The 72,089-nt window shown below is 39.5% G+C and overlaps 1 pseudogene across 1 annotated transcript; it reads right to left on the reverse strand.

Annotated features, from left to right (window-relative positions):
* Positions 1–12,989: 12,989 nt before the first annotated feature.
* On the reverse strand, positions 12,990–14,636 carry LOC146991464 (galactosylceramide sulfotransferase-like; annotated as a pseudogene). The gene is made up of 2 exons (XR_015035681.1): positions 14,507–14,636; positions 12,990–14,205 (listed from the first exon to the last, which is right to left on the reverse strand). The product of XR_015035681.1 is annotated as a galactosylceramide sulfotransferase-like (transcript).
* Positions 14,637–72,089: the final 57,453 nt, after the last annotated feature.

Below are 72,089 nucleotides of genomic sequence, written 5' to 3' on the forward strand. Positions count from 1 at the left end.
TAAGGTTAGCAGTTAAAAATGGCCAATGCATTATGTTAATCTATATCAGAAACAGAATCACATTTATTTGCCAAGTATATGCAGACATACAAGGTATTTGACTCTGGTTTATTGTCACTCACTTGTACACACATACATTATATAGAAATACATGCAGAATGAGAACAGTAACAACTGAGCAATAACACAATACAACAGCAAACACGTACAAGTACATAAAGTAAAGTGGCAGGTGGATTAAGGGTCAGTCGGTAGGGCAAATAAACAATGAGGTAGTGCAATGAAATAATTCATAAATATTGGATAAATATATTATGTTATTTACAGCAGGGTTGTATTGTAATATCAATAGACAGGAAAGGGAAGTGACACCGGGACATGAAATTATTCAATGATGACGAAGTGGGTGGTATGATATCAGATGGTTATTGACAATGTATGACAGAATCAGGTGTTCAACAGAGTAGTCCTAATGGCCTGGGGGAAGAAACTGTTGTTGTGTCTCTCACGCTATATCTTACGCATTTGCTAATGTTAATTGAGTTACTCCACAAACTATCCCATTTAGATGATGATAGGATAATTCCCAGATCTTTCCCGCCATTGCAGTTGGGTCGAGGTATTGCAGTTAGGGGACGAAAGGCATAAAGTCTTCTCTCATCTATTTCCATATGGCTACCAATATAATACACTTTTCTGACTCTTTGACTTGTAAGAAGTCACTCTGACGGGATTTCTTACTTCAACAATGGCTCGCTTCCATTCTTGCCCATAACTGAGTCATCCTACATAAGAGAGCAACACTAAATGAGATCTTTACATCTGTGCTTTTCCTGTTAGAACCTGTTAGGATGCGTCAGGAGTTAATGTCAGCAGATAATGAGTCACCAAATACAGCCAAGAAAAAACTGGATTCCCAGAAGAGCAGAGTGTGTTAATGCCACATCAACATAAGGAAAAAGGATTAAGAGGATCATAACATGAAATTGTAAAAAATATGACCTATTTGTTAATGATATATGTAATTTCACAACAGATACATGTACATGCAGACAGAGTTAAAAGATTGTAGCTCTGCTATTAAATGGGATAAACACAAATAATCCATTCCAGATTCCAGGCAGGAAAGTCAGTGGCTAAATTTTCAAGCATTTCATTCTGATCTTTTATAATTTCCTTTCCTTCAAAAGGATTGCTTCAAGATATTTGTTTTATTTGCTGGTTCAAATTCCCAGACTACCTACATACCTTGCCAAAAAAAGAAAAAAAGACTGGAAACATTAATAACCGTTAATAAAGTTAGACGTATTACCCAGCATGACTGATGACGCACCAAAATATCCCCAGTCTACTGCTGATGTCCATCTCTGAGTTTAATTTTAACCTGGATGAGAGAGATGAATGAACAGATTAAAGTGAAGCACCTCAGTGGTCAGGACTTTGCTCAGTCTGCTGAATCAGAGATCACACTTTCATCAACATTATTCCCTGCATACAGAAAAAAAATCATTGTCAGAATAAACTGTAAAATTGCAATGACTTGAACTGAATAACAAGATAAAAGCACGACATACTGTAGTTCTCATAATGGCACCACCCTATTGTACCAGTGTTTGCTCTGACAGATAACGACGATAAAACAAGCTTATCATATGTGTGCAGTACAACATATTCAGTAGAGTAATTCATATGAGGACTCAAGTGTTACGTAAACTGTTGCATGCAGGGTTAAAGTGAAAGTCATTCACTGGATACATTGTGTTCATATTGTGCTGAATAACTGTAGTACCTAATAATATTGACCTCATTTGTACGGCCCCTGTGAGGTTGAAGCTCACAATTAAACCACTGGTCAGAAAACCAAAGCAGGAACTTTGAGAGTTTGTTGCAGATTGCTTTGTTTTTGTACATACTGCTGTGTGTGTGTGTGTGTGTGTGTGTGTGTGTAGTAGAGCAGCTGTGGTGAGTGGCTGATTTATCGTATAATGATGAAAGTAAACATCACAACCAGCGTTGCTGAGTTTTGTTCTTTTTCTCCTAATTCTAAATAAACCACACATGCCAGTATACTTGCTTGAAACAAAATGCATAAATTAGATTTAAATGTCTTTATTTAATTTAAGGAATTACAAATGTTTACATGTGAACCATCAGTTTATATATATATATTTTGTGTCCTCGCAAGCCTTTCTAAAATATACTCTGTGCATGTGTGTGTGTTTATGAGTGTGCTGACAAGCCATCTGCTGGCCTCTGTTCTATATAATGGTCTATTCATCTGAAACAGCTGGCAGCCCCACTGACCTCTGTCTATTCTCTCTCTATCTGTCTGTCTGCTGTTGCTTTCCCAGTCTGATTATTCACATCTCCTACCGCTTGTGGAATCTCAAAAAAATAACAGATCTACTTAGATGTTTTTCAGATATTAGGTTATGTAGTTTGTGCAGTTTATGTAAGTTGTTGAGACTGATCATGCTTTTGCAGGCCAATAAGGAAAACATTAACTCTCACATGATGTCAGTGAATCAACAATAATTGTGTTCTCAGGTCAGTTTTGACAAGTAATGACACACTTAAAAGCCTGTGAAACATTGTGATCACCATACAAGACAAAAACAACTTTTGAAACTTTTATTTTCTGGGTCAAAACCTGAGACGTAAACTTCAAGCAAAAGGGACAGTCTAGCAACTGTTGCTGCTGCTTCTGTTAGTCAAATCAATAGTGTTTATGAATCTATGTGCAGGTGACTTTGCCATCATTTCTACATGATAGTTGTTGTTGAGCTATTCTTGTGTGTTGTTGCTGTGTCCCTCCTCTGACAGTAAGGTCTTATGTGTGTGCTACAAATGTTTGCATGCATGTGTTTTTAGCTAACTCAAAGACAATGAGAAATTAAAATAAAAACTGAATTCAACCAACCTAAGCACAAGACAAGTCCACGGGGGTGGACGGTTACAGACAGGCTACCTTACAGTACGCACTAGAATGAAGTGAACAGAATTCTTTCAGATGATCTTTATCTGTGGCCTCCAGGTCCCTGCAGGGAGAGACTACAGGAAGGAAAAGAATCAGTGTACACATGAACTCTCCCCGAGTTCTGTGTTTCCATTCTGGACAAAGTCTGATCCTGAACTCTATGTATTTGCACATCTTTACCTTTAATTTCACATGATTTACAGTGCCACTGTATGTATAATGACTATCTGTCCATTGCTGTCTGTCTGTTGCTCTTTCTTCTCCATCGTCCATCTACAACCCACCTGTCAACTTTCTGCCATTTGAGGTTTTGGGAACTAATTTTTAGAGATGGATATTGCTGCTGTTGTGTTTGTCCAATTACTCCACCCCCCCCTCTCTCTCTCTCTCTTTGTGTGTTTGTGCGTACACACACATGCACATGTGTGTTCTCTCTCTCTTGCATCTACCATCTGGAATAGTTGTCCCATACTTTTCTTTCTCTCTTTCTGCTGCCGTGGTTGTTTTTCTCCTGTCAGGGCCTCCTTTCGGCCTCTGCTGACTAAGCAACATTTTGTGTGTGTATATGTATGTATGCACGCACACATATACACACAGATAGAGAGAGAGAACTAATGTATTTTTTATTCATATCATTAGTCTCAGTGTTGTGTGCTGTTTTTATGAAAAACATAATTGTGCAGAGACAGGCATTCAGACATGCAAGCACGCACACACACACACACACACACACACGCACGCACGCACACACACACACACACACACACACACACACACACACACACACACGAACACACCACAAAAGTGGACATTCCATGCTCAGATATCACAGTGAGCAGAAATCAGATGTTTCCTAACGCAGTTTCCTCAGAGCTTTTAGTATCTGCTGTGAGACTTGTGCAGTTTGTGAAACTATGTTAACAGTGGCTACTTTCTTAACCACAAAGGGTTAATGGGCCAGATGTGTGAAAATGTCTGTATGTAGAAACTGGAACTGAACTTGTCCACGGAGGAATCAACCTGGCCGAAAATCACAATAAAACACGAAGAAAAGACACATGTACACGTGCTTATGATCACAACCTGGTCCTATTACAGTAGGTATGGATTGCTACACACACTCTTTCTCGCTACACTCACTCACACACACACATACACACAGAGATTATTGCAGAAAAGCTCTGCTGTAGTTCCCAAAGGAGAACCCGTGGCTATTTTGGGCAGTGTGGAGGACTTAATACTGAGTGAGAGAGGGTTTATAGAAAAGGGATTGAATAACACAGACGATCCCTCTAGACTGAAGGAGAGCCAGGATTATTGCTGGTATATTCATTAGCGTGACAATGACGAATCAGAACTTTAAAGGACTAGTTCAACACTCTGGGTCATAATGATATTCATTTTTTACAGATGTTTTTATGTGAATTCTGATACTGCTTCCACTCTCACACTTTTGCAGCTGCAGTTGGCTTAGAAACTGAAACATTTGGCCCAGCTTTACTCAAAACAACAAAAAAACCCAAAACAAAATCAAATTCTGATTTCAGTGGTTCACCCAACTCTCAGCATGAAAATGAATAGCTATGTTTATTTCTCAAAATGTCACTCTTTAAAGTCGCTCCAGCTTCATAGACAGATGAGTGAGGTCATACCACAAAGCAGAGCTCTGCTCATGAACATTTGACCCATGGCAGAAAAATTAGTTCAAAGTCTTCAAAGCAGTTCTTGGTTAGTTTAAGAGCTCCAGTGGTAGAACCACAGATGCCAGTTTTACTTCAGCCCATGCTTTTGCAAAATAATATGTTTCAGTAGGTCCTGCAATGCTCTTGCAAAGAGGGCTTTAATTTTGACCTGACATGTACTGTACAGCTGGATCTATTATTGGACAGTGAATAAAATGAGAAATAATTTATCTCAGAGATGAAAGCAAACTGGCAATAAGAGTTCTGCGGGGCATTCACTGAAACGCACAAAGCCGAAGGTACATAAGTTTTCTGCATGTGACCTTGAAGGCAACTCAAAAGAGCAGGGAGATGAAAAGAAGATTAGATGAAGAAAAACGATGGAAAGCAGCAGGGGAAAAGAGGAGGAGACCACAGAGGAGGGAGAGACAAAAAGATGAAACAAATGAGGTCGAAGAGGAAAGAGACATGCAGAGCAGAGACTGACGGAGGACAGCTTGACAAAACGAGGAGAGGAAGATGCAGAGGTGAGAGAAGAATAGGTGAGAAGGGAGGGAAGAAAGAGGGGACGCTGAGGCTGCACAGCTGCCCCAGTCAAGAACAGATGAGCCTCGTTTTCATTCCCCCTCATGCTGCTCTAGCCGCATCCACGTGAGAGAGGAGGGGAAGGGGGGAGGAGGCAGGGAAGTTGGGAGGAGGAAAGGGAAGAGGATCAGGACTGCTGAACACCACTGCATGGCAATCCTGCTCCATCCCTTCGCCAAAAATCCAGCCTCACCAGTTGTTATATTGAAGATTTGCTTGTACATTTTAATAAAAAATAAAAAAAATTAGGGGATGAGAATATACTATTGTCACGTCAAGTAATACTATAAAAATCTTTACCACCGTTAGCAAATTTAGATGAGTAACATAGCAAATCTGATGTAGAATATACATACAATATCCAGCAAAAAAAAAAATTCTTGTCTGGTGTAATGGAAAATATCACAGAAAAATAAAATTCATATGGCACAATTTTCACATGAATACACACACATACAGATACACAAATACACTCACAAATACACGTGCTTGGACTGTGGGTTCTTATTGAGAATCAGTTTAAGCTGGTTTGGTGATTTTGTGGTCTAATGAGCCAGGGATAGAAATAAATCTGTTATGTGATGGTTTTGGCGGGGGGAATGGGGAAATCGACTACAGTGTTCCATCATCGTTTAGTCAACCATGTTCAGTCTCAATAAAAGCTGAAGGGATCATGTAGATGTGGATATGTATCATACTGGATTCAGGAGAGATGTCAAAAACATTGCATATTTGAATGTGTCCCAGACTGATTCCACCTGTTTCTGTCATTGGAAATAAACTTGTAGTGAAAGCAGAAGCCTTATGTGACTCACAACCTCACTTGTCATGTGAGCACATATTTTATGGGGGAAGGGTTATGCTTCAAGGAAATGATTGATGTCTCATTTTGAGTCTAACCTCAAAGAAGGGCTGCGTTCCTGAAGATTTAAAAAAAAAAGCATTTGCTTCTTCAGGTATTCAGTTTCAGTTTGACTTAGAGAGGAAACAGAAAATCATTGGGTTACTAGAGGTTCCTTCGAAAGAAACACATGCTACTGTCTGCTGATTCTCTCTGCATGTGTGTGAGACACTGAGACCTGTAACTGTCAATATAATTAGTGTGAGAGGAGATATTATCATTACCAGAGCCTGAATTTACTGTAAGATAACCGATTCACTGATTTACCACATAGTGTGGTTATAGTCTCTTGCTATGCACCCACAAAGTAAGCTTTTATCTAATATGCCCCAAATAGAACTGGAACTAGAACATCTAGAACATCTTGAGTTTCTTTGCCCCATAAAGAAAAAAAACAAACAACAAATCCATAAAGCTTTTTCTGTTTGAGCCTTCTGATGTTACTTAACCAGTCCAGCAGCTTCATTTGATAGCTTACTATTCCACAGTTTTTATTGTAAATCATGAATTTGGTTATAAACACAAATATTAATCAAAAGATCAGTAGGCAGTAGAATTACACTCTTAAACAATCTTGATACAACAACAACAACAACAATAACAATAATAATAATCATCATAGAAAACCCATCCAAAATAATCAAGCAATCGGACCAAATGTAAATCAACTTGTTACAACACTGCAAACATTCACATTCTTTTTTCAGTAAAATTCAGGACCGAAACGAAATTGGTCTAATCTAAATGTTGCCTTGCAGGGTAATATAAGCTTTTCTCTATCCGCTTTTGTGTTTCACCTTTCCTCTCCTACTCACTCTCGTCACACTGGCCTTTGAACAGCCTTTCATTTCTGGTAACGTGCTGGAATTGTTTCCCATCAGTGCTGTTTATGCATGAAGGCCACAGTACCTTCTTCTAATCTGGTCTGTCTGAGCCATTTTTGTCTCGGAGGGGTGTTATGTCCTTTCTCTGCGAAGGACAGAGTGCAAGTGTGTTTACAATCTGTGCATCCATTTAGTGTGTTGTTCAATGTAAGACGGCGCGCTGTATGACTTTTACTTTGTCGGTGTACACAACTATGTATATGTCTATGGCGGTTACATAATCAATCACGTCTTTCCAAAGTCACCATGAAGGTCTGCATCTGTAGAGTGACTCATCCACCTCTCCTCGCAGGGTGGCAGCGGTAACGCTGGACTCCAGCGCCATCTACTGCACTAGTTATGGCAAAGCACCTGTCCAAGTGTATGTGAGAGGAGTCGGGTGTTTCTGAGAAGCCACTGGGTTGAAATGTGAGAAAACCACAACACACACACACACAAAAAAGGGGTGGGGGGTGTTGTTATGTGTTGATTATTCATTGCCAAACCTCTGGTGTTTCAGGACCATCAGTTGCCTCAGTGGAAAATCTCAGCTGACAGCAACAGAATGTGGCTCTGTTGAGAAAGCCTAATTGAGGGTGAAGTTATGCATGGTCGCCCTGCTGGAGGTTGCAAAAATCGACCCTGTTGAAGGTCATACAGCTATTTAACAGATTCAAGAAAACAGATGTTTGCTATGAACGTAGAACCTCCAGTGTATCAGGTCCACCTTCCTGCAAATTGTCTATTTTTTAAACTCTTTAAAGGGATAGTTCACCCAAAATTGAAATTTCACTCATTATCTACTCACCCTCATATCGACTAAGGGCTGGGAGAAGTTTCAGAGTTATCTGTGGCTTCTCTGAAGACACATCAAAAAACATCCAAATACCTCCATGCTGCTCGTATGTAATGTCAGTCTTGTATTGAAGCCCCGAAATGCGAAATTGTCCTGAAAAAAATTAAATAAAGTCTATTTTTCAAGCTTGTTTGTAGCGGAAGCTCCTCTTCCCGGTTCGTCAAATTTGGACGAACCAGGGTCTGTCCTCTTCCCAGTTCGTTCAAATTTGCATTAGCATGGAGGTATTTGGAGGTTTTTTGGTGTGTCTTTTTGTTACGAAGACAGTTGGTATCCATTTGCAACCGTTATATGGACATGCACTGCTATGCCGAGACCCACTGTAACCCAGAGTTGCCACGGATAACTCTGAAATTTCAATTTTGGGTGAACTATCCCTTTAATGTTCACTTCATAATGAAAAACTGGTGTTGCAAGACTTACATTACATTCTAGGTTCCAAGATATGGCACTTTCATCACCTAGAAAAAAAATAGTCAAATTTTCTTGCAGCTCTTTATAGGAGCAGTGTGCATTTGGTCTTTCAACTCTTAAGCCTTTGTCTATTTTTTTAATTTCCACCTGAGACACAAATTCAAATTCAATTCAGTCATAGCTACATTACTGGCAAATAAATAGCAAACTTTAAAATACATCAAATCTCCCTGACCTTATCACCAGGTCAGAGTGAAATTCAGCAGCAAAACATTAGATTAGTTGAAGTCATATTTGAAGTAAAAATCCTCTCTTTTTAAAGTAAAAAACTGACTGCAAGGCCTCCACATGGTGAACACCCTCAATGTAAATCTCACCCCTCACATACAGTGTATTCTTCTCTGGGGTTGAGCTTGAATAGGTGGATGTCGTCCATCTCCCAGTAGAGGGTGTCCTTGTGCAGTATGAATGACTCCTCAAAGTGCTCCATTATTGTAAACAATTGAAAACTAGGTCTAAAGCTGTCCTCTACACGGGGGTCATCTCAATCCAGGGTGTTTAAAGTTTAAAGAAAGGTTCTTCAGGCAGTAGGAGTTAATTCCATCTAGACTGAATAGAGTTTAGTATTAAACAGGATCTTGGATATCTTGTCATCATCTGGTTTCCTACAGGTCAGAGGAAAATGAGAGGGGTAGGAGAAGTCATTTCAGCTGCTGCTGCAAGATACTTTAGTTTCTGCTTCTCTCCAAAACAGAACAGGATGTTGAGGAAGGTGCTTCCAGTTTTATGTCTTCATAAACATGATGTCCACCTTAGGAATACAGATCTGTAGCAGACATGGTCTGGCATCAGTTACAAGTCAGTAAAGAAGTTCGAAATAAGGACATGCAGAGCTGTGTGCCCAACAATGACACCCTCTTACTCATCCCAGCAGCAGACTATCAAACTGATAGGAAACAGAGACGATCTCTCACAAACAGACCAGCTTTTAGCAGATTTACCACCAGGCTATGGGTGAAACAGTCAGCTTCACAGGATCAACATATTGACACAGGCAAACAGGTGTAGAGTATAGGCAAAAGCTCATGTTAGCCTACTATTTATAAGACTGTCTATTGATATTTGATTGTAAGAAAAGAAACACCAAAAAAGATTGTGATTATCACTGTGGTTTTGACTTTCTTTGCAACATGTGCTGAATTTGCAGTGCATTTGTATGTTTGCATTTGTTTTCTCAAGAAGTTGCAGTGTGTAGTGCTCTTAGGGGCACTGCAGATAAGTTATCAACAAAATGACACATTTCTCACTCTCCCATATCATTTAAAACACTGTTGAAATTTGAAGTCAGATGATATGATGTCACTTTTTGAGCCCACTATGGGATCTACATCATTTAATATAAATAAAAGTAGCATTCTCTATTAGATTATAGTGCACTCCTGTCATAATAGTACACGCATTACTCCTCTGAAAGGCATTGGAAAATATTGTCACCCTTCTTGAGTGGCTTAAGAGTTGTAAAAAGACTTGGGAACATAAAAGCTATTTGTCACTGTTCATCTTGTTTAGTGGTGTGGGCCAAACCCAATAAACATTTACAACATCATCAACAACAACCTGTCGGTGTACAACATACAAATGCAAGGATTATTTGCTTTTCGCACAAGTTAATCAATGAATGAATTAATAAAAAAATAATGAAATGCTCAAAGAGGCGTTGTTGACTATAAATTGCCTTTGGGCAGTTGCAGTGTTGCAGTGATTTAGATAAAACTGGACTTTGAATCCAAAGTTGATCATTTATCATGACCTCACAAGATAAAACGAAAAAGCTTCTATTATTTTCTTCACATTTCTATGTATGGTGTTTAAGGCAATGTTGGGAAAAATCTGCATCTAAGAATGTCCTTTTTTGAAGTGCACAATGCTTTTTGCAGAAATGCAGATTAGCACAAGACCATAATTCAGATCCTTTGGCAATAGCTGTGTTAACAAAGTGATCCGGAAAAACCTATATCACTAGACATGTGTAAACTGTGTAGAAAGAACATTACAAGGTTTTCTGTTAGCTGATGCAGATACCATTTCACTAATGACCAAAGACGTGTCAGTGAATGCAATGAAACCAGATTGATGAGTCTTTAAATAGAATCCCAGTTAATTATTTACATATGCCTGTTAATGAACAACTGATGCCGTGCAACTTCTGCCTAGCAAAAACAGACTGGTAGTAGGCCAGTCGTAACTTAAATGGGTGATGTGAAGGATGTGAATTATTGCAGAGCAAAATAAGGGTAACAGTGTTGATTGTAGCAAGAGGTACCTCTGACTGCGAGCTCTGGGCTCTCAGTTCGCTCAAAGGATGGTTCAAAGTTATCAGCACATTATTTATGCTCAGAGAAAGGAAAAAGGATCATTTACCCAAAATGTCGGCAGAAGGATAATGTTGTTGGATAATGTCCTCCTTACAATTCAGCTGTGAAATATACAACCTGACAAGAGAAACTGTCACTTTAGCTCAATCTTGCAGTCTGTATGTGTGCCCAAATGCTCATTATTAGTAATAATGACCATATAATAGGTATATGTGTTAATACTAAACAATAATTGTTCAAATAAGGTTCACAAGCAGCTACCGTTGGCTAAGGTGTTGTACAGTCTGATGGCTGTGAGGACAGATTATCTGATGGACTACACACTACAGAGTCCTACAGAGCAGTGAGATAAGATACTGAAGCTAATTCTTATCTACCAAAATGTGGTGTAGAGAGTGGCTGGTGTTGTCTAAGATCACTATATTCTTACAATGCATCCACCTTTCTCCACAATTAAATAATCCTGAGTGAGTCAGCAGCCTTTTTGACCAGCTTGTTCAGTTTCCCTGTGTTCTTGTCAGGCATGCTTCTGCTCCAGCAGACGGCAGCATAGAAAAGGACACTGGCCACCAGCGACTGATAAAACATGCAGTATTTCACTGCAGACGTCAAAAGACCTGAACCCCCTGAGGAAAAAGAGCCAGCTCTGCCCGTTCTGGTAGATGACATCTGTGTTCAGTGACCGATTCACTGTCCAGGTGCACACCTAGGTATTTATAATTGTCCTTTCCTCATAGGTTGATAAGATGACGGGTGGGTCCAGACTTTCAAGAGTCAATGACCATCTCCTTTTCTTGGAGGTGTTCAGAGGGAGGCAGTTCTTGCTGCTCCATTCACTGAAGGCCATTGTCAGATCACTCTACTCCTCTTCCTAATCATCCCTGATATATCACACCTCTGAATATTTCTGGATCTGGCAAGACTCAGAGTTATATTTAAAGTCTGCTGTATACAAAGTAAACAGGAACAGAGCCAGAACAGTCTCCTGTGGAGCCCCAGTGCTGCTAATCACTATCCCTGAGACACGGATACCCAGCCTTATGTGCTGTGGTCGTCTTGTCAAGAAATCCTCAAACCAGGATGTGAAGCAGGGAGCAGTGTGACAGAGATGCCGTAGGAGAAATTGCAACTGAAACACTGAGAGAGAACAGGTGTCACTGTGTCAAATCTGTTGTAAAACAGGTTGAACTCAGTGAACTCACACAAGCCTATTTGTCCAAATTATTATTATCTTTTTTTTAATTATTATTATTTTTTTTATCACTGCTACTCCTTTGAGTTTTACATTGTTCTCTGTCAAATAGCTACTTGGCATTTTTCATCACATTTAATGGTAACACAGGCTTCACATAATATGAATAGCACCAAATAATATGGTATTGTTATTGAGGAGTGTTATTTTTTGTAGCTTGGTGTGAAAAATGTACTTTTTTTGGTGTGGCAGTAAAAATGAACTTGCAGCGCAAATATCAGATGTAAAGGTAAAGAAGACAGAAATGAGCTTTCATTATTATGTTGGTAAACGGCTACATTAATGTCAGATTAGAACTGTGAAAACTTTATTTTGTCCAACTTTTTGTCTGCAGTCCTAATCTAGTGTGAACACATCTAATGGGGAACAGAAGGCCTGTTATATTCTCAGCAGCCATGTTTATGGCCAATGATATTACTGATAATTACTAGCCTAATTAAAGTAGCCATGTCCTCCTGCCACTTGGCATAATTTTGCAGCAATATAAATTCATAGCACTGTGGCAGTTTATGAAAAACATTACCATCCATAATTTTAGGTATTAGATTAGTCATTGAGATTGAATTTGTAAATAAACACCTCAGCTCATGTGGTCTGACCCTGTATTTGTTACAGGCCAAAATCGGCCTCAAAGAAAATCTACTAAAACACTGTTCCTTTATAGATATACACCCAAGTGAAGATTTCTATTCACAGTGACGTCAAACCAACAAATCTGAGAGGGCTGAAGACACAAGAGTAAGATTTTTTTAAGGGCAAGATAGCATGAAAGGAGATTAAGCTTTCCTAACATAGAGGCTGCATTCGCACTGTATAAATACCACTAATTAATTACAGACACAGATGTGGAGAGAATCAGTTTATACATATCCAAATGAATTTTTTTTTTTTAAAGTTTGAGGCATGTATTACATAGTGTAACAATCACAAGATCTACCAAATAAAAACAAAACAAATAGCCTAAACAATAAAACAGTTATACAGTATAAACGTAGTAGCAGGTAATATTTGGTGACTATTGTCACATGAATAAGAGTTGACATGGTAATGTAGCGCAAAAGTATTATCAAAACACTCTTGGAACATGTACTCACATATTACCTTTTCCATCAGTCTCCCAAAGGCTCCTTCAGCTTTTGTCTCACGTTTTTCATCACAAGTTAATGATATTCCTCACACGTGCCCACAGATTAGTGAGCCACAGGTTAGCACCCAAGTCTGTCAGATATTGAATTTCTGGCATCAACATCTTGCGGCACAACTCCTTATGGGCTTCGTCTATGTTTATATTCAGGTTGTATCCCATGATGGACTTTTCTCCGATGGGTTGCCATGGCTGCATGGCCTCATCATGAATGTTACCTGCTGCGACAGCATGACCTCCCTCAATGCAGATCCTTACCATCTCTGCATTCCTCCTCCTGAGCTCTGCTACGTCCCTCGACATACGCTCTCTGCCATAAGCCTCCACTCTCTCCCAGAAGGTCAGGTTAAAATATTTGTAAAGCTTCCAGTCAGCACCGTTCCACTGCAAGGCCTTTGCCCTCATTTCTGGGCTCAGTTTAGGTACGGTGGATTCTTTCCTGGAGTTGAGCTTGAAAAAGAGGATGTCGTCCATGTCCCAGCAGAGGGTGTCCTTGAGCAGGATGAGGGATTCCTCAAAGTGCTCCATTAGCATGACCAATTGAAAACGCTCTGTAATGAGCCTGATGCTCTCCTCTACATGGGGGTCATCTGGATCCAGGGTGTTGTCCTGCCCGAAGTCAAACAAGAGCAGGTTCTTCAGGAAGAAGGAGTTCATTCCATCTGGGCTGAAGTAGAGGCTGGGATCACGCAAGAACTCTGACACCTTGTCTTCACCTGGTATCCCCCAGGTCAGAGGAACAGTACGACCAAAGTAATGGAAGGACGACTCAAAGAGCTCTGCAGGATCTCGCAGGATGGTGATGTAGAGAGTGTCTCTGGGCAGCACTTTGGCCACCTCGGAGGCGTTGAAACGCATGTGGTTACACATGATGTTATAACATGTTCCAGATTTGTAGCCTTGAACATACGTGCGCTGAAAAGGAGAGGGGTAGGAGAAGTCATTACGGCCACTGGGGAAGGCAAATTTGAGTTTGTGCTTCTCTCCAAAGCGTAAGAGGATGTTGATGAAGGTGCTACTTCCAGTTTTATGAGTCTTCATAAACATGATGTCCATTTTAGGAACACAGATATTATTGTCTTGCTGTGAGCCATTTTTGGATGACTGGGTGCTGTGTTGGCCTGGCCTTGGGGCACAGGAGTAAGGTACTGGAAGCCTAAAAAGAAGTTAGCATAATGAGTTTATTTATTCTTACCGACATTTTGAGTTAAAAATCTTGTCAAGTTGCACAGTGTGAAATAAGAGCATAATGTCTGAAAACTGAAAGGTCAGAGGTGTGAATATAATAAAACATTTCAAAGTTATTTTGCATCTCACAGACAGGACAGAACTTAATGGCAAAGCTTCATTTTGCTGGAGCTTTTATAATCCTAATGAGCCAATACTGTATCCAGCATTTTCAGAAGTTGCCATGGTGCTGTTTTACTATTTTAAGCAATGCTGTGACAGATTCTTACTCTGGTGGACTGGAGTTAATCCGTAGTGTAGACAGACAGTACAGCAGAATCATACTGATGAGGAGGCAGGCCACAGTGACACGTTTGACCATGAGCTTCCACACCATTGCTGCTGTTGTTGGATCATGGCAATGAAGAACTGAAAAAGAGGAAATTATGAGCAGAGGAAGAATGACAAAGGGAAGAACAAACACTATCTCCACCACACTATGGCAAATAACACACTCACACACATGATGAATGTATTTAATAATGGAAAGATTTCCAGCCTTAGGTCAATCAAGCCTCATAGCTATATAATAATAATACTAGTAATAATAAATCCACATTTATCCCAATTGTCTCAGTGTAACATACATCAATTAATGACATACAATGGAAAACATATATCCAGGAGGTAATTATTTGTGGACTGGTATAAAAAACAAAACAAAACAATGATATAAGATGATCTTTGAACTTGAGACAAGAGCAATAGTTTCAGTTTTCCACAGCAATACACACCTACCTGTGAATCATTTCTTATCTTTTAGGAAGTCCTACCGTTAGAGAAAAACATATTAGCAGATACCTTTCCTTCATTTGTGTGACTGTTGAAAACAAAAGGAAATGTAAATCCTCCCATGTGACTTAGTTGTAAAATAGTTTCTCAACATTTATCTAAATATCACATATGAGAGCTGGTTCAACTCAGGTTATACGTTATGACTATATCAACTCTGAAAATCCATCTGCAAGATGCCACAATTAGTAATAATTACTGCTATTCACTTTCCCGTATAACAGCATTTTAAAGTACAGGGAAGACATCTGTTGAAGAGCAGAGCATGACCTCTCCCACAGCCTTATTTGCATCTTTCCAGGGAATTGCATTAGCAACACAAATAATCTTGGTTGGTAATTAAAGTTTCAAAAAAGCACGTTGGTGTGTGTTTTGTACCCCCCCAAAATAAAACAGCACAGTCAAATAAAAATCTCTATAATTGTCATGTTAATATTGGACAGTATTATCAAAGTTTTATGGAAAAATTTTGATGAATTGTTCAGTATATTTAGTTCCCTCCCTTTTATGAAATGAAAATACAATGTACGTTGTTGCATTAACTACTTTTCAGCTCATTTGAACTCACAAAAAGCATAAATCCATAGTAAACCTATAGATAAAAGAGTTATGATTGTGATATACAGTATGTCAATCTCTGTCTAATTTGAACTGCTATGGATTTGTTCAAGAACATTAAGTCCAAAACATTGACTCAATGCAAAAATGCAATGCAGAGAAAATTTAAATCACAATAACATAATAACAATAGCGACAGGCTAATCAAATGATGATTAAAAAAAACAACAAGACATTAGATCTGAAAAGGAAAAGAAAAAACGTACCATGTGCGTGGCATGTCAAGTGCTGAGCCGTTAGGTTGACTGCCTCCTGATTCCCCTCGGTGTTCATATCTTATCTTTTTATGACCGCTTTATGGTTTGCCTTATTTTAACCCGGATGATACTTTGAGCCCAAATGTAGTCGTCTCCTCAGTAACCAAATCAGACTCGACATTAAAACCTGCCCATGCAGGCTTGCTAGCTGCTGTGTCTATGGAGTAAATGACCCACAAAATAGAACAAATTAGTACAATTGCTATAACTACTTTTATTCAAGAGCTTTGCTATATGTCCATTGTTGTCATTACTGCAGGGCAAAATGTTTGTTGACAAAATCACACTTAAAGAGTATTATAGCTCTACACATGAGTGGACCTCAAAGATTAGAGTTTAGAATTTGAAATGTTCCACATACTGTGTATCTCTTGCTCATTATGGTGCAGAGGAGAATTATTTTTTAATTTGGGTACAATTGAGCTGGTCATTATGATATACTTTGACTTTGGTTTACTCGAACAAGCAGCTGTCAGAATATGGTCAATTAAATTTGATGATACTGCAGATGCTAAAGTGATTTGTTTTTGTTTTTTTACAATGTACTTGGAATAATGCAACATTTCCAATTTTGTCCTTTGTGAATAAACTATACAGGAATACTTTTTTTCATCTTTTTGTTAACAGCAGAAAGTGTGTTCACTGTTTGACAGGTGGGAAACAGTGACCTCTAATGAAGTAATGGAGTAATAGCATAATATGTCTGAGGAACGAGAGCACAAGAGGATCCTTCTGCAGCAAGAGCAAAATCCTCCCAACTGGTAAAAGTAGCAAGATATTGTCAGAACAATGAGAGCGGTGGAAAAAAAACAGCTTGTTAAAATGATTTCTGCAAGATGCAACAGACTTTTTAACTGTGTCCCTGTTGCTAGGTGTTATAACAGTGAGCATGTTGTCGTATAGCAAAGGCTTCTCTAAATGAAGACAAGAGATGCAGCTTGTTTTTGCTCCAAATTTGGAAAACACAACTGGGAATTCACCAGTCTAAACTCAATCAACAGAGCCCAAATCTGGGCGCTTGGGGAATTTGTTTGAGTGGCACTGTCAGTACTGTTATGGCTTCCTCAAAGTCACACTGTGAAAGCTCCGCTGCTCATTAGTCAGCTGTAAAAGATTGTGGTGTTCCAGGCTTGTGGATGTCAAAAAGACATATTCTTGAAAACAAATATACAACCTTTCTCATCTCTTTAAACACATTTCTGGATAATTAAGAGCTTCAGAAAACTAATCTTCAGCAGACTGGATCTGTTTAAAGCAGCAATTATTCTTTATTTTCAAAAATAACATGATGATTGTGTTTATATGACAGGTCTTTTTGAAAAATAAATTCAGTTTCATTTGATGTAAAACTCTAAAGAGAAGAACATTTCTGACAAACAACATCCATCTGTGGTAATAAGCTACATAGGAATTCTGTAGCTATGGATACCACTGCCACTGCTCACACTGGCAAAGCAAACATTAATTTATTATGTTTTATTGTTATTTCACAACTGACTGCGAACTAATTTCAAGGCTGAAAACAACACGTGTCACTGCTGATGGATGCACGATATTGAAAATACGCACACGCTGTGTTGTCAGTCATCATTAAACTGTATAAACACCACACCACGGTGTGAATGGATATTGTTACACTGTCCAAATGTAGCCTACCTATGATCAATTTTTCACACATCAGAGCAAAACTGCCACTTTTAAACTGTATCAGTTCACAATTCTGTACTGTATATTGTGAGCCTATGAGTTCTGATCGATCAAACACTTTTCCACAAAACCTTTAGATAGTGTCTTTGCTTTATTGCAGTGTCACACTCAACCCAGTTAACTCTATGTGAGAAACAAACACATGCAATTGGAAAGTGAGTTATAAATCAATTACTGTATCTTATAATTGCCAACTCTTGTTGAGATTTGCATTTACGAGGATGAGCTAATGGAAACATTTGCACAGAGAAATATTTGGGTTCTTAAGCTAGTCACAATTTCCACTCCATACTTTTACCTCATTTTATGAAATGGCCACAGATTAATTGCCACACTGTGAACATGGGCCCTTTGTGGCCCCTAAGAGTTTGGGACAGCTGTCAGAGTTCCCCAACTGGTAATACAACCATGAATTAGCAAAAATAGTAGTGGTGATGTTTGACAACAAAAACCCATGTACCTAACATCTGAGGTATTACAGTGATATGAGCAAAAATACACATCAGTATGGTGTTTACATGAGGTTTTGTGGGCAAAGTAGTGGCTTGGGTAATGCCTGGGCAATGGTATGTGGTATTTTATCACCACAGAAGGCAATCTCCAGTACATTACAGCCATCTTTTTACAGCTCCACGAAAAGCATTCACTTTCCATCAAATTTCCCCAAACAGCTTGTGCAGCATAAGCTGTGTTTTATTGACAAACAACTACCCTGAGGGTCCAACAGACCAATGTGTATTTCCTGCACTCTGGTGACCTGCAAACCAACCGGTAGATATTGAGTAGAGCGATATTTTTCATTGGTTCCTGCCTCTGTATCAGCATTATGTTGTGCTGAAAAAGAAAATATTGCAGCTAATGCCTGCATATACTGTAAGGTCCATGTGTTTCCTGATATGATAGTAGCATTGCAGCAGACTTCACTGGGTGCTCTGGGAGCGAATGAGAAGATAAGAAGGAGGAAGGAGGAAGGAGGGGTGATAAACTCATATTTGGATGAGTACTGAAAATCTCAACCCACTAGGCAACAGAAAATGAAAAAAAAATCTCCCAATAGCTAACCAAACTCCAACTTTGCATATGAATAGTAAGAATATGAGAAATCATAGCCATGGCTTTCATAATAACTGCATCTAGAGCATGTATTATTCATGAGTTGTGCATCCTATACAGCAAGGGCTCTGTGCGTGTTTGAGAGTGTGAACATTATGGCTTATATGTGTTATCTCCTGCCCTCCTCTTCTATTTTCTCATTAAGTGAATGGGTTGGGAAGCCATGATCAAATTTTTTGATTTTTTGTAACATCCACTTCTGTACTATTGCTATGTGTTCTCCACAAGATGGGCTGTTGGCATGAGGAGACTGACAGAAACAAACAGGCTGTTTTTGGTTGAAGGCGTAGCAGTCGTGATGACAGAACGTGGGCCAATGTTTACTCATCTTGGGAATGAAAGACTCCTCTGACTTTGCAGAGGATTTAGAAGTTAGACAAGCATGTCCAAACACACACGCATTCATACAGACAAATAAAGCCTGCTGACTCAATTCCTTCTCTTCCCTGTCTCTCTTTCTGCCACTTTCTCCTTAATTAGTCCGCCTCTCTTGTTCTTCCCATCTCTCCCTGTTAGTTTTTCTCCATTCTCTCACTGCCTGTCCTGCCTTCAAAGCAGTATTTCACTTTGCAACAAGATTTCACTTAGTTTTCTACTTGGGAAATTTGAGTGTTCAAGCGAGTGAGACGAAGTACAAGTTGCGTTTTTCATTTGAGGCTGGAAAGAAATTCATCTCTACCACTTTGATGTAGACATTTGATCATGGTGCTGTTTACTAAGCAGCCTGTGTCTCCTTGTCTTTGTCTCTGCATCATAGAGCAGTGAGATTTATCTGATTGTACTCTCCTATTCCTGAATTTATCTTATATGTTCAGGGTGACTGGCCTGCTGTGTCCAAACAGAGGCCTCCATCTTTCATTTATTGATATCTTTTTATTTTTAAGATCATTCAGGGTGTTCTTTCTATCAATGGCTCCATCTGTGGTTTTATATCTCCCAATCACTTGGTGGAAATAATTGTTATGCATTCAGGACATGCTTTGGTTATCTGTCCCTGAGGTCAGTGATTCAGGGAAAAGTGCCTTTATGGACTGAACTTGAGACTTTAAAATCATAAAAAAAAAGGAACCTCAGGTGTCCGGAGGTTGGCAGTTCTGAACCTGCTGGTGTTATTGTGGTTGTACTGTGAGGTACAGTAGTATTGTTGTTGCTTGGATATAATACAAGCTCCTTCTGTTAACATTCAAAGCTCTCCTTAATCTTATTTTGCTACTGTTCTGTTCTAATTTTTTCTGTTATTTGTGCCCTTGTTTTCTGCTACTTTTAAGGCAACATTGGGTGCTTTGAAAGGTGCCAACAAATAAAATATGTTATTATTATATTTGTCAGTTTCTCTTTCCTTTTTGATATGTTTTGAAATGTTTTTGATGCACTCCTTCTCCCACAAGAAAATACTGTTTAAATGTGATCGATATCAAATTTACATGTAGGGCCCATACTGACTCAGTCAGAATGAAATGCCTCCTGTATGCCTTGTTTGGCAAAATTAATGGATTCAGACTTCATGTGTCACATCATCTCGCTTGTTTCAAACTTTTATTATATATTCAGATAGACTGAAAAATAAATCACTTGATTTAACAAGCTTATATTTTATGCATATCTATATGGTACTGTATCTTCCACACATGCTTCACAGTTCCACTGGGAGGTTGCACCTCTCCTCTTTCCATCCGTCCTCATTTATGAGAGCCCTCTACCACTGAAGCGGTGCATTTTTCTCAGGAGAACTATCATCGTACTGTCTAGCCAGAAGATTTTTACCATATTCTGGGAGATGATGTCTCTTCAGGGATCCCCACCTTTAATTCCATATTTTCTATTGATTCACAACAGTAGCCTAACAATTGTATCAAATATTATACAAACTGGATCATGCAGGTCATTTTTATTTTTTACTTTTTTAAAATATTTTTTATTTTTATTATTTTTCAGAGGCTTCATTTGGGCTATCTATGTGTTATGCCACTTTCAGATTCTCACTGCGAATCATGAGCACCTTGTTTGGATGTACTGTTATTGATGTTTGTACTGACCACTTCCCTACTTAGAGTGCCCTGTGTTCATTCATGTGAGTTCCACCACACTTTCTGCAAATTAAATTGATTTTTTTGTAATTTACATTTTACATTTTTGTATTTCGCCAAAGTGTCTATCATGGTACATATTATTATTGTTTATTGCCAAGGCCTATTCTGAGGTAACATTTTGTGTGAATGCTATCCTTTCCAACTTTACAAGGAATAGGTTCAGGTTGATAGTGATCTTACAAGTTGCAGCACTTGAGTCTGCTTATTGCACTCTCACTCCCATCAGTGGTTTAGACAGAAAAAGTACATTGGATGCTGTCTGGAAAGATTGTGTTTTCTGCTGAATGATGGTAAACACATGGTTCATTTCAGACTCTTTCTGTGTTTCCAGTAACTGAGACCACAGTCTTTAACCTGCTGCCACCAAAGCCTAAACAAGGAGTCTGAAAAATGCTTAGTAATAATGTAGTCGCTCCTAGTGGACATTGTTTTACCAAATCTGATATTGAGAAAACTATATAAAGAGAAAATGTTCTCAATAAATATCTAGCTGATGCATTCAGCATAAATGCAAGAGCATTGTTGTTTCTCATGATGTTTCGCAATGTGCACAGAACTTGATGCCAAAAATTGCAGAGGGCCAAGTTAAATCAAATTATCAATCATCAATCAATTAGTGCCAGTGCTAACTAGTGCACCACTGTGCTGCCATAAGACGTCTTTTTCAAAAAGAGAAACCTGTGATGATATCCACAACACTAAGGCTGCAGTCCAGCACAAACACAGTCATGATGACAACATACAAGCTTTGATACAGATGACATACAGTTACATCAAGACAACATTGAGAATATCCTGTTGACTCCCGTTTCATTGTTCAATGAATTTCATTTTTATTTGATATTTTATTTTTATTCAGTTTGCTGGAGAAATGGGATCTGGGTCAAACTTTATCGGTCTGGAACCATGGAGATTAGAGAGTAATAAGCTGATGTTCGAACAAAACAAGAGCGAGATGAATTAATGATTAGAAGATTATATGCCACAAATGTACAAATGTCATCATTACTACCATCATCATCATTGACTTTCAGACCTGATTTGGGAAGATCTAAAATATTCATAGTATTCAAATGGACTGTGTGCGCATAGCACACACACAGACACAGTTGTGTACTATTCGATGTTTGCCATGAAATCCGTGGGGGAACCAGAACAAATGTAATAGGGCCACGGGCAATCGCACCGGGCACTGGTCCCTGCAGCTATTTGTGTGGATTTTTTCCTAGTTATTAGTGTGAATGCTGAAAGCATCACACTATTGTTATTCTGTTCGGCCATTTTGTTTAAACTTATTATTCATACGACTTCCGCTCTTTTTCTGCAGTTTTCAGCTCCTTCATACTTTGTGCTATTTCAACAATTCATATATCAAAACGTGCAGCTTTCTCAGGAGAAGGGTGCTATTATTTTTCTCTTTTCAGCTATTTATACTTTTTAAAATATTCAAACTTTATTGAAATTTTTTCCCCATAGGAATACATTGAAACAGTCTTCAAACTCTTCAAATCTTCTCCTTCTTTGAACTTCAACTGCTTCAACATACTTTCACCTACAGACTTCATTCCACTTTTAAAACATTCACAAAACTTTCAAGTATTCATCGTAAATTCAACTTTTTCATATCTTCTACCATTATTGATCAGTACCCTTCAACTGTTCATGATCATTTTTTACAAAATTCAGATTTAACATGGAAGTCAATGGCACGGAATGTTCAGAGCTAGAGTGGTGACTTTGGCAGTTAGAGTGACAGAGAGTCTGAAAATCCTCTGACACTTTGCTGTCTAACCTGTCGCCACGGCCACAAATTTCACTCTAGACACATAATTTTCCCCCACGTTTGTAGACAAGCTTGTCCTGTGTCTCACAGTGTGCTCGAAAACGCAGAGAGACTAACAGAATTTAAACTTGGAGCCTCTGAGTGTGGCCAGTTCCCTCTCTTCCTCTCATTGACTCCCATTCAAAAGTAGGAGCTGATTTTCTGAGAAAAGCAGAAATGACCTCCTTATCTCCTGCGACTGTGCGAAAAATTTTTGTCCTACAAACATTTAATGCACATCACCACGTTCAGGAAGGTCTTTTGAACCAGCCAGTCTCTACCACACTCTGATAAGAGGTACGGTTCTCTTTTCAGAGGCTGCACCGAGCTCAAATCTCACTGCTCTGCTCTGTGTGGTGCAGAGAGAGACACGCACACACACAGACAGATAGACAGACACAAACACACAGACACACACATGCACACAAAAAGCTTGCTTCTGTCTCCTTTCCACACACCAGTTTACAGCTCATTAATCAGCCTCTCAATGATTTCATATGTTTGAGGGGAATTTCTAAACATCTCTAAAAAGTTATTTGTCTACACACATTTCAGCTTGTTCTGGTAATGGAGATTTCAGGATTTGGAGCTTCTTCATGTCCTGGCTTTAGACTTTTCCACCTCTTTAACCCTTACATTTTACTTTGAAGGATTTTACCTTTTCTCATTAATTCCAACAATTCAGACTCGACCATTTTAGGAGTTTCAAAATTTTAATTTATTAATGTATAGCCTATATATCTTTACCCTTTCTTTTTACACCTATCTTTAACAATTCAGGTATTTTCCTGCATTTCATGTCATTCAGCCTCCTCATTACAAGTTCTACTCTTTAGACATTGCCTCATCTTTATGTTAATTTTATAACTTATTAGAGTAATTTGAGTGTACTTAAAATGTTAATTTTTCTTTCACCACAATCTTCAACAATTCAAATAATTTCCAACCACCTAGATATTGTTTAATCTATATTAGTAATAGTCCAACAATGTTTTCATGCTATCATTTTAAAATATATTTGAGTAGACTTCAGCTTTTCAATTTCTTAATGCTAATCTTCAACAATTTAAGTAATTTCCAATCATTTCATACAAAATAAACCTCCTTCTTACAGGTTCCATTTGTTAATCTATTTTCACTTATTGCTTTAGCCATGTTAGCACTTGTTTATCTGTTTTCTGTAGCAGTGCCTTTTGCAGCTGACAGCAGACTCCTCAACTGTTAGACTTAATAATGCAGGATTTTCCAACACATTCGTCTGCCTTTTCAACATTTCTACTGCTTTTAGACTAAAAACACATGTATTACACTTATCTTAAACAATTCAGGATTTTTTCCACCATGTCATGTCATTCAGCTTCCTGCTTACATGCTCCTTCTTTTTAATCTAGTCTCACTTGTTGCTTCAGCTATGTTACTGCTGGTTCATCAGTTTTCCTTTCTGTGGCTAGCTGCAGATTTCAACTCTTCAACTGTTAAACATCTTCAACATGCAGGATTTTTGCATTTTCTTCTACCTTTTTCTAACATTTCTACTGCTTTTCATCCTTAAAAAGGCATTAATCTTCAAGTTATATGTTTCAGCTTCAATGTTAGACTTTTTCAACAGTTCTTCAGCTAATTCAACTTTGTTTCAATGATTTCTTCAGCTTATTCAGCATTGCTTCAGCAACAGCGTTCAGCTGCTTTCAGCATTCACACCATTTCCATTCTTGGAAATGTTTTTTCTAGTATTATTTTTCATCTTCCGGACGATTTTCGGTTCGCTACTAGACATATTATATATCAAAACGTGCGGTTCGATCGGGATCGGTGGGCTATTACTTTTCTCAACAGTTTACGAATTTTTCGCGACGTAAGTCAATGGGACGGGCGGGAAAAAAAGAGCGAAAAAGACCAATCATTGGAGTTTAACAAACGTCTACTGCTTAGGCATACTTTCACCTAGAGACTTCATTTAAACACAAGTCTTGTGTATTGTCGTATTACTCCACGTTTTGATCGGTCATATCGTTTTTGATCAATCCCTGATCAATGACCATGATCATTTTTGGAGAAATTATGAGATTACAATGGTTGTGTATTGCACGGAATGTTCGTGTCAGAGCGACATCATTGGTTAGAGTGGGAGAGAGGCCAGAAAAACTCCAGATTTTTTCTCTTTCCACACTCGGCCCGGCCACAATTTACACTCTACACACATGATTTTTTCAGAATTTGTAAGACAAACTTGTTATCTCTCATATCATGTGCTCAAAATATCAGAGAGACTTACAGAATTTACAGAACAAGCCTCTGAGTGTGGCCACGTCTGTCTCTGCTCCTCATTGACTCCAATACAAAGATTTTCTGAGAGAAGCAGAACGGACCGATGTTTTAAAACTGCCAGCGTCTCCAAAATATTTACTGTAGAAACACCAAATCGTACCACATTTTTCACGAATGTGAATGTGTGAGACCGGTGCAGAGTCAGAAAATCGCTCTTTTTCTCCACGTTTCTGTCTGTCTCAGTCTGGGGGGCCTCTATCGCCGTGGTAACCTCTGTGATCCTCAGGCCAGAGCTCGTTAACTTCATAAACAATCCACCTGGTGCTCGTTTAAATGTTTATAAACACAGACACAGCTAAATCAGACTGACACAGGATGCAGCTCATAGTCACACACACACACACACACACACACACACACACAGACTCTAGAGCCAGCTTCATGTGATTACAGTTACAGACACACACAGGTAACATACAAATGCTCCTCTCCCACACTCTAACACACAGGTAACTTCATGTGATCTCACACACACACACACACACGCACGCACGCACGCACGCACGCACGCATGCACACACACACACACACACACACAGCAGGTTAACAGCTGCTGAACATGGGGAGTGTTTAATATTTCAGGGGATACACACATTCTCTCAACAGCCTCCCTCCCCTGCCAGCCTATTGGGAGGTGTCAAGGAAAATAAAAAAAAAGCACACCCATGATTTATTAATGCCACAGAGAAAGATTTCGGGTGAAGAATGATGGAAGGGAACAATAACAACTTTTGCTAATTATGAAGTGAGAAGTTGTGAATTATGTGTGTTTGTTCCGGTGTACTTATTAAGACTGAGTTTGTTTAGAAGTTTTTTATGAGGTAATTCAGGTCTCCAAGTTTCTTCAATAAACTGCAATAAACTTTACTCAGGATTCCAGGTCTTTCTCTCTCTCTCACACACATCTTATCTTCTGTGTCTCTTTCTTACTCTTTTTAAGCCGACATTACTCTTGATCCATTTGCCATCTGTGTTTAAAAATGCTCTATAGGACAAACACAACAATGTGTGATTAAGAGAAAGTTTTTAATATTTTTCTTAACTTTTAATTTGTTCTGATATTACTGCAAACTTCCATCACCTTGCAGAGCTGTTTCAGAGTCCTCCCATGGTGAAAGCTGACTCCCAGTAGGCACAGTGGCCTTGCAGCAAAATGCCCCTGCAATCCAAAGACATGCAGGTTAAGTTAGTAAGTTAGTGGTTGCCTGTCTGTGTTACCCCTGTAGACTATTCATGCTCACTCAATCTGATCCTGGACCAGCTCCAGCGGGGCCGGCCCTTTAATCGCAAATGACCCTTACGGACTGACTGACTGATGGTACTTATACTGCTGCTGAGCAGAGTGCCAGGCTGCACTTCACCGAGCTGTACTCCTTTCCCACCTGCTCAGCAACCACAGGGAGGTGGAGAAGAACTTCCAACACACTGAGCAACTACTTTCATTACCTCGGCAGGCAGAGGAACAGCTAAACACATGACACTGAACAGAGAGAGCAGGAGAGAAAGAAGTCACCAGTAATGAGGCTTCATATTAACCATTCTGAACCAACTCTATATTTTAAAGAGAGGGCGTTAAGACATCAATACCAGCGTCTAATGAAAGTTACATTCAAGTGGGTGAAGTAATGAAGTGAAGTGAATTTATTTAGCACAAGCTAAAAAACAGTGCAAGGAGGGAACGAAGCCCAAGGGAGTTCCACTCCCATCATCTACTGTAGTGAAGTTATACGTAAAACATGTACGTATTACAGAATTGTGAACTGGTACAGTTTAGTCGTGTGAGAAACCATGGGTGGATTCAGCTGTTTGCGGCCTTATTCGGTGCACACAGCACCGAATAGATTGCTGTTTCTTCTCCATTGATACACTGCCTGCCTCAGGTTTTTTGTATGGCAGGTATTTTATGGTGACTTTGTAGAACACATTTGGGAAAATACATAAACTCACAACAAACACTGAAGTAATAAAGCTGTCAGCACTACATTTAGATTATAGACTCCTCCACAAAAAACAAGATTAAACAATACTGCAGGACTCTGGTGATGTTCTGGCTTAGGAGGGAACATTTAGCAAGAAAAAAATAAGTAACCTAATTACCAGAAGTGCAGTGAACACAGTGAACCTTGGGCTACAGTATGGGGCCTTGGCTGTTCATCTGTTGTAATTTAGCCTGTAACCTAGCCTTGATATAGACTGTTACAACCATACTAAGACATATGGCACAACCCTGTGTGAAGCAGCTCACTGAAACACTGAAAACAGGACTACCAGACCTCAATCCTCCAACCAACAACAAAAGATAGCAAGTTGTCAGAGAGCTGCTTGGATGTGTGAGAGAGAGACAGAGATCTCCTAATGTTCCAGTCTCTCTTAAGTAGGCTGTGGTGGGCAGGGCCACACTTGGTGCACCTGAGGAGAGGGAGAAAAACACAAGATGAGAGCATGTAACAGAGACCCACTTCTCTCCTTGTTCAACTTCATTTTCCAGCCAGTGCACAGTGGGAGATCTTCTGCTTCAGAGCAAAGTATGATGAAAGTGAGAAGTTTGCCTCCATTTGAGTAGAATCACCACACTACAACTAAATGTATTTTGATAATTTCTGGCAGGTCTGTTGTTGAGATATATTTAACAATCTATCTTGTGCTGTCTTGTATTTTGTATTTTTAAGCAGCTTTCTTTATTTTTCACACTGCTAAAGGCTTGAATCCTGTAGGTGTCAGCTGAAGCCAGTAACACAAGGAAAAGGACCCAAACTTTTAATAACCAAGCTGAAGAAAACCAGGCTCACGATGACAAGTAGACAAGCAGGAATGCAGGCAACTATAGCAAAGGTACTTGGAAAACATACTGAAACACAGGCTGGAACATAAGGAGATGACCCAACAAGGGACAAAGGATCGAACTGGGATATGTAGTCCAAGGTTGATTAGTAAATAAGGTGCAGATGGCAAGTGCTCGGGTGACTGGAACAGGTAGGGTAACCAGAAGACTGGGAATAGGGAGGAAAGTCAGAGGACATTGGAGACAGTGGAGAAACATGTCCTGAGAGCAGTGACAAGAGGTTTGAGACATGGGTCGAGGGGAACAGAGTACATATACTGGAACACACTATTTTCAGACACTTTTTTCCACCCAAAATACAGTGCAGATTACTGAAGGACACAACAAAGAAGGAATTATAGCTGTTAGAAGGTAGATGATAAAGAGCTGGTTTCACAAAGTCACACTTTGACTTTGCTTGTACAAAGCAGGCTAATTTTTCCTCTTAAAAAAACAAAAAAACATTTATATCTTCCCTCTTCACTTTCTTCTTTCCATCTGTCATTTTCTTCTGTATCTTCTGTGTGTTGCTCTTGCAATGTTCACACACATTTCTCTGTCTCTGCCCATCTCCTTCTCTACCTTTTCATCTTACTCCTCCTTTATATACACATTATACTTCACCTCCTTCTACCTAATCCTTTTATTGTTTTTTTTGTTTTTTTAATTTGTTTTGTGGTTCTTTTCCTCTTCCACTCTTATCCTTCTCTCCCAGTGTCTCTCTCTTCTAATTATCTGTTGGTCTAGAGTGACTGTAGCCTATTTATAACACTGTTTGTCCATATGCCCACAGGCTTTGCTCCGACCTCTGTCCTCTCTAAGAAAAACTCTCTCTAAAATTATTTATGAAAAAATACTAATGAATATTAAAGTAAATGTGCAAAACCTCCATCTCAGTAACACTGCCTGCTTCTCTTCTTCTTCGTCGCAGGAATCGAGATGACTCACCCTGAGTGCCCCTTTTGGATGTGTTTGAAAAAAAGGTGGAGAGGGTTGTGCTTTGAAACATATGTATATTGCCCTGTAGAAATGTGTATTTGTCTGCATCTGTGTGTGGCAGTACATAATTAAATACAATGCATTAGTAGTAGTACCAAGGAACTCTGCTTAACCCATTCATTTAAATAGAGCTAATTAGAGGAGCTGTCTGGGGAGAAGGCCCTCACTGGGCCATCTGTATTCACATATATGTATGTGTGTGTGTGTGTGTGTGTGTGTGTGTGTGTGTGTGTGTGTGGTTGGGTGGAGGTAGCAGGTTTTTCATAAGATAAATGAATGCTGCTTAACAGTGCAGTAAATACAGAGGTCTCACAAGGGTATTACCACTCTCGCTCTCTTTGTTTTCTGTGTAACTCTCTCTCTCTCTCTCTTACATACTCTCTCACCTATTAATCTTTTAACTCTTGCTCGCTCTCGTATTCAGCGCACCTGATAGTCTCAGAGAGATATATTCAAGAATTTAAGTCCTTTTTAATACAATACTAATCACGGTAATTTATCATTGAATTAGCTGATGAAAATTCGGGGACTTAGAATGAGCAGAATACAAACACAAGACAACAGGAAATGAATTACTGGAAGTCCTAAAGTCCAATGGTGTGTATTAATGCAGATACTGCTGATACTTTCTCTTAATCTAAAAGCAGCCATGAGGCACCAAAGTAGTTACTGCATAGTAGAAAAATAAGAGCCCTAATAACTGTACCACAAAGAGGTTTTTTTAAACATGATTTATTTTTATCACCTTTTTCATCTTATAGCCTCCACATACTTTGCTTTTTTTCCTTAATCCTTCCTTTTATCTCTTTTTGACTGCCTCATTGTTTTTTTTTATAGAGCAGATACATCGTTTCTTGTTTGCCTTTATCTATTACCTGTCTGTTTCTCCTGTTTGGTCTGTTCAGCCAGGCTATCAGGATTTACCTCAGCACAATATATCATTGTCATTCATCATTGCGGTGCTGATAGTGAAACGTCAACAGTGGCATATATGCATGTTTCAAAAAGATGTAGTGATAAAACCATATCAGTTGATTATAACAAGTTAGATGTTTACAAAGTAAGTGAAACTTTTCTGGTGTGACAAACTGAAATAGCGCATGGATTCATTTCAGTGTTCTTCCTTGTAAGATGCTGGAGAAGTTGACAAAGGATTGTGTGAGAATAAACAGAAATGTCGAGAGAAAATAAATCTCCAAAGACAGGTGGAGTGAACATGAAGAGGGAGAGCGAAAATGTGACTTTATTCTTCAATCAAAGTGGAAGGCGGTTCGTCTTTCAACACAGGGAACAATTTCAACTCAATTTAGTTTCCCATTAAAAATGTAATTGAACTACTAGATGAGAAACTGATTCAATCAAAACTTCAAAATCAAAACTAAAATGATATGAAATATATTACAGCCTGTTTTCAGCAGTGGAGTATGGAGGCTGTCGGAGTGTTTCACATTACCCATAGCTAGATATCATTTTCATACCAATCCAAGCACACTGGCTCCAAGATAATTTGTCAGATTTTCTTTAGCCAGCCACTCGAGTCATGATTTTCATTGTTATGTAATGACAAGCACATGATAGACAAATGATATCTTATGGCGTATGGGAGCAAGAATTGACTGAGCAGAGGGAAATATACTTTGTAACTTTGAAGGTTTGTAGAACATAGTTAAAAGCTCTCAGTTAATTACTCAAGCTTGTTAAAAGTTATAGAACTTGCTTTCTTTCACATATTCACACCTGAATGCTGCAGGTGTTGCTGGAGGCAGCTCGGCACAAACAGCTCTACAGAGTTTGTTCAGGAAGGTTACCCAACTAAAGGTGATATCTGTAATATTACATCACTGCCATTTCTCTAAGTTCTCCTGATCAATGCCAGTCACTTGTTTGTGAATGCTTAAATTCCAAGCTGTCTCAACAGTTGTGTTTTGTAATATAGGGTCTATAATTAATATATACTTTATCTGTATAGTAATAGCTCTACCCCTACATTTGAAGAATGCAGAGGTGGCATGTTCTTCTGATAATTTGTATTTTACGGGGGGTGGAGAACATATACATGTTTGTGACAGCTGCCACGGTATGTTACTAGAGAGACATATTTTAGTGAACCACCTTTAACTTCTACACCATCATCCTCCCACTCTGGTCTATGATTGGAACTTGTGACCTTCCAATCACATGCCGGCTTTTCCAATCTCCAGACTGCAAACAATTCAGTCTGACCCTCGCTGTGAACCACAGGACTTGTGTATAAATATAGATACTACAAGCCATGGTGTAGTGTGTGGAAGTGAATTGATTGTAACAACATGAGACAGCTCCTGGTGGACTCACTGCTCAAAAGGTAAACAGACAGAGCTGGACAGTGGCATGCAGCAAGCATTTCTTGAACCTTACTTTGATTCGATTTGGAGAATGCAGGGAGACATATGTGCAAGGAATCCAGACAGGTGCACTTATGTTACATTCATTTCAATTCAGTGCTGCTACGTTAGAAGCAGGGAGCAGGAACTGAGATTCAGTGTGTGTACCCATGACTTTGCTGTTATGCTACAGTAGACTTTTTTTTTTTTTTTTTTTTTTTTTTTTTTTCTTTTACTTTTATTTGCTCTTGCTTTTAACTCTGTTTTTAGTGTTTTGTTTGTTTTTATTCTGTCTTATGCTTCTTTTTTTTAATGTTTTGTCTTTATGTAAAGCACATTGAGTTGCCTTGGTATGAAATGCGCTATATAAATAAAGATGCCTTGCCTTGCCTTGCCTTGCCATGCAAAAATGCTCTCATCTAATCAGCCCTAAATCACAAAGAGCAGCTGCACACGGAAATAAAGCATCCCAGTCCTACTAATTGAAGCACCGTATACTCAATTTATTTGCCCAAATGAGATTCTGATATCAAGTATTTCATTAACAGGAAATTATCTTGCACACCAAAAGTGAAAACGTTTCTTAATACATCATCTTTCTAGTGATGACCTTCAAAACTTAGGGTAACTGAAATTCAAACCTCCTTTGTACAATGTTATCAAGCACAAAGTATAAAAGACAGGCAGTTTTACAAGAGCGCAGAATGGAGAGTTGTGTTTTTCAGATTTCATTATAAGTAAGCCGAGAAGACAAGAGGGGGAGAAAGGGGGAAGGTCTGAAGCTGTTAAATGTCTGCTTTTCGCCCATCACTCATCCCCTGCGGTGTGTGTGTACCCCTGTGTGTCTTGTCCATTAGTCACTGAAAGCTTCCTTAACGAAGTGCTCTTAATTGCTGAACTCATTTAGGAGTTACTTTTTCTTCTCTACCTCCCCCACATCCAAACCCCATCTCTCTTCTCTTCGCTACTCTCTTTTGTTTTTCTGAAAATCTGTCATATTGCTCTCTCTCTCTCTCTCTCTCTTTCTCTCTTTCCTTCCTCTCATTTATCATTGTCTAAATTTTTTTGTGATTTTCAGTCTTTTCTTTTTCTATACTTCACAGTGCCTCGAGGCAGTGTTCAGTGAGTTGTGTTGCTGCATTGATCCACAGAAGGAGTAGAAAATATGTTTGGTTCAATGTTCAGTGCGTGTATTAGTTTTAAAAGTGTCTCTGCATTTCTGTAGTGTCTCTAGTTGTTTCTTGCTGCTGGAAGATGAAAATAGTGTGTGTGTCACATGTGTGGATGATTCACCCTCTCAAACAGCAAAAGACCACTAACTTCCTGTCTGCCTTGATATCATTTGTGTATTTTCATAGGTGTGTGTTTTTTCTGGGCATGACTGTAACCATGCGTATCAGTGTCTAAGAAACATAGTGAATGTGGGCAGACATTTACCTCGACTGGGCTGGACTACCATGCAATGACAGTGATATTGATAATGGTGATGGTAGTAGTAGCAAAAGCAATAACGATATCAAAGATGATTGTATTTCTCCCACTGATAGTACTGACAGAAGCTAATAAATGTAATTAGTATTATTATTACCCATAAAGTTATTTAACCGCATGTGTTGGACACAAGATCAAGCAAGCAGAAAGTTGCAGATCTGGATTAAACAGCTCTGGAGAAGGGAACACCTGGGGAAACTAACAGGAAGAGAGACATACAGACTGGGCACTCATGTGCTTGAGACAAAAAAGAGGCTTGAATGATGCAGTGTACAGTTTACTGAAAGTTTACAGTAATGATGTGCAATGTGAAATTAAAACAAATGTAGCTGACATGGCTACACAATGGTACTGTATGTTCTGACTTGTTAAAGAGCAGCGTAGCAATGTTCTTCTGTTGGTGCCTTTGCAAAATGCAGAATTATTTCTGGAGTGATACTTATACCTTTAGTAGACAGTTAACTGTAAAGACTTCTGACAGATGTCCCTCCAGGGACTGGGACAAGTTACAATGAGGTCGATAGTCAGCAACATAACGGGCCATTATGCTCCTTCTGAACTACTTGTCAGATGCCAGGAACCAATGATCCAATAGTCATATCCACTTCATGCTGTGACTGGTCAGAAAAGCCCACAGTTCTAACTTCTCTTAGCAGAAATATTAATAATGGCTTGGATTTATAGAGCACTTTTCAAGCGCTTTACAGAAACCATCATTCATTCATACCACATTGACACTAGTGCTAAGCTACTGTACATCTGTAGCCACAGCTGCCTTGGGGCAGACTGACAGAAGCGTGGCTGCCAATGTGCGCCAAATGGTCCCCCTGACCACCACCAAACATATAGTATACACATTCAAATGCATTCACACAAGGTGGTTAGGTGTTTTCTCTGACCCATGTTGTCCCTAGTCACTCTTTTTGAACACCAGAGTGCAACACTATGACACTACAAAAGACTGTTTGAAAACAGGAACTGTTATCTCCAATATTTAAATGATCTGCTCGACCCCAACCTTCCTCTGAGTGTAGCTGTTCGCAACAACTATAACCACTTTTGATTTCCGATGTGGTTTGAACAGCACGTGGCGAGAACTACTTCTGGTGGAGCAGAGCCTTTGCCACTGGGTCACCTTGCAAAATAAGCTATTGATCGTGACCCTAACACAAGCTGTTTTTCTCTTTGTTTGACTATACAGCACTTCATGAGTACCAACTGCAATGTGTCTGCAGCAGTGAATGTCAAAAACTGTAAGTAGCAAAGACCTTATTCAAGTTTCAGTTTTTGTTCCTATACCTGCTCATGTCTCTCAATCCTGATAAATGGTAGATGGTCTGTCAAAGACACTATGATGTCAATAGATGTATTATGTTGTATTACTACAATTGTAATTTTTCTGTTAACTTCTTGAACAAATCAAACAAAATCAAATCTTAATCATCACTTTGTTATTTTAGAGTATTTCATTCGGGTAGGGTGTTTGAGCTGCTAATGTTCAGACAATATCTTGTATGAATAAAAGGCTTTATTCATTTAACTGAAATAATGAAATATTGTGATTTTAGCACTGAATCACAGGTACCTTAGGTGTGCAGAAACATTCAGATTATTCTCTACAGGTGCTCTAAATCACTTACTGTAATGATATATGTCATTCAAATATCATGGAACGCCAACAGCTTTTGTGATAAACACAATTCAATTACATCTAGATTTTGGCAGGGAAAGGGACCTGGGGTTACTCAGGCTTACTGTCAGGTTCTGATAACTTTACCCTTGCGATACCATAGAGAAATGAGTTACTGCAGATAGTCTGAACCAACAATAAATGAGATCACATTTCCATGCTCCAGTCTCCTGGAGAATATTAAAATATCTCAGCTCCCTCATTCACATTTCTCACATCCTGATAAGAGAGTGGAGGCTGCTCACTTCAGATTAGTTGCCATTTGTAGTTTAGTAAAGTAGGTGGATGGTTGAACTTAACCAACTCAAGGGTCAGACTGACTTCCCCCCTTAAAGGAGAATTCCGGTAATTTTTGACCCCTAAATCGTTTTCCTGATGGTCACCCAGTGTTGGGGGGAGCAAAAAACACGACTAAAATTGATGTAGGCAAACCGGAGTTACACTATGGCTAGATGGCGCTCAGGATAGCGACAACGCTATTTTGCAATTGCGGAGCAATGATGTAACTCCGGTTTGCATCCATCAATTTTAGTCGCGTTTCTTGCTCCCCCCAACACTGGGGGCCCTATTTTCCTGGCGCAACTCAGGGTGGCGCAGCGAAGTGGTATTTTCCTCCAGTGCAACAAGGTGCGCAGCGGATTCGGTAAATTGGCAGACTGCTGTGCGCTGAGATGGGAGTGGTCGCGCAGCAGGGGGAGGTGTCGACAGATTCGCCGTGGCGCAGTGACAATTTGTTGCCGATAGACCGCACGGAGAGTGCGCCGAAAGCTCGCCAGCTCCAACCTGGTCTAATCTCAGCGCAAGGCGAAGCGCAGCCAGCGCAGTGGCAATTTGACTGCCCAGCTCGCAGTGCGCCCACGTCACCAAGACCTCACAGGCAGATTTCCACACTTCCAGGCACATTTAAATGCAATTAACAATAATAATAATAATAATAATAATCACAATAACCCCTATTTATTGTATCTGAATCAGCACATACACCTATATCTATATAGATTGTCCCGTCACACTGATGGCAGACCAAAGGCTTGCGTAATGGAAACTCAGCCTGACTGAATTAACACAGATGAAACCAGGGAGGGACTGAGACAGCCGTGGATGTCCCAAGAGCAGGTGTTGACACTACACACTGTGCCGTTGCAGATTATCAGCTATTTATTTATTTATTTACTTATTGATTTATTAGGGGCCAGCGCCGCATCGTCACACGACCATAACAAATAAAACTGAAATGCCTCTGTTACGCACAGCTGTTTGTTTATGCTGTGATCTGTGCACACGTGTTTAAATATAGGTTAGATAGATAGATAGACCTGCTCCCTCCTCCCTCCCAGACTACTTTTGCATCATCAGCCTGTGAGGTCTGTTCGCGCGACCGGACACTGCCAGCTTGGACCGGACCAGAACATTAGTTTCCTCCCGTCTCACTTGCTCTGACAGATTGAGAGCTGTTGCCCAGTAAAAAAAAAACAAAAAACAAAACACACATACCCCTTTTCCATTAATAAAGACACTCATATTTAGTAACCTATATTTAAACACGTGTGCACAGATCACACATAAACAAACAGCTGTGCGTAACGGAAGCATCGCGGAGCGTCTCTCTTTTTCTTTTTTCTTTAGAATTTACCTGAGAGGGGAGATGTTAATATCTGCTCACTATGATGCCAGGCTGATTGTGGTTTGCTGTGAGAGATGAGTTTATTTGTTTTCAGTTTTATTTGTTATGGTCGCGTGACGATGCGGCTCAATAAATCAATAAGTAAATACATAAATATAGCAGATAATCCTGTAGTGTCAACACAGCAGTAATCCATCCTCATCTTTCATCTGTGCAGCCTTTGATCTTTCATCAGTGTGACGGGACAATCGATATAGATGTGCTGAATGTCTATGCTGTAATCTGTAGGTGCTGATTCAAATCTTCTCTTCCACGGTGAAATCAAACGTCCGCCTTGCGCGCGCGGCGGATTTAAAGGCGAGGAGAGGAGCTCATTTGATTGGTGAAGATCTGACTCGGCTGTGTCAAACCCACTCCACGCCTTCTCTCCTCCCTCTATGCCATTTGCGCCGGTGGGAGGGAAGTAGGCGGGATGCGCTCCGCTGCGTCTCGAAGGAAAATCGCAATCTGCTCCTGACCACTCCCCGTTGGCGAAGCGAAGGCGAGGCGCAGGCCTGATCCCCTCCGCCTGCACCTAGTTCACGAAAGTAGAGCCCTGGGTGACCATCAGGGAAACGATTTAGGGGTCAAAAATTACCGGAATTCTCCTTTACGGCTAAACGCTGCATAATGTATTTTGAATGCTGAATATTCAGAGGTTTTCGTATCTTTGGTTGCCAAGGGCTGTTTGCACAGCATTGTGTTTGCCAGGGACTGGAAACCCAACCATCTTGCCCCAGGCTGTGACCTCTTGGACAAAATTCCTTACTGAGGGGCTGTTTTCCCTGACCAGCACTTTTGTGATAAGCATTTTTCCCTTTTCCCCACATGGTTTCTCTTGCCTCAGGGTATTCTTGGTGACCCCTGATTTGACTGTTTACTTTTAATCCAGTGCTACTCTCATTCCTCCATATATCCATAGTGTGTCTCTTTCTCCTCAATTGAACATAAATCTTGAACCAGCATTGTTTAACTCTTTCGGGACCATTGATGAGTAAACTCGTCACAGCGTGCCGAACGTTCACGACCGTCGACGAGTTAACTCGTCACCTACAATCAAAACATAATGTTTTTTATAAACTATGTGATCTTGGTTTTGTTTGAGTAATCGGTCTCATTGAATGCTGCTCTGGGGACAAAGTGTAGCGTGCTGTACGGCTGTCGGCTACACCGTGCTGCCAACTTGGCGACTTTCTCGCTAAATCTGGCGACTTTCCAAACCCTCTTGGTGACTTTTTTTGTCAAGCGACTAGCGACAAATCTAGCGACTTTTTCCGGTGCTGTTAAATGTTTCTGGTTTGGAGATTCGGACCTGAAAGCACGTTATCACTGCTGTTTTCACCGTGCAGCCGGCCGCCCCCGTCCCAAAGCACTCACCGGCGGCCAGTCACACAGTAGTGTCACAGAGCTGTCTCCGCTGTGGCCAGAGACCCGCACCGCTGCTGCACCCCCCAGATTTGCCTACAAAAATACTTATTTAGCCGTAGAAATGATTTGCCACACTGCAGAGTACCGGTAAAATGAGCGGATTGCCACTTGACACAAACGAAACGGCGGAAAAACTCACAGTTTTTTCGAGGAGCACGTTGGAAAGTCACTCTTCAACCACGTGAAAACCGTTTGTTTCTAGGTGAGGTACAGAGTTCGGTTCGACGTGAGAAAAAAGGTAAACAAATAGCCAAAAACATGCGCTCCGGAGCGGATGTGACGAGCAATTAGTGTGGTCGCGAAAGATATACATAACAAATGACTTAGCTTTATTAGGTCTAGAAACTAAAAGCTACTTTCACTGGGAGTCTTGAGACTTCAGTAAATTCAAATAATCCTTGTTCCAGCAGCAAGAACGATCATGCTCACTTGTTCAGCCACATTAAGAAATTAGAGGAAAAACGGAATTGTTTTTCCCAGCAGTTCAAGCAGCTGCTCTCCCTGCCATAAGGGACAAAGCCTATGTCAATTATTTTTTCAGTTCATTTTGCTCCTATAAATCTATAGTTTTAATTAAGGAATTTTATCAGCCCACTTAATGGGTTGAGTATAAAAATGTGGAAGCCGTCGCATGTTTATTTACAATATTTTAAAATACAGCCCAGTGGTCACAGTGGTGGAAAATATAATGCAGACAAACAACACTAAATTTAGAACCATCATTTTCTTATTCACACCCTGAGAATACACTTTCTTTAATATGCATAGTTCCATATGGCTTGGGAATACTCAAGTGGATGGCATATAGAGCAGATGATTCAAGCAACATAAATAAAAGACGCAGGGAAAACAGCATCATTGTCATTAGGACTTTATCTCTTTTTCGCCATCTTCACATTGTCATTGCTCTCTTGAATGTTTTCTTGTCACATTTCTCTACTCTGTACAGCACAATCAGCGAAACTTGGGTTTAGCTAATGTCCTTTCCATTCTTGCCTACACACTCCTTGGTTTATTATTAACACTCCAAAGATAATAGAATAAAAATTTGTGAAGTGGTGTTAAGCTCAGTTGTGTTGTGTTGAGGATAATAGTCCTCACTGCAGGTGACCCCGGTTCGAATCCCTATCCTGCGTGTCATATATATATATATATATATATATATATATATACACACACACACATAGGCTAGGAAAGAATAGAAAATGGTGGCAATAGTTTTCTAATGGAATCTGTATATTTTAGCTGGGCCACTGCCGATGAAAATATGTGTGCACCTCACTGACGGGGACAGACACCCAGACAAGATGTAAACAACACAGAGGTCAACTTCAGTTTATTTAGCTTTATTGGCAAAATGGATGATGTGAAGAACAAAAGGGACTCATGGAGATTTTTATTAGCCTGCAGCATTTTAAAATTCATGCCAGAGGGGAATGTCTCAAATGAAGAGTGGAGGTGGAGGAAGACAAACTGAGAGCCTTCCTGCATATAACCTTTCTAATAAAACACAAAGTTATGACACCAGAGCTGAGGGCACTTTACGTGAAAGTTATCTGGACAAAGAAAACACTGCATTGCTTTATCAGGAGATCAATAAACAGAAGCAAATGTATGAAACAGTGCGTTTGTGTCAGATACATTGTTGGCTAATTTGCTAACCACAATTACATGGTTAGCATTAATTTAACAGTAGCATAGCCTACCTTATGACATGAACTTTGTTGCCATGGTTACTCGTGGCCGTAGACCTATTAATTTTCCCTCTTCTCTCAATGGGTCACACTATGGATATGCACTCAATGAGCACTTAATATCTGTCCACTCAGGTATTCATGCAGTAATTGAATAATCAATTGTTTGGCACAAGTGCAACATTTTTAATGATGCAGACAATAAACTGTAAGAAATGTATACTTCATAATGTTGCTGTCCGTGTGCAGCACTTTATGACCAGTTTTTCATCATCTAATGACTGGCTCCGCCATGGTATTGCACCATGTTACAAAGTTAAAGTTGTCTGTGGTTAGTGTTGAACTTGTAAACTGATTTCGTTAACATGAGGATGCGTTTGGTTAACTTCAATGACCATTTGATCTGTATCCAACAGAGCACCTCTGGGATGTGGTGAATGGGAGACTGGCAGCATGAATGTGATATCACACAGTCATATCAACACGGACCAGAAACTCAAAAGAAACCTACCTCTGACGTCATGTGGAAGACATGACACTGCTTTGAAAGCAAAGGGTGATATCCAGAGCTCAATTCACAAAATATGTAAAATTATAGAAAATTAACCAGATTTTTTAGAAATCAAACTGTATCTGTTCACACATAAATGAAACTACACGAAACACCACCGTGGAGATATCAACAATTTATGTGGGTCTGTGCTGACAGAAGTTCCATAAATTATCATCAGCTTGAATTCCTGTTTATAAAATGGCAGTGCCAGCTCAAGATTTGTTGCTTTCTCGATGATACCATATTTGAAAATGAGGTTCCTACAATCTCGAGTAGATTGAGTTAGAATTGTGTGTATTTGTGGTGACCTTTAAAAGCCATTACGAAACTCTGAAAGTCTGCTCTTCTCTAACCAAAAACTGTACACTAATTGAATTCATCCAATGGGAAATTGTCCAATAACTTAATTTGGGAGCTATGAAAAATAGCAACCTGACAACAGGCCATATTAGATGACAGAGAGCAACTTAGCCTAAGTGAATTATTTGTTGCACTTTTAGAGGATTTCCAAGAAAACATTTCCAGGATTAGTGCTTCCATTGTGTAGGACTTTCACAAAGCTGTAGGACTGTGTTATGATTTATGCTACATGTGTGAAACCTGAAACAACTTCAATTTACTCTTTTTCTGAACCTTGACACTAAAAAGCATCTTGTAGAACTTGATACTTTGCAGGGATTTCTTCATTTCTCTGACCTTGTTGAGGCTATTTGGGGTTTATAAAGATACCACAGGATGACACACATACACACGCACCCACGCTTGCACTTAATCTATCCCAGTCTCTTAATAGTTTTTTTTCCTATCCCCTGAACTCTCTCTTCTTCTAATCACTCTCTTTCACACTCTCTAACACTACATCTACTTTAGACAATTAGTACTGACTGCAGCCTTGTACAGAGCAGTCCTGCAGAAGTCTGTTAGCGCGTGTGTGTGCACGCACGCACACACACACACACACACACACACACACACACACACACACACACACACACACACACACACACAGTAAGGTGGGTTGCGGCTGGGAGGACAACAGCATCAGCTATCTGCCAAACCCCAGAGAGGCTCAGTACCCACCACCCCTCCCTTACATATATCTAGATAATTGCCAAAGTGTTCAGGCATCTACAGTCTAGATATAATGAACTCCCAACCCCCACAACTTCCTCTCTTCTCCTTGCTCTTCTTCCTCATCCATCTTTTCCGTTTCAACCTCTGTCTTCCATCTCTCACCTGTCTCTATGCCACTTATCCTCTCTCTTCTCCTATTAAATCAGTCTTCTTCTGCTCCTTCTACACCTCTCTTTCCAAACCATCAGCTCTTCCTCTTCTTATTCCTTGCTTTTCTTACTTTGTCTCTGCTATTTTCTGCCTCTGTCCTCTGTCCCCTATACATATCATATCATTTTAAGGCTTGCCAATAGAGCTAACTATCTGTACTGATTGTTTGACACTGTACTTTATTTCACCATTATACCTTGCAAATATCCATTGTATCCATCTATTTTAATAATCTGTCTGTCTTCTTTATTATTTACTTTTCTATGTGCATCCATTCCATCCATTCACCCTGTCAAAAAATTATATGTTTCGTACACACCACTTAATATAATCTTGCTGTTTAAATAGTATGCTCCACTTTGTTAACTTGTTTGATTTTTTCCCTTTGGAGCACTCTGTAAATGTGTTAAAGCTGAACCTTAATCTCAAAATAAAAACACAGTAGCACCTCTAATATTAGTAAGTAGCATGTTCCAGCATCTTGGAGCATAACAGCTGAATACTGTCAGTTCCAGCTGACCTGAGGGGTCTTACTGGTTAGAGTAATAACTAAGCATGTCAGACATAGACTAATAGTGTTTTGGGGGTTATCTTGTGTATTACAGTGGTCTAGCCGACTGGTAATAAAATAATAGACAACTTTTTCAGCATCCTGTTGGATAAAAAGCGCCTTTTGCTAAGTAACAGTTTTGACGATGTCGTTACTGTAATATGGCTTTACATAAAGAGAGGTCAGCATCAAGGATCAGTTTTATCTTCTTTTTATTGATTCCAGAAACAGGTGTGATAATTACTGTAAAAGAAGATTTCCCATCGGTTTGTTTTTGTCCCAATAACCATGACCTCAATCTGTCACTAAAAAACAAAACAAAACAAAACTCTCAGATAGGCAGCGCAGTTCTTAAACAGGCCTGGTTAAAGTCCCCTGCTATGATGTGGGTCACATCTACTGTAGGTGTCTGCGCTGCAGTTCGTGTCCAACAGGTGGATAAGAGCCCCGACAACCGGGTGGTCTGTTGATGTCCTCAGGAATGTTGTGATCCGAGTGAAAGGCTCCAGTTACAGCCAAACTACACCATACTGTAGTTTGAGGTCTATTGGGTCCTTCCGGCCATAGACCAAGATCCGCTTGACCCAGAGCAAATTATGTCAAAAACACACATAATAAAGCACAGAATCGGAGAATATACTGTAGTTATGGTACAACAAGAGTGGACTTAAAATTCATCCCTTGGGATCACCATATATCATAAAACGTGTGTTAGAGCTGGAATTCCAAAAATAGACACTAAAATTGTGTCTTTTGAGGTCTAAAAAAAAAAAAAATTCAAAAGCTCATCTCTTAAATTTCTACATGACAATAGCCTATCATGATCGTGTTCAATGCCAAATTTCGATTCAGTAGTACCAAAACTGAAACTGTCACTATTCATTTTCAAATAATTGGTTATTTTGATCAAGACTGTTTCATTATAAGACCTGAGACAAATAGTGAATGTAGTTAAATATTTAACACCTAAAACCAGGGATTAGTGAATCACACTACAGCTAAAAGAAGTCTGAACATTCAACTTACATTTCTTAAGTATCCAAAACACTCCAGCTGGGAGCATACCTTCTTGTGCCACATTGTTCAGTCTGCTAAGCTGGTCTCTGCCACTCGTCTACCACTGAACAAACTATCACTTGTTTACCTCTGGCTCATCTTCTAACCTATGTCTCTTTGTGCCCAGAGTACCAGCCTCCAAACCTACTTCCTAAGCCGAGCGGCCTCTGCCATTCCTTTCCCCAGCCCCTTTGGCAGCTGCCATCCCACTCCACTCACCATCCCACTTGTCCTTTGCCCACGCTTTATACAATAATAATAATAACTCTCTTCACTCTCTGCTTCAGCTTTCACAAAATCATAACAAACACAATGCTGGTGTTGCTGCATACTGTATTGTCTCAATAATAAACAGGCATCTGCTATCATGTTAGCAGTAACTCATCGTGTTTGTGTGAATTTAGGGATGCACATAAATTTCGCTTGTCACTATTGGAAATTTACATTTTAATTCATATTGTGCTCTGTTATGTACACCACATACAGATTTCTTTTAAACACATGACAAAAGATTAGAAATATTTGGAGAAAGAGAGAGAGAGGTTTTAGGGATTGGATGAATATGTTACTGAGAGTGATTAATGGATGCATGGAACCTGCAGTACTCTGACAAAGCCAACAAAAAGAGGAGAGGTAGTTGACAGGTCCAGCATATACCAGTCATCCTATACCTGACATAATTTAATAAATACATACAGTTAGTGTGCAACAGCAAGTGGAAGTGAACCAATTGTGCATTGCCAACATTGCATCAGGTTACAGGTTGACAGGATGCATGTATACCTCCTTCCAGTATATGGTGGTCATGGTCTCCTTGAATGGCTGTTAATGGGCAGGCATCTATGCTAACTGCTGATCACCAGGAGCACGCTGTCAATACACAATGGGTTGGCATTCATGTTCACACACAAGTGATACGATGACATATGAATTTCCCGCAGCGTTCATGAATCCAGAGTAGGTTTTTGGTAACATGGGCTAATCTACACAGTGATTTACTAACTTTTTCATGAATGAGAGCCATTGTGTGAATTTGCTCAGCATAAAATTGAATGTAGATTAAGACTGTAATTTTCCATTTCTAGGCTAAAATCTCTTGATTTCATTCACCAGTCTCTACGTTTGATCAAGACATAATTGCCAGTCTCCATTGTCCCCAAGCTTGTGCTATGTCAAATGGCTGATTATGTATCATATTTGGTGGCCTCATCAAGGTGACATTAAAGAGTTGAGTTGAATGTGGCCCAGGGCTGTTAAAATGTGTCCTGTGTCCCGGATTTGATAATGTGTCTAAATAGTTCGCACGGGATCATTTATCTCAATAAAGACACCCCTCCAAAGACACATTCTTGCCCTGACACAGGCAAGGAGGGGCAAATAGTCCTGGCATATTCTTTGTGGAGTGAAATGACAATCAATAATTGATTATGTTGGTAATTAGGTTTTTAAATTGCTCGAGAGATGCATAAGGTGGTTAAGTGGAACTTGGAGTGACGTCGTCAATGGAGGAAGAGAATTTCATAAGGGTGTGTGTGTGTATACATGTGCGGTGTGCCTGTGCACACTTTTGTACTATTCTGCGCGCTTGAAATGCCATGATATCCACAGGGAAGCCAGAACAAATGCAACTGTCCTACATTCAACCGTGGACACACACAGATGCACACACACACACACACAGTCCTATTTCCATGATTTCAGAGGACATTATATTCATTTCCTGAATGCTTGCTCTAATGTTGACCATAATTACCTTTAACATCAACCGTAAACTTGAAACATGTCTTCAACTTAACATCTAATGACCTAAGTTAGAGGGAGTTCTGTTAATCCCCATGAAAAGTCCCCACAATGCACGTATGGGGACACTCAAGTCCCCACAACACAGGTTGTACAAGTGTGTGTGTCTCTCTCTCTCATACACACACACATCTATATCTATATTTGTGCTGAATCAGAACATCAGAACCTTTTCCCAAAATACACAGTCTGTTTGATCTGTTTCTATTTAAAGAAATGAAAAATAACTTTCCCAACAACACTCCCATGCAGAAAGGGACACACACAAACACACTGTGACGTGACTAACACAGTGTGAGGGCAAAACTAATTATTCATGGCAAGGGGCAAACAGATTCACATGGAGAACACATGCACATAAATGGAGGGAAAACACTTTGTGCTAAACATGGCCGGGTGCACCTACACCACAGAGGGTCACAACCTGCCAGTGAGATATGAAACAGAGAAAAAATATGTGTCGTCGGAGGTTGGTCATGAATAATAAAAAACCCACAGATTAAGTGAAAAAAGAGAGTTCAATAAGGTGAGTGTGAGCCTTTGAATATCCTATAGTTTCAGACCCTGAAATCACAAAATATTTTTCATAAAGGCAGAGGATTTGAGGAGCTCAGCGAATGTTCATCACACAAAGTTAACAGCCTCTAAAGCAGACATCACACAAAGACCTTTATTAGTTGTCGATGTGTGTTTATGTAGGCAAATTTTAATTTGCCAGTCATTTCATTGATTATATCTGGACATCAATCAGCAGACAGTGTATACAATCTCAACTCCCCTTGGCAAAATGAAAGCAGTTTAACCTTGATTGCAGTTTGTGCAGCTTGCACTGAAAGGCAGGTTTTCTCCTTGATCTCACTCCTTATGAATGCTACACATCCCGCCCCAGTTTACAGCCAAACTCTTATCCTTTTGTCAGGGGCATTAAATCACAGTCTCTTCTTCAGAGCATTAACTACTTGAGCCAACTCACAGACCACCTGAAACGACATAAATTTGAAATGTTTATTTCTTTGATTTCTCTGTGCCTTGTAAATTGACGTGTCTGTTAGGAGATAAGGGGAAATCATCAAAAACAAACAGAACAAGGTGTGTTACATTCCAGAAGTGTTCCTTTAAGGTTTTATTATCTCTCTGTCAACACTTTGCTTACCAGACTGTCACAGCAGAGACCAAATCGGCAGGAGGCAGAAGGGCAAACACATCAGGATGAAGAGTCAAAGTCACACTATGTTGCCTGCACAAGGACAGCGACTGGTGCTCCTTTAAGGTAACAAATTGCAAGTTAATGCAATAATTAAGGACTCAAAGGACATGGAGCACCTGAGAGTCTAACCCCACTTCGATGGTCTATCCATCTAGTCTGCTTGCTGTGTGTGTGTTTGTGTGTGCTATTTTTTGAACTGCAGGGGCATTAGCTCCCTCACCTTTCAGCTAAAAGGCTGTGACTGTCCATTTATTATGAGTGTCTCTGTAAGCCTAATCTTTAAAAACATGAGGTGGAGTTTTAGTTCAGCAAACATTTGTAGGAAGAAGGAGCTGTTCCAGATGCAGAAATGAGCTCATTGCTCTTTGCTTGTGGGATTTCCCCCCCTCTCTTTGGCTGCTAAGTAATATAAAGCTACAGAGAGATAGGGAGCATCAGTGGATGTGTGTCTTTTGATGTGCAGCGAGTGAAGTCACTTCTTCACCATAAGTATTAGTAGAAAAGACAGAAAATTTCTGTTGGATTGCAACAAGGTAAGTGTTGAAAATTTGCAAGTGGGAGAGAAGTTTCTAAAGTCATATTTCAGGAGTCTGGATCAAATGTTCACAACTGGAGCATCTGTTTGATTGATGTCTCCTCAAAAAGCATCCTCATTCAACTTCATCAGAAAAGAAATGTTAAAAAAAAACATAAAGGAGGGGAAAGTGATCCTCTCTTGGATTGCCATTATTTATGATGAATCTCTCTCCAGCACAGAGAAAATCTGAAACATGCAGCAGAAATCATGAAAATAAAAGGAAAGAAATGGAGCGCACTGAAGTTAATATTGCTCTAGTGCTTGTAATGCAGGCCGACATGCCATCCATTTAGCAAATGGTAGAGCTGTCTATGTGCACTCTATTTATTTGATAGGGCCAATATTCATCATAATTGAACAGTCTTGTCAAATGTGAAGATCACTGTGGGTGGACATTATTTTTCTTAATTCAAGTTGGTTCATGTTAAGTTCATCTCGACTCCAAAATGTGCTCTGCTCATTTTTACTTCAGTTGAGTGTGCTCCATTGTGCAGAATAGTATATGTGCAGAGATTGGCTGCAGAGGACTGTGAGATGTGCATACTACAAATGGCCATATTTTTCACATCACAGCTAGTATGGAAGCCAAGTTGAGTATACAACATTAGGTAAAACCACTGGTGAGAATAGACTCTTCAATCAAGCTGGACAAGCAAAAAGAAATTTTCCCCTGCATATGTTCTGGATTTATCTTGACAGACCATATATGTGGTGTTTCTGTTTGCCTTTTGTTTTGTTCACAACCTTGTAAAAATGGATCTTTAATAGGCTACATTTTATTTCCATATAGCACCAGAAACATGTCTTGAGGGAAAATTTAAGAAGTGTATTATGCACCCAAATTGTATTATTCCTTTGAACATGAAGAGCAACAGCAAACAGCAAAGCTCTGCTGCACTGGTCCTCAGCTCTACTGAGCCCACAACAAATGAAAGAGGAAGAAATGTCTATAACAGTTGGGGGCACCAGTCCAAGCATGTAGTCATGCCAGTGATCTGTAAACGTGTCCTTTTTGTCTTCTCTATTTTCCTGTGTTCTTGCTACTACAGGCTGGGAGTTGGCTGTGCTGCTGTAAACACTGGGGCAGAAAGTTTGAATTTCTGTCAAGACACTTGTTAAACTAGAGCTCTCGCCAAAGGAATTGTTGTTGTTGTTGTTTTTTCTGTGGTTGATTTCCAGAGGTAAAAGCGTATTTGGTAGATTGTTACTGATTGTTTTAGCATAAACCAAACACGAGCCAGTGATTTTATCCAAACTCCAGTGGGCACAGTATGGCAAGTTCTCTTTTGTTCAATTATCTACAACAGCAGTGCTTCCCAGTCTCCTGAAGTGATGAGAGAGCTCCTCACTGTGTGCTCTCACCCTCTCATTTCTTGCCCTCATTTCCAGTCACAAATAGCTCAAATGCCAGTGACATGTTTGCCTTGTCATGTTGCTCTACCTCTGTCGGCCATGAGGTGGCAACACAGAACCAGATATCAATCTTCACCAGCCTGTCCATCCAACCTCCCCCATCCTCCCCCTCACTCCCATCCTCCCATGTCACTGACTTCTGATTAATTTTGGTTTCAAATAAATCCAGTCAGCTGCATTGGCATGTATGGAACGACACCAGTATTACCATTTAATTTAAGAATAGCACATCAGTGCACGATGCACGGTATCTGGAATCAGACAGAAACTTACTCCAGAGTCAGTTAAATTAAATTTTACAATATATACATCAGGGGAAATATAATATGCAGAACCTCAATTCGAGAGGAACTTGATACTTTAAGACATATTTGTTTAATCTAATCCTTACACTACCACCTAGCATAAGACAAAAATATGAACGTACTCGATCTTAGTGGCGTCAGAGACAAGAGAGCATACAGTAAGCCAAAATACAAACAAAGCCCACATCCATATTCATATGGTGACTCGGATAAAGGAAAACACAACTCTAACTCTTGTAGATGACTTTTCTACGTGTTGCCATTTGTGGAACCCACTGCTAAGATACTTTTCCAGCTCAGTTGAGCAGCAGGGGAGGTAATGGCACTGAAACTTTCTGTGAGCTGCAGTGTCAGCTTTCCACTTGGTCTATTAGGCATCTGTCGAACACCACAGACAGCCATCAAATCTGCAGTGACAATAATAATTCTTTCAAACTGCCAGTTTTGTTTATTTCATAAGGACTGATGTTTCACGTTCCCATTTTAATATCACTGTGTAAGTTTGAGGAATATTTTGAGTGACATATCTCCAGAGAATTATTCCCACATTTGTTTGCAAACAATCAAACCTGACAAACCAAATATGTATTATTCAGACTGATGTGGAGGCTGAATAATAACATCTACCTAAACAGGCTTTCAAGCAGAATGAATGTCTTCTGTGACAGTAAACTAACTGGCACACAAAACACAGATTGGCTTTAACAAACAAGACACATTTTACATTCCTATTGGAAGTGGAATCCAGTGTTATAGTGTTAAAATGACTTCATTCCTCAAAATGTCCTCCAGTGGGGAAAAAAAGTGCATCAGTGTGCAGCTTGCTTTACTGGTGTTGATGGCTTCATAAGGAAGTTATTTTACTTTTTACACATGAGCTTCTTAGACTTTGATAGAGACCTGTATTACTGCAGAGCAGGCAGTAGGGGAAACAGTTCAATTGGTCCAATGAGTGCTGCAATGTGCAATATACAATTAAATGGAAATTGGGTATATGTGGAAGTGCTGGGGGAAAAAGATACAGGTACATAGGGAATAAAACTATATTTAAAGACTATATTTCTTAACATGTGTATGTTATTTTAGTAAACCAGTGAGTGCAACAGAGAGATCCACCATTCTCCAAACCTAAAATAAAATAAATAAATGCAGCTACTGTACATGACTGTGATGCAATATAGAGGTTGACTTAGTAAATTAAACCTAATTGTTTTGGACAACCCAAATCTGGTAAGAATAATACTTTTAGAGGCATTATTACTGAGAGTTTTTAAAACCCAGATGAAACCCCAAATAGTGAGACATTCATTGTCTTTATGGATGAAATTACAGTGAAAATAAATATTTCCCCTTTTTTCTTCGGATCCTCAAAAACCTGCTCAAGCACCAATGAGGGTTTCTAGACCCCATTTTGAGAACCACTGTTGCAAACAATGGATAGCTAACTTCTAGTATGAATTTCAGAACAGGGGTGTGACCGGACCACTTTTACTGGAGCATGAGCCCCAGTATAAATATCATATTGGCAATACAGTTTAATGCTTGAAGAATAAAGCAAAGTCATTTTAGACCAAGTTGTGCCTCAGTGAAGCTTAATGGCTAGCAACGCTCCTGTTTCAGAACATTTGATTTGGGCAATTTTTTTTTTCTATAACCTACGACTGTGTTGCAGAGTACATGGTGTTCTCTGCTGCAGTCTCTTGGGGATTGCACACACTAACGTACAGTAAGTGAATTCAGGCATTGCTTGTACTTCACCTCCAAACTTATGATTGACCCTTACAGGTTTGTTTTTGCCTGACTAGACCTCATCTAAGGACTATATGGGCATGTACAGACTGTGCTTGATAAACATCTGAATGACCTGTGGAGATGAATGATTCCAAATAGCGTTGAGTGTGGTGATGTCATTACTTCACCTTGAGCAAAGTGTTTTGTCAGTAAGACTTATCAGGAAAAGAGAAGCCACAATACCACACAATGGTGACCCATATTGTGTGGATGTAGTGATACTCTGAGTTGCATTTAAAATTCCCCATCCACAATGAACAAACCCATAATAGTCCCCTGAGTTCTCCAGGCTACCCAGTCTGGAGTACTGTGGTCTTGTCAGGAGTGATCCACCCTCATTCCTGCAGGCTTGACTTTAAGAAGAACTTGAAAAGCGTTAAATGCACAAGTTAAGGGATCTTACATAAATAGTTTTGAATATCAAACTATTTTGTAAGTGTTTCTCTCTTCGTCTGACTGTATATAAAGTGTATTGTTGGGTTGAACTGATGTTAGGAGTCATTTTAGAGAAGAATAACTTGTCAGCTTTGACAATGAATGAAAATAATGAAAACTCAGGGTCCTTGAGCAGTAAAGCAACACAGGTTTTTGTACTGTTTGGATTACAAGGCTGAATGTTCACCTGTGTAATAATACACATTAAAAAAGAGATAGACTTTTCAAAATGTTATTATTCAGACAAAGAATAGGGAACACGCTGCAGGGTGGAGGTGTGGTATGAACAGGATCGGGCAGTGAAGGGTAAAAAATCTTCCCTCCTGAGGGAGGCAAGGTTTTGCCTCGAGAGAGACAAACTGGTTGAAGCGTGGTTATACAATAAACCCATTTGAGCTTAGTGAAGTCTTCTTCTTCTCTTTAATGTATGTATGGCACCAAATCTTTGGTGTGGTTACACAAGATAACTTTAAGCTGTAACTGCTGGAATATCTGTCTTTGCCATAATCCATAATACTTATAGTAATCCTATCCTGTGTGGACATAAATTTGAATACAACAGTGACTGTTGTTCAGTGTCTCAAAGCATTTTTCAAAACAGAATCTCTCTTTACATTCATGCAGCTGAAACTGAAAACATTACAAGTGCTTAAAGGGCAAAACTGAGCCCTGTGCTGCGTGGAGCCATCCATAATGCTCTTGGTTCCACACTGTCAATAATGATGGTCGATACACTGAACCCTTATTATCACATGTTGCTCCTCAAGCTGTTTTCAATGATTTATATTGGTCTAAAAGAGAAGGAGAGCTAAACAGTGATCACAGGGTCAGAAACTGAAATAGTTCCTTATGACTGATACTAACAGGACTTTGTCAGAGCAGATGTTTTGACGTGAATAATATTAAATTGATTGCTCTGCTTTGTTCAAGTGGCCCCAGAGGCCATGACATTGTGAGAGTGACCCAATATACACAGTATGCAGGTAAAGAAATGTAAGTAGCTATTCAGCCATCTCATTTCACTATTTACACCTGTGTTGTGACACCAGAGTCTCCCATTAAAATAGTACTCTCCTCTCAGGAAAGTTTTCTTTTCAGTTTAGTAGCATCAGAAGTGTAGGACAGTGTGTTGTTTGCCATTAAATAGGAATATAATTTAAGAAATAAAAATAAGGAGGTCTATATGTTTATGTTCTTTCTGTATATCAGCTAGAACTGTGTTTTTATTTCATAAACTAATATTTTTCTCTCCCTCAGAAACACAGTATGTTCACATTTATGTTCCCATTCATTACAAATCTCAGCAGGAGTTGAACCTTTTTGATCATTTTCTCTGCAGACCATGTGTTTGTTGTATTTATATACAGTAGTTGTGTATCTGTGTGAAAAAATGTTCTGTCACTCCTTCCCTGCAGGGTGCTTTTCATACAGGCCTTTGGTAACCAGACCAAACACTGAGACTGATTAAATGAATGAAAATTGCGTGTGCAAACTTGCAGACATATAAACGGATGGTTCTGTGTGTTTATTTTAATGCGTTTGCATTTTCAAGAAAAAATAGTCTAGGCAAATGCATGTGTTTGTATGCTTAAGCACTATATTTGTTTAAACAGGGCCAAAACAGGTTTATTTGTGTTTGCACATTGTCATTGAATGCTGCACTGAAGGGTGCTGTGTTTATTTCGACTAAGTGCATGCTTGTGTGCTGTCATGCTCATGTGTGAACTGGGTAGAGGGTAAAACTTGTGTATTAGTGTATTTTCCTGAACGTTATTTGTGTGGTGCTATGTGTTTCTTCCTCGTCATAATGACATGCCACTAGCTATGAATCTTTTCCAGGCTTTTCTACACACTTAATTTTCTTGTGTTGCTGCACCGAAATAGCGAAATAGAGCTCTTTCTGCGCAAAAAACAGGTTTTTTTTTTCTTTTAATTTCCAAGCAACCAGTGGCGATGATGCTGCAATTACAAAATGATTCAGGTTATAGAGCCCCTTTAAAATGTCATCTCAACAAGCAGTACTACCTACTGTACACAATCCATGTTTATGTGGTTTCTCTTCCCCATAGAGATGAACATTGTATCACTGGCCTACTTCTGATACACTTCTGATGATTAATATCACAGACAGAAGACACAAACCAACACAAGTCTTTGTTCCTTTCCTCAGTGCTAGTGACTGTCCAAATTAATCAAAAGCATTTCTCTCAACATAGGCCTAGATGCTTGAGTGAAGTGTTTGCATGACAAGTTTCCAAGTGTCTTTGACTTGTCTCTCAGGAATGAAGGTGGGAGTAAGTACAATAAAAGCTATGCCCCTTTTTTTTCCTCTCTCTTTTTTTGATGACATGGTTTTTGGTCATAATCCTTCCCTATCCAAACCACAAGCCTTTTCTGACATTGATAAAACAGTTATTTTTTTCCTATTCTTTCCCTAAACCCTAAAGCAAACCTTTCAAGCCTGGTAGCAATCACAAGCGTTTTAACTCAATAGAAAGGACAAGTATAGTTATGGACCCAAGAACGTCTACTCCCCTCAGATTTTTCCTACCATCAAACTTATTATCCAGAGTGTCCAAAGTGTGAAAGAAAGAAATTAGCAAATGCCAGATTCAAATATGCTGTGTAATTTATAAAAAGAAATGAGGAAGCAATGAGGGCTAATTCAATGGCCAAAAAGCTTCAACCATATTTGACATATGAATTTTGGAAGGAAGTTAAAGCTAGATGCCTTTACCATCCAGTATCTCTGGTGTCACTGGATCTGAGAATATTGCTGAGCTGTGGAGGAAACATTATTGTGACATTTTTAACAGTGTTAAGGGTGATGCTTTTATTGTTGGAGATGTTCCTCATCGTGATGGTGTGACTACCAGACCAGATGATGTGTGTTATGCCATAGAGAAATTATTATTAAACAAAGCATGTGGCCTTGATCAAATAGCAGCAGGACATCTAAAATACGCTAGCAGCAGAATATCAGTTTTAATTGCTCTATGTTTTACTGGACTACTAATGCATGGTGTACTACCAGACTCTATGCTGGCTGTAATCTTAGTACCTGTCATCAAAGACAAAACTGGAAAGATACGTAGCATAGAAAACTATAGACCCATTGCGTTGCCTAGTATACTTTCCAAAGTACTGGAACACATTCTCCTGGATAGACTCCAACAATATGTAATCACCACGGACAACCAGTTTGGTTTTAAAAGTAAACACAGCACAGATTTGTGCATCTATGCATTGAAAGAGATGGCTAGTATGTATAAAAGATGAAAAATGTTTTCTGGATGCAGAGTCAATCATAGAAAGCTGTTTGCCAAACTTCAGGAGTGCGGTGTCCCACCACATGAGAATATTGCACTACTGGTATGCACATCAAAATATGCATGCTAGACAAGTTTATCTACACCCTTCCTTGTAACCAATGCTGTGAGACAAGGAGGAATCTTATCACCTGTGCTCTTCAACCTGTACTATTTGGATGATCTGTCTGACAGTTGAACCAGTGTAGGACTGGATGCATAGTGGGAGACAGACTCATTAATCACCTGGTATATGCTGATGACTTGGTCATTATATTTCCCCCTAGTGTTAGGCTACAGAAATTGCTGAGAATCTGTTCCTGATACAGTATGCAGTTTGATATTATGTTTAATTCAGTAAAAAGTGTCATTATGATTGTAAAAACAAAGGAGGATAAGAACTCACAATTTCCCTCCTTTTTCTTAGCTGGTCAAGCACTTGGTGTTGTAAGTGCCTGTACATGTTTTAAAACTAAGATGGTGTTTTTTTATCTTGTATTGTCTGTGTCTTTGTGTTGTCTTCTCTTATTTATAATGGACCCAAGTCCGTAATAATAATGATTATCTATTAAATTGATGGAAAACCGGGACAAAAAAGCCATCTTTTAGAAACAGACAAGTTTTGCATGGCAGAGAGACAGTCAAATGGTCAGCTTCAGGGGATCAACAAATGGACACTGGGCAAACTGGAGAAAAACAACCAGGACTTTACCTCTTAATTTGTATCTGATTAACACAAGGGACTGTGGTTACCACTAGAGTGTGGACCATCAGTCTTACATGTGCATCACACATCATTTTCATCATAGTTGTGATGGTGGTGTTGCAAAGCACTGACAAACAATGTGTCAGAGGATAAGATGGGCTCTGGTGAGTAAATGTGTGTGTGTTTGTTTGGTGAGTATTATTTCTTCAAACTAGAGAAATACCATGACACCTTTTATGTTAGTAGATCCCAACTCAACCAAATCAAGGTTAATTGAGAAATCAGGGTAAAAGCTCAAGTCTGGTCAAGCAGCCAGACACTCTTAGTGACTTTCTCTCTGCACCAACTATCTACAGTACGTATAGCTAAAGAGAGACAGGCAGGCTGAGTGGGAAAGCAGGCCAGTGTGATATATATACTCACTTCCCACTCAGAGATCCAATCCAATATGTGTACTTTAAGGCTGAGCAACAATCTTACCATATTTAAGCAATAAGCCACTCAACAAAGTGCTGTGCAGTGATTTAAGAGGACACGCTGTGGTAGAGCACACAGAATAAAACTGTAAAAGCTTGGCCTCGAATAGCAAAAGGCTGTAAAACACCATTGTTTGAAAACAGAGAGAATATAAATGTTGAATGCATGTTTTATTTTTCATGAGTGATATCAAAAACGGTCGCTTGTCTGTTTGACGTTCCCAGTATGAATCCAGAAAATTTGCCTCTCAATTATTTCTTTGTCCTTCTTTTCTGTTTCTCTTTTCATAAAACATCCCACTGTTAAGTACGGTTGATTATAATTCTCAATTATTTAAAATTTTAATGTGTTTTAAACTGAAGTGTAAGTTTTCCTTTGGAACTGTGCCCTCCCATTGGTGCTCAAATAGCTCAAATATGAAAAGTATTTTTGTCTCTGTCCTTCTGGTTCAAATGATACAAGGCTAGTGGGAGAGAGAAAGGAGAAACAACAGTTTTAATGTCAGCACTGTTGACGTGATCAGTTGTTTTCACTGTATTTGTGTGTTTCACAACCCTGCCCACAAGGAGAAAAAAAGAGGCTTGAAATTCTTCAAAATCTCTCTCACAGTCTCTCTCTTGTTTTTTATTTATTTTATTTTCTTTACATAAAATGTCAAGAATTTTTAAACTTCTTCACAGCATCACTGCATATTTGCAACTTAGAATAAGATAAGTGAGGTAATATTTTGGTTATAAAGGAAGACACTTCAGGTAACTACAGAACCAACATAACTCCAGAAAGGCAAACACTCACAGCAAGTCTGTTAAGGACACAAACCTTGACCTTCTTGCTGTATCATTATGCAGTTCTGGATACAAGGCACACTACTTCCTGCAGTAGCTCTGAATGCTGGTTATGGATGTGAGGTGCAGAATTGTCCATTACAGTATGGTGGAGTAATTGGGAGAGTAGGTTGGTATTTCCTTTTAGAAACATACTGTATGTCAGACAGAATATGCCAAAGCAGTAATCATTACTATATGCCCAATGATGTCCATACGAATATGGGCAAACAGGCAAGCTAATATTAATGTATGAGTGTATTGGACCAAATACACAGCAACACGTGTTGGTGACATTTAGAGTTGTACTGTGATGAAAGTGCAAAAGGGACATTTAAGCGTTAGCTTTGAGTATGGCTGCTTTTTTGTCAAGTTACATAGGGGTGTGCGAAACTGTGCAGTTTGAGACAGAAAATCTGATGCATCCTGGTAAAAATATATGAAATAGGATAAATAAAAACACCAATGGAGACTTGCATCAAATGATTTCAAGTGCTGCATCTGATTCTCTGTTCGGATGATGAGGTTGTCATAACTGTGACAGAGCCAGGGAAGATTTTCAGTCAGAAAATAAGCCCTGTAGGCAAACACTTTCAGTTCTGTTGGTGGCTTATGGAGGTGAATCCTTTGCTTTCCTTCAATAATTGCAAGGGTAACTGGTTTGTTTGACGTTTTGGAAACTCTCAACACTTTTGTGAATTTTCTTAATTATAGACTATTTTGTGGGGCTGCTGTGGCTCAGCGGGTTGAAAACAATTAACTGTTTGATCCCAAGCTGCTGGTTTGCATAGTAGCTTCCTGCTATTAGGGTTTTTACATGTTTGAATGTGTGTGGAAATGAATGACGTCCATTTTGCCATTGTGTTGGGTCCATTTTCAGTGGTATATGAAAAGCTTTTCTTCATATAATAATAATAATAATTTATTTATGAAGAACATATCAAAACAATGTTACAAAGTGCTTTACAAGACAATAGAATAAATAACAAGGTAAGATAAAAACAACAAAGATCGTAGCAACCATATAAAACAGAACAAAGCAAAAAACAATCCAAGTACAATGTAATGATGGCAAAACGAAAAGAAAATAGAGGATAAAATGACTATGTATCATAGAAGGCCATTCGATAAAAGTGCGTTTTTAGCAGTTCGTTTTAAAAGTAGATACTGATTTGGCAAGTCTGAGCCTCAGGTAGACTGTTCAAGAGTTGAGGAGCCCTAATAGCAAAAGCACAGGCACCCTTAGTTTTCAGCTTAGATGTGGGGACAACTATTAAATTACTGACTGAGGACCTCAGACTGTGCGTGCTGTGGGCTAACAGGGAGTTAACAGATCTGAAATGTAATGTGGGGCTTGGCCATTAAGTACCTTAAAAGTAATCAGTAAAATTTTAAAATCAATTCTAAAGCGGACAGGCAGCCACTGAGGGGAAGATAAAATAGGAGTAATGTGCTCTCTCCTCCTTGCTTTAGTTAAAAGCTTTGCTGCCACATTCTGCACTATTTGGAGCCTATTAAGAGTTTTCTGCTTAAGACAAGTTAAAACACTGTTACAATAATCTAGCCGTGAAGAAATAAAAACATGTAAAATGGTTTCTGTTTCTTTAAAACTCAGGATTGACCTGATTCTGGATATATTCCTAAAATGATAAAAACAGGTCTGAACAAGCTTGCTGACATGATCCTCAAAGGTTAAACCAGAATCAAAGAGTATGCCAAGGTTTGTGGCAACGGATTTAACATTAAAAGACAGGGGACCAAGTCATGATCTGTGAGTATGAGTGATCTGGGCCGGTTGGTTTTGTCAGAGGTTAATTGTTCGACATCCAGTCTTTAATGTCTGCCAGACAGTCGAGCAGGTGAGAAAGATCTGAAGGTTTGTTGGGTCTTACCAGAGATAAAGTTGCGTATCACCTGCATAACAATGAAATGAGATGTCGTGTCTTTGGATAATATATAATAAGTGGGAGCATATAGAGGGAAAAGAGAATTGGGCCTAGGACTGAACCTTGGGGCACTTCACAGTTTGTCGGGGAAGAGGGGGAAGTATGGTTGCCGATCTAGATAACTTGCGGTTTGTTAGGTAGGATGAGAGCCATTTTAGAGCTGTCCCAGATATGCCAACTTTTAAGAAAGCAGTCTCAGTCAGTACTATGATATTGACGAATACCGGATTGAAATTTCTCAGATATGTTATTGTCATCGATGGCTGCCAGGAGCTGCAGTGAAACTACTTTTTAGAAAATTTTTGAAATTAATGGCAATTTTGAAACTAGCCTGCAATCTGGGGGGTCAGGACCAGGTTTTTTGAGAAGGGGTTGGACAAAAGCAAGCTTAAAGCAATACTGAAGAACTTTCATTGGCGAGTTTGGCAGTGCCAGTGGACCAAAGCGGTAGTGTTTTGCCTGAAGGAAGACCCCATTTCCCACACCAGCGCATAGTGTCATAAACATCCTGGGGCCTCATTTATCATTGTGGATACACGCTTTTTTACACGCTCTTTCCCCCGTTTTGTGCGTACGCTCTTTTCTCCGCCTAATTTGGGATCTATCAAACCAAAACTTGTCGGGAGTAAGTGCAAAAATTTACGACCAGTCCGACCATGGCGTACCGGCATTTACACGCTTTTTGAAGAACAGGAGGAATTGGCGACGCCGCTGCAGAGTCAGAGAACTGCAGTATGCGAGGGAGAGAGGAGCGCGGACACTGTTTGAAGTAGCAAGTAGTGGTGGTGATGATGACCCCCCCCCCCCCACCACCACCACCATCACCACCACCACCGCACACGTGTTGACGTCGGCACTTTACATGAAAAGCACAGCGACTCAGATTTTTCCCCTGTGCATTTACACTAGTTTGCTCCTAAATACTGGCTTTATAAAACGAATTTCGTTTTCTTTTGATATCATATTGATATTTTTCCCCTGCATGTAGGCTACAACTCTTCCACAACCAGTCTGTCCAGTCTGGAAAATAATTTCTGCGACGTGCGTGTGTTACGTAGCCAGACTGGACACACACAAGCAAGCAGCAAGCCCAATAATGTCGGCGCAAATCAAAGCAAATGAGAAAACATGATCGATATTTTTTGTGTGAATAATATTTATTGTATTTAACAAAAATGGGTGCTGCCCAACATCATTTTAGGAAAAGTCACAGACTGGTGGACTTCAATGTTTTTTATTTTTTTTATTTTTTTTATATATAGCTATGCACAAATGAAAATCAAAGTCTTCCAGTGAACGGAAGTTGGGGGTTAGTGGAAAGGGGTGCAAAGTAGTACTGACTGGCAGTGGAAACCCTGCTTTAAATTATTATGACATAATCTAAAATAAGGGGCAGCATAAATATGATTCTTCTTCTTTCTGTTCTGTTTCATTTAGATTTGGGAGTTTTTTTTTGTATTTATTGAAGCCTTTCAATGCAAGATGATGTTTCTGACTGATATTGCCGTGTTACCGTGTATCTCGCTTTCAGAGAAATTCCGCTTCTTTCTCCGCTCTCCGTCCGTCTGTTGTCTTCACCGTCTTCCACTGACGTCATTCCACACGTTTCCAGAGTGCACATGGCTACTTAATATGCACGTAACTGATTTGCATTGACCACATATGGTTGTGTGGGGCCATTTAGGGGGCTGGGTATGAGGCGTGTTCTCATCCACGCTTTTCTCAGGTCCGGTGTGATCTATCAAGGGAAATACCGTGCAGCCGTGCGTACGCGGAGTTTGATAGATCTGAAAAGAGTGTATATTTTTTGGTCGTACGCACATTTTGCCTTTCCGTCGTACTGAAAATTTAAGAGGACTTTTACACGCTCTTTGATAAATGAGGCCCCTGATCTCCCAGTTGCATGCAACAACTCGGTGCTGACCTGTTTATCTGCCTATTTTGTGATTTTTCAATCAGTACCTCCTCGTTCATGGTGTCATCGGGGTGAAATGGTGTCTGAAAACCTCGGACCTTTTGACTTCAGGCCGGCCTCAGCTCATTACAACATTTTCAAGGTGTCAATACAGTTACCTTGATAAACTGAGAGTTTGGATGAGATGTGCGGGAGTGACATTTCAAAGGGTGTGGGCAGGGCTAGGGACATCGGGCAGGTTGCTGGTTGAGGTGACATCATCGCTGACCACAGCAATGACCGCAGCTGAGGCAGGTGCATCATTAGACAGCTGGGCATGTGGCGGCTTATGGCACATGCCAGGAGAGCAGTTCTCTTCTTTATGGAGTGAGCCGGGAGCTGCTGCTGCAATGTTGATGAGGAAGGCATGGATGTTACCTTGGTTAGCCTTTCCAACTGGCTACAGCGCTATACAAATAAAAAAAATAAAGTTACAAGACTTGAATAGAGGAATCGGGAGTGAAACTCTGTTTCTCTTCCTCACAACTTCGGCCCAAGGAGGTAGGATGCGTGGAGGGTCAGCCAAGACCACCATCCTGGGAGCTGCCAGGTACACCAGGCTGCAGGACCTCCAGCCGAGAGGCAAGGAGGGACTGCCGATGGAGGACATCATTTAGGAGGCTCTCTATGGAGTGAAGCTCAGACCTTAGGCTGGAAAGTGAGTGCAGGCATTCTTGGGAGAAAGAGAAAAAATAGCTGGCAGAATCGGTGCTTTTCGTGGGCAGAAAATGATATGGCCCAGGTGAAATAGATGTTTTTGTACTCAGATCGTGCAGACATAGTAAGCTAGCAGGATTGCTACTGTAGGCTAAAAACAAACCACCGTAAACATAGCACCAGGCATAGCACCAGCTGTTCCAGGGGAAAAAACTTTTTTTAAAAACCTGGTCCGAGTTTTCTTATCTGGATGGAAAATTTTTTTTAAAACAGGCAAAATCCCTCTTAGGATTTATTACAAAGTGGCAAAAAAACTGTTAAAAGAGTTACTGTAGTTGTTAGAAGCTGAATTGACAGAGGTCCGCAAATGCCATGCATGCATGTCACAAGTAGGGATGGGCATTTCGAATAATTTTCTAACCGAGTAACCTACAGTAACCTGATCTTACCCGGGTAACTGATTACTTTAATAAATAGAATAGAATGACGTCGTGTGTCTGACGGACAGAGCGCAGCCAGGGCATAAATGCACTCTGTCCGCCAGACAGAGACACACAGCATTGTCAGACAAAATATCAGGCGGACAATAAGAGTACAGACTGGAGTTTATGCCGGGCATAAATGCGCTCTGAGCGCATAAGTCCTGTAGCTTTCAGACTACACAACCAATATTTTACTGCCTCTTTTATTCTATTTTTTGTTGCTCATGGACACCAAGTAATACAGAACTCTTGATCATGTTGTCCACAAATGAAATCAAACTTGTTTATTAGATTAGACAGTTGCTGACTGACAGACCGCAGTGACACCCCCACCCCTCTTCAACGATCAATACACTAAATTAAGCAGCAATATTTGATGCCTCATGCAGGAGAAGAGGAAACGTGAAAGGCAAATACAAACCCACAGACAAAAGATTTCTGCATAGCAACATACAAGCAATTAACATTTTCTTCCTGTCACTCTCTCTCTCTCTCCCACACACACACACACACACACACACACACACACACACAAACACACACACTCACCCACGTGTGCATACTCAACAGCATTTGGTCGATGTAAGACAGGAGGTGATGTAACGAGCCTACAACCCATCTCAATCCGCACAGCCACCACAGCTGCAGACTATACAAACACACACGCAGCTACACACAAACCCACACGTTATTGTTTTCCCTCTCTTTCAGGCTCACATACACTCTAATGGCCTAGTTTCAAACTGCTGAATTAGGGACTTTGGTGACTTACACTCTCTCAGTGTTTTCTGAGAGACAGCTGTGGGAGAGCAGACAGAGCTCCAAAGCACCACCCAAGTGCGTAGGTATACGGTTAGAGAGCTCCTAAGGTCAAGTGAAGGAAATGTGATCCTCTTTATCTAAGGCCTGGTGGTCTGAGCTCTGAGGACTGCTATGTGTGTCCAGGTAAGTGAGAGTGTTTCTGACTGTATGCACTGTAGCCCCATGTAGAGGAAGCAGACTTTTTGTTTGTTTGTTTCGAAATGTAGGCAGGAAATGTAGGCATGTAGGCACACTCACATTCATGCACTATGGGCAATTAAGAGTCGCCATTCAACCTTACATGTTTTTTGACTGTGGGAAGAGGCCGAGGAACCCAGAGAGAAAAACATGCAAACTCCACCAAGGAAGTTCCCCTGGCCCAGGAATCAAACACTGACCTTTCCTGCTGGGAGTGCTGACCACCAAATCATTCAAGCTGAGCTTTAAAAAATAAAAAAGTCCGACGGAGGAGGTAAACAAAATGCATGGCCTTTCACATTTTCAAAATAAAAGGAAATGTATTTCTGTCTATGCGCTACTTCGCAGTAACACATTTAGAGAACTGGTGGAGTTACTTAAAAGTAGCCTACAATATCTGTCCTAATGTGGTTGAGTAAAAGTCATAAGGTTTATGTAATGAAACAAAATCTCATATGTGATGTTTGTCCAGCTGTACACGCAGACACAGCACAAAAATATCACTGCTTTTCGCTCTCAGTCTGACAGTACCAGCTTGTTTCGAGACAGAAATAAGATCAGACTTATTTTCAGCCTCACTGATGTCAAGCAAGGCTGCCCTAATTTGACTTCACACCTTCCACATGATTTCAGAAAGTGAGTAGACAGACTGTATCTGATTCAGGGATTGCAAAGGTTTTGAGAATGCTTTCGATGGGATCTAACAAGCATCTTGAAGATACAAGACCCACTTGATCCATGTGTCAAAAACTTCTTAGAGGATGTGAATGATTACATTTTTTATCTGCTCCGCTTTAAAGGAGTGCAAAAGACAGAGGTGAAAGTGGCAGAGCTTGAAAGTGGATATAGAAAAGTGAAAGCCATTTCCCACTATGGGTAATCTGAAGGATAACCTAAGGGGTAAGTGCATTAGATACGTTCGCACTGACTGTTTTCTCATGTACAAAAAGGTTGCTTTATATTACAAATTGCTTTGTTTTCTTTTGATATGTTGACTTTAAAATGTGTATGCGTTCTAATATTGGTTTGATGTTAATTGCAAGTAAAGCAACATAGTCTTGCTCTGCTGGGATGTCCATTATCTGCAGGGTATATACAGCAAATGCAGTCAACTCAGTCCAACTGGTAAGGTTGTTAAAGTTAACATACAACTGTTTCTGATCTAAACATACATTCCACAATAACTTTTATATATTTATGTTATTTTCATTATTATTTTTTGTAATTAAGACTGAGATTGTTAATGGAGATTCACATGGAGAGATCATGATGCTTCCATGACTGTCAGGATGACTCCAGATCTGCTGTAAAATGTACAGTGAATTATGTTTTTTTTTTTTGCTACGCTTCAAAACTCTCTTCCCTCTGAGTGCATTTCTGTGAGCCTTTGTACCATTATACAAGGCCAACCTGAGGTAGTGATTTCAAAAGGGAGCTCTTAGAGAGGGAAAATGACAGCATTATGGTTAGTCCTGTCTTTGAAAGTGAGCTTTTACAGGTCTGATGAGGCCCAAAGAATAGCATTTTCTTTATGTCGCACACAAAAGTGTCTTACTCAAACTGAGATTTTATTATGTAGGTTTGGTATGTTTGGAAACAAGGAACCACATCAACATACTTAGAGGCCTGAAAAATGCAGAATTCAATTTTTGGAATTTAAAATAATGACTCCACCCACGCCAACAGGTAATAGATTATAACATCATGAGATTGCCTGGTGTTAATTGCTTATGCTGCTTTTGTATCAAATGCTTTCGTTGCACATGTCTGTCTCCTGCCTCAGTACGTTTTTTAGTTGTTTTAATGATTACTCTGGTATTTGACATAGGGAACAACTTTGGCTTACACTGGCACATAGCAAATCCAGGTTCCAATTTTGTTCATCAGTGCTACAGACACCTGATACGTTATCAGAAATATGACCATGACACATACTGTATCTTTGTTCAATTTGGTTTCTTGAAATGAACAAACCAAATGTAAAAATTTAACAAGTCAAGGGCATGATTTCACCATGTCATGTTGCACCAGGACAGCTATTTTTATTTTATTTATTTTTTTACTTTTTCCTGTTTCATGTGTTTGTCTTTGATAGAGGGCAGCCAGTAGCGACCAACCCTCAGCCTTTCAAATGACAGTCTGCAGTGTAACCCTGGAGGTGGCAGGGCCATCAAAGAGTGTGATGGATGATGGGAAGGAGGTTTCAGTGATGGATCTGGATCAGGACATGTTGTGATAGATTGTACAGGGCCGCTGACACAGAAATCCCATTCCCCGACAAACATACACATGCATGCACGCACGCACACGCACACACACACATACAGCACATGCATACATGGATATACATAACTTCAGACATTGAAGATGACAGAATCAACACATGATCTCATCTCCCTCTCTGTGCCTCATCTTATTCAAGTGTGTCTGTAAGAAAAAGAAAATGTAGACATGTCATGCACATACGAGCACACCTGCAAGTTTGAATATGTGTTTGAGTGTCTCCTGTGTCCAATTTCATGTCAGCAGGTTATACTTTGGCGAACACAGCTGTCAGCTTCACAATAAAAGCCCCCTCCTGCCTTTCTGATTTGTTTGGATACCATCTGAGCCTTAACTCTTCTGGTGTTCTTTCTTTTCAAACAGTTTTTTTTTTTTTTTGTTCCACCTGCATGTATTTCTTAAGGAGGTTCCTCAAACAAAGAACAATGCTTAATGTGGTGGTAATAACGACATCACAAAGCACTTGTTTCTTTAAAAGGTTAATTACTGTAAAAGGGGGGTGAATTAAAAAATAATCTTTGGTGGAGGTTTAGTTGGTCCACCTTGCCATTGTCATTGGGGAGGTGTGGAACAACCCGAAGGTTAAACTCTACCTATTTTTAAAGGGATAGTTCACCCAAAATTCAAATGTCACTCATTTTCTACTCACCCTCATGTCGACTAAGGGTTGGGAGAAGTTTCAGAGTCCTCCGTGCCTTCTTGGAGTTACAGGGGGGCTCCACGCAGCACTGCACTGCCATATGACGGCAGCGAACGGGGCTCACTTTTCTTCGTCCAAAAAGACACACCAAAAACCATCCAAATACCTCCACAAGGCTCGTCTGTAATGTCCCTCTTGTATTGAAGCCCCGACATGAGAAATTGTTCCGAAAAAAATTAAATAAGTCTATATTTTAAGCTTGTTTGTAGCAGAAGCTCCCCGTGTCCAGCCCCGTTTGCGACCATCATATGGCAATGAAGTGCTAACTCCAAAAAGGCACTGACTCTGAAACGTCTCTCAACCCTTAGTCGACACGAGGGTGAGTAGAAAATGAGTGAAATTTGAATTTTGGGTGAACTATCCCTTTAAAGCACATCTGCATTCTTCTTTAAAAAACAGCAAAACATTTTTTCAAGCTGAACTTTCTCTACATGTTCATTATTTTTCATACTGTTACTGTGACTGTGCTGAAAATCACGTTTAGCGATTATGGCAAATTTCTGTATTTTTCTGGTTGATAACGAATCCCAAGTAAACAGCAAAACCAGCAACTACTGTACTGTACTACTACTGTAACCAAAGCCTGATACACTGTATATAAAAGAGGATACAACACCACATTCTTCACATTCAGTAACAAAAACTATTGCACTGGATGGCATGGTTTTGCAATACACACTGGTTTACTTTGACTCAAGGCCACTGTACATCTTCCTGCACTCATAAATACTGACTGGAGCGTTAAACATGTATTAATCCCTATCTGAAAATAGTCCACTACTCCCGCTAATTCCTTTTGATAAAAATCACATCTTTATAAAGGTATCATTGTAAGGAATGTGAATGAATATGTATCTGAAAATGCGAATAGTTTACATAGCTGGGATTTTCAAAGTGGTCAGGAACACTGGACTACTGATTATTCTGCATAAATTTGTATCCAAACTCACTGACAGGTTGTCAGAGCCGTCTTAGCTCCCTACAAAATGGGCTGAATGAAATACTGTGAGCTTCAAGATTAGATGAAACAGTAATGATGCCCTTGGGCAAAGAACATTATATAAGCAAGAACTAAGCAAATGAGAGTACTTAAGAAACAGAACATATTTATAAGCAATAAAGATTAATCATCTTTGTTAACAGATTTAAAGAGCAGCCAAATGTCCAAAAGTTTTGGTTGAAGAATATTTGTTTGCACTTGTTTTTGAGTGCCTAAATCTGAGACTTTTGAAAATCCAAGGGTTGTGTTGCAGTCTGGACAGAGATGATTGGGTCTTATTAGCCTCAACTACCTGCGGTAAAAGCAACATATTACAACTGCCACCATTTTTTACCTTGTTGTCTTTGCCAGCAGCTGTTGTGCAGTTTAGGTGAGCATTTTTACCACAACAACCTTCTCTGTTCATCATTTGTGCAACCAATAAACTGCAGAGCAGACAATTTGCTTTCTTTTTGCACTGTTTGTTTGAAGGCCCCCAAATCCATTCTAGATCATTAGTGGTTGCTTAAATGCTTTCCCTAAACAACAAGCCAATGTGTCATGCTTTAATTCATTTCTTTTTGGTCACAAAAAACATCTGTGTGGATGGTCTGTGTTTTAATTATCAAGCCTAAAGCCATGTCTTTGGCTTGAACTCAGACAGGGCACTCAATTACTGTAGACAATTACTGCACCCTATCCTCAGTGGCATAGTGTGTAAAATTTAGGGTCACTTATGGTCAGTAACTATCAATACTGCTGACAATTTGAGGTGCACCCATTCTTACTTTCATCCCACATTTTTTCCACAGTTTGAAAATCCCTTACTGTATACTGTAAAGGCAATAACCTCATAGAGGTGGGTTGTTGTAATAAGTCAGGTTCTTTAGTCACAAACACAAGCCCTGATGTTTATAGTCAAGAAAAACCAAAGGGTGCAGAACAGTGAAGGCTTCAGTATCAGGCATTGCAATTAATGTCAAGAAATGCATGGAAAGGAGGTAAGTGTCTTCGTCCATAGCTGATAATAAATTCTGCTCTTTTTTTTTTTCAAATAAACCAAGGGCAAAGATAAAAATCAATTTACAGTAATCACATCACTGTGGCAAAAACTCCATGGCGCTCAGAATAAAAACGTTGCCGATGGAGACTTTCTTTATTTCCTCCTTCATTTGAGAAATACACAGAAAAGGATTTTATCATCAGAGATCACCTTCAAATGTTGGTCAGGGTCCATGAACAAGAAGTCTTCAGGAATTCCTCTCAGCATGTACCATACACATTTAAAGCAGAAGTAAGCGATATTTTTGTGTTAATATAAGTCTTAAATAGTTATATCTTCCGACAGCAATCACTTATATAGAGTGTTTGGACCGAAACACGGGTCTCTCAGTCACTCTGTTCTGCTCTGAGCTGAGGAGAAAACTTTTCTCGTATCCTACAAGTTTTATCCAATGAGGAGAGAGAACGGCATGAAGGGCTGTGTGTGCAGCCAAGGGACGCCGTGAATGTGGCGACGTAGGGATGAGGACCAATAGATCCATGACGAGGGTTCACGGGTCGGAAGTTACGAGTGGCCGTTATAGTGACTTTCACAGGTAAAACAGGTCGGAAAAACACGAGTGGGTTGCCTGGAACGCTACAAAGTCGTGAGTCGTGACTTGAAGCTGTAATTTACGGTTTCAAAAGCCTGCCTGGAACGCAGTATTTGGCAAAACGACAGGATTGCTTACTTCTGCTTTAGTACACTCTCACTGTGTTTTTGTATGGATGTGCCAGAAAGTTTGTGTGTCCTTGTGCACATCATTGTGTCTCTTGTTGAGCAAATACGGGGTGAAATTTTCTTTTTGTGTGTCTATGTTTACCCCAGTGCAAGCAGGGCGTGTGTTTGTTTTCTTATCTACCGTGTGTGTGTGTGTGTGTGTGTGTGTGTGTGTGTGTGTGTGTGTGTGAACAAGGTTGTAATTAAAAGCAAATCTATTACGTTAGAGTGGGGAGGCTTTCAGGGGGACTCATGTCTACAAAGACACAGCTTACGCCTCCTCTTCATCACTTTTAATTTGATGGATATGTTTATCCTGTTTTATGATGAATTGCACACAATACATCCCTGGTGCTTCCACAAATGATAACTGTGATTAAAATTAATGCCGGGGTTTTTGACTATTCACAAAAGCATTATTGTGCATTTTGTTTCTCATACATACTTGATTCATAGTTGATGGAACACATAGTTCAAAAGGAGATGATGATTTCACCAGTACCAGATGGGTCCTAAACTGAGCTTGATTGCGCAACAAATGTGATTTCCCATTCAAGATTACATCTGTTTAAAACTCTGGTACCCTAAGCACTTAAACAATCACATTGGACTGTGGTGATAACAATATCAACAGTTTCTGAAATTTCCATCATGGCAACTCTTACAAACAACTTATCGCTGGTGGTCAAGAAAAGTAATGACATGGATATGTTGGCGGAATCAGGACAACAACTAACTGCGCTGACAGATTGATGCGTTATGCCTGGAGTCTATACTTTATTTGCAAAATCCGCAAATTACTGATGTCTGTTTATGAACCAAAAAACTTTTTTACTAAAAAAAGTATGATGACCTCCATCTGAATCTAGTCTAAGAGAATGCCCAGAGTGAAAATATTAACAAGGTTTCCAGTGACATTTTTGTAATTAATCTCATTAATCTGTATTTTTTATTATGAATGCCCTGCATCACATTTTGTGATTTGTGAGAAATTAATGCAATTAATTAATTAATCAGTGATTTTCCAACACTTAGTGAGATTTGAAAAAAGTAAAGTCTTAATCCTGTTTATCTAACCTTCATGCATAACCCAAATATATTACACGGTTTATTATAGAGATAAGACATATAATGCTTATGAGGAGACTGTGATCTCACAGTCCTTTAGATAAATTGCTACAGTGATGTAGAGGCATATTAAATGTTAAGTAAAACAAGAATTCCTTTCATAATCTGCAACAACTTCAACATACTACAAAATAAGAACTGCAGATTATACTGCAAAAGTATCATGAATATTAGGCTACATATTCAAAACATGATATCAGTTGTTTTCATTTTGAATGGAAATTTGCAAATTGAATTCCATATCATCCCCATCGTATTTAAATCACCTGCCACTTTCTCATAAGTTGTCTGATTGAGAACTAAAAAAGTGTAGGACAGGTTGAGAAAGCACAGATTTTTGGTGGGTTAGGTCCTTTGCAGGGTCTCAACTCCAGCCAGAACACAGAATCCTTTAGTCTGTTGGAGTGGTGCTCAATGCAAAGAACATCATTTTTACAAGTTTTGTCTGAATGGTTTTGTTCCTTCAGTTTGTGACATAATTTTCACCATCACAATCATAATAAATGTCAACTTTCTTACACAGAGTAGCTTTATAACTCTTCTCCATCTTGTTAATGGACAGGACCATGGCATAGTGTTTTTATTCCACTATACCATCTGCCTACACAAGCAGCAATGTTTTTCTAAATATTGTAGTTCACTGCAAAATCGTTCTCTTCCATCTTCTTTAAACCATGATGCAATGTCTCTCTCAAATGTAAAGGAGGAAACAAAAGTCCTCAAGTAAAAATTTGTCTCCAACTTTGAGCATAGTTGAAAATATTTGGTGTTTTCGAAAGTACTTACTAAAATACTCATTCGTCTTTGTTATTGCAGCAATCTATCCATGTTATGTCTGCCTGTGGTTAGTAATGGGAACACCAAGCTCTCTCTCTCTCTCTCTCTCTCTCTCTCTCTCTCTCTCTCTCTCTCTCGCTCTGTTTTCAATACCCAAATGCAAAAACAAAAAACATTTGTGGAACACAGGCAAATTTCAAATCTAAATGAGAAAGTTTTGCAGTCGCAGCAGAAGATGAGGGGACAAAGCAGCAAAACAAGTCAAGGCTCATTTCAATTCAAACACAGGTTTCTATAACATCAGCACTGAGTCAGGGCCCATTCACTGCATGAGTCAAGATGATGAAAAGAAATGCTTGTGCATGTGTAGGATGATGAGAGAAATGCCTGCTCTGGCCTAAGAGATGTCTGTTTGCCATGTTATACGCTGATGGCTTCTTGATGACAGCTTAAAGCCTACATGTTGTGCATCTGTATAACACTGTTGCTGGCCTTTAGATGTACAGGCTGCCACTATTGGTGTATTTTCAGCATTTTCTTCTTACATTGATGATAGCACATCTGCATTTCAAAGCAGGTGAGGTCAAGTGATGACAAAAACAAAGGCGAAACGTAAAAGAGGCAAAGAGAAGACACAGACGGTCAAAGTGAAAACCTTTAAAAAAAAAATGCAATGACGAGGTATACACCATGGTGATATAAATGAATTGGTATTGATGACTGTATAATTGTGAAATAAAGGTAATAATGTCCCTAATAATGTCCCAAGCTTATACAACATTTTTTAAATAAAATATTTGAAAATGTTCAACTTTATTGCCTTTTTAAGTCAAATTTGTCAGTCAGACAACAAAACAACATAAATTGTTGTTGTATTCTTATTATGATGTATTTTATTTATTTATTTATTTATTTTTATTCATATGCACAATGAATTTTATTTAATAGTTTTATTTAATAATACAAAGACAAATAATTGTGATGTATGTAATAGGAAAACATATCTGTTTCACACTCAATTAGGAAGTCAATCTACGAATTCTGAGCTACAACCAGTGCAACAGTTGAATTCCTTCAAAATAAATTAGGTTGGGAGGGAAGCCAAAGTACTTTGTACAATCATTTTTCACCCTCACTGCGAAAAATCAGAGGAGATTGAGGGAATGAGGTAACATGCAGACAAAGTGAGTATCACAGCTGGAAGCCAAGCTAACTTGAGCAAAGATGCTGAGAAAGATGCTGAAAATGGCCCTACTGCTGCTGCCAAAATGTCAGAAAGTAAAGAGAAATTACCTGACATGAGGGTGTTTTCCAGTCTTAATAATTTCCATTTGTAAATGTCACCTGCTCTTTTATGTTTGTTATTATGTTTGGTCCCGGTTTGTATGATTCTCCAATGATGGTGTTTCTTGATGTGTTTCTTTAAATTGACCTCAAAGTCAACATCATTGTGGAGTAATGAAAATAAATAAAATTGGAAAGTATAATACACACCTTTAACATAATTATATACTCTATAATATAATAATTTGACACCTGTGTTTTTTCAGAAATCTGAATCTTTGTTTCTAACTTTTTCCAGTGCGTCAACAGCCTGACGAACGGTCACTGTCCCTCAGGGTCTGTCAGACTTAAAGCGTGAGAGACCCTCTTAGTCAGAAAAGCCGAAATAGACAAAACACATTTCCAAAAGTCGCACAGTTCTGATTTTTTTAATACTTGGTTCGGGGGCCCAAGACGAACGCGTAGATGTGTGTTCGGTCCTGATCGAGCCATTACTTTTAGAGAGGCGGGGCTTCAAACAGCCGCATTCCTCTGTTTCCTAGAGGCCGCCGTTTCCATAGAAACCGACCAAATCACTTGAAACTTGGCCTGTGGACTCATGGTGAGGCCCTTATCCATCACCCCGAGACCCAACTCTGTGGGAGCATGGGAAAGCCAAGTGGCCCCCCGGGGCCCCTAGCGCAACGGGACCAAAATATTCTGATAGAGGACTCTCTGATATACAACATATTTATATTTCATGATGATAACTTAAAGCGTGTGTGTTTTGTTAGGAAAAAGCAGGAATGGATGGATTCACTTTGATGTTTGACCCCTGTGACCTTTGACACTTACCAATTGGCTTAATGCACAGCTCCCCTACTTCCTGATCGTAAACCAGCTCCTTTAGCAAAACATTCAGCCTGATAGGCCAAAGCATCTGGAAGCTATTAAAGAATTGCTGTTGAAACATTTATCCTTTAATAAGAGGTCAGAGAAAGGAGCATTGCTTTTTGGCTATTTGTGACCCTTCTGAATGTCACAGAGCTCTGAATCTTTTGCACACACAATCTACTAGACATTCTGGACCACATATTCAAAGCTCATCTTCCTGCATCAACGTTTTGGTGTTTTATTCAAGGAAATGGGGTTAAAAAGGTCACAGATCAGCGACCTTTGACACTTGTGAAGGTCGCACGGGTTTGAAATTGCACATGGTGGATGGCCTTAGGCCCCGGACAAACAAATTAAACTTTCAGCCTTATAACCCCAAGAATGTGGACGTTATTAGACAAAAGGCTTCTAAATCCAGGCTTTGAAGGCCGAGAAACGAGCCTGGACGGTCAGCTGTGACCCTTCTGGAGGTCCGACAGGTCTGAAATTCTACAGAAACTTTGTCCCTAGTGCTCTGAACAACCTATCAAAATCTCAGCTTCCTACATCAAAGTATTAGTGATTTATTCAAGGAAACAGGGTCAAAAAGGTTAAATTTAACAGTTACCTCTGACCCTTGAATTCATAATAATGTTTTTCAGATAAAAAATAAAATTTCACTCATTGAATTAAAGATTACATTAAATGTGATGTGATGTGGACCAGAAAGATGCTGGTGAAAATTATGAAAAAAAAAAAAAAAAGGAAGTCAAGCCAACTTTCATGCACTTTATTGTTGAATTTTAACAATATAGCACCGTTTTATTCAATGTTGAAAACAAAAAAGA

This window comes from Trachurus japonicus, chromosome 1 (assembly GCF_045865225.1).
Source record: "Trachurus japonicus isolate A0001 chromosome 1, Traja_1.0".
In the NCBI taxonomy this organism is placed as follows: domain Eukaryota; kingdom Metazoa; phylum Chordata; class Actinopteri; order Carangiformes; family Carangidae; genus Trachurus; species Trachurus japonicus.